The sequence below is a fragment of the Lotus japonicus genome, chromosome 2, assembly GCF_012489685.1.
Source record: "Lotus japonicus ecotype B-129 chromosome 2, LjGifu_v1.2".
Lineage (NCBI taxonomy): Eukaryota > Viridiplantae > Streptophyta > Magnoliopsida > Fabales > Fabaceae > Lotus > Lotus japonicus.
This window is the reverse complement of record NC_080042.1, coordinates 15,366,109-15,435,959: the sequence shown is the minus strand read 5'-3', so window position 1 is coordinate 15,435,959 and position 69,851 is coordinate 15,366,109. Positions and strand designations below refer to the sequence as shown.

Genomic DNA, 69,851 nt, shown 5'->3' with positions numbered 1-69,851 from the left:
CCTCCTTACCTTACGAAATGGCTTAAAACGAATGTTTCCTACATATTTATACAATTTTTACCACTAATTAAGCCTCGATTCTAAATCAGAGCGGGAATAAGACCCGTCAGAGTATTGTTTGTGGATGTGTGTTCAATTCCGGAACTTTCGAATGTAATGTCGATAGGGTTTGTTTCCGGGAACCTTTGAGGAGAATTATTTAACCTCTGTAGATACTTAAGTGAACTTCCGGGCCACAAATAAGAGTGTTCGAGGCTCCTTTTGGAGTTTCCGTTCGCGTGGTCTTGATTCATTTTCCACAATGAATCTTTTCTACTAAGGCATTTTCCCATTTGGGGAAGATTTCCTTAATCAGTTCTTTGTCAGATTTTTGAGCAGGTTGCTTCCAAAATATTTTCTCACTTAATTGAATCCGGGGCAAGTATTAACCTTTTATGGAGGGATACTTAGCTTAAATCAATGAACAAAAATACCAAAACACCAGCACACACCCATTCTTTTTCCCCACTTTCCTATTTAAAGGGGGAAAACACTATTCCCCTTCATTTTTTCAAGAGAGAGGCCGAGAGCATGAGAGAGGAGAGAAAAGCTTGGGTTCTTCTTGGTTTTTGAGGGTTTTGGAGTGGATTTTTGGGCTTATGGAGTGTATTGTTCGGGGAAGCTTGGGTCTTCATTATCTCCTCCATCTTCAACCCCTTTTTCAACCTTTTCTTCATCTGATTCTGAGTTTTGTGAGCAAAGGTTAGTATTGTCCCCAAGCTTTGAGTTGATAGGCTTGGGAGTATATTTCTATGGTCAAAATGCTTCTCTATGTCTTTGATCTATGTAGTTTGACAGTTGATGCGAGAAAAAGTGAAGGTATGAAAAACGATAGAAAGGGGGGGGGGGTTTGAATAGCGTTTTCAGATAAAAACTTTTCCCACTTAAGATTTAGACAAATCTTTTCGGAACAAATAACACAAGGTGCAAAGATAAGAGATGAAGAGAAGAACACAAGTATTTTATCCTGGTTCACTTGATAATCTCTCAAGCTATTCCAGTCCACCCGTTAAGGTGATTTCTTCCTTCTTAGAATGAAGGAAATCCACTATTCAATGTTTGTTACAACTGCACTAGCAACCTGCTCAGTGACTAACAATACAATGAACTAGCAAACACTAAGATTAACTCTCTTAGTCTTCTCAAGGATCTGACCAACCTTGGTCCCTTAAGGAAATACAAACTCACTGTTTGAAAGATTTGGTTTACAATGAAGTGCTTCTGAGAAAGCTAAGGTAAACACAATAAGAACAAATGAAGAAAGATTGCTAAAAGAATTGGTTGAATATTTGCTTGAGTTTTGCACAAAGTTTCTTAGCTTCTTTCTTCCAACTTCAGCTTCTATATATACTCTAAGGTTTAGGGTTGTAGCCGTTGCATGGAATGCTACCGTTGGAGGGCAAATCCGGAACTTCCAGATTCTGCTATGGCTGAACATCTTAGGTAAGGCCGTCAGAATAGTACACTTAGCCTATTTGACTTCTGATCTGGCGACGCTTCGTGTTGGGACGTGTGAAGCTTATGAGATCACAGTCAGAGGGAAGCTTGGATCCTCTGACCTTCGTAGCTTCTGCTTCTGGACTGTTCATCAGAACTTCTGGTCATCAGAGTTGGAAGTACTTGGTCTTTAGAGCCAGCTTACTCTTGGACTTTAGAGTCTTCACTTCATAGCTTCTAGACCGTCAGAGCTTCTAATCATCAGAGCTTCTAGTCTTCAGAACTTGAGGTGATCTAAATCCACATCAGAGCTTATAATCTTCAGAACTTCTGAAGCATTTACTACTGTTCAATCAGAACATAGTGAGAGCGAAAGCGTTGCGTTGGCTACTCTTTTTGCTTTGTGCTTCTGATAAGTGTGTTTTTAGACCAGAGTCTGAGCCTGTCAATTAAACACTCAAAGAACAACGTTAGAGTACCATAATTGTTCATACACAATAATTAACTTGTAATCATCAAAACATACAGTTGTACACATGACCAAATCTTGGTCTTACAATCTCCCCCTTTTTGATGATGACAAAACCAAGTATTTTGATGAACAATTCTTAAACAATAAACTGAATACACTGAGAGCTTAGGATATCAGAGGTGAACTTATCCTGAGATGTATGGTTTATTTTTCTCGTTCTGAATCCAAGTCACAGCTTGATTCTGAGCTTAGCTTCCCCTGAATCTAAGACTTAATAAAAACATTAGTGGCGTCTAGATTCTGAGCTAAATAATAATAGTGATCAGAGTGATATATCAATTAGATTCATATATGACATAGACTGTATAAGAATATCAGAGCGCATGAATAATCAGAGTTAATCAAAGAGGTGGTATCAGAGTTAAACGATCAGAGCATACGATCACTTCAGAAGAAGTGAAATGTATTCCTTGCTGGTGCCTCTTGAAAGATCTATAGTCATAACGGTTGATCACTTAAGATTCTCCAAAAGAAAAAGAAATCACACTAACACAATCTATCTATATCTATATCTATATCTATCTATATATTATATAAAAGCAAAGTTTGGCAACAAGGAGGGTAAAATAGTCATGCAATATACTATGACTCATGAATGAATATTTTACCATGGATTTTTATGTAATTTCGTAGAATATTTTCTAGGAAATCAATCATGACCGTTGATTAGTTTTGATCTTAACCATCCTTACAATTTATTTAAATAGACTTATTATTATTTAGATGTTATTAGGGAAAACATACTTAGTTTTCATTTATTGAATGAATTAAATATTAAACATGATTTTACTAAAAAAAAACCACTAACATTTCCCCTCCCACCAATGTCATCCTATATCCATTATATTTACTATTCACCTTGCAATTAATTTAAATAGATTTATTATTAGCTAAATACTAAATATTATATGTTATGAAATTCCATAAGGCACATTATGATTTCACTAAAAAAATCACTAACCATTCCCCTCCCACCAATGTCATCCTATATCCATTTACTATTCACTTTGCAATTAATTTAAATGGATTTATTATTACTTAAATATTATATGTTATGGAATTCCATAGGGCACACTAAATATTATTACACTCAAAAAAAAAAAACACATCACTAACTTTTTACTCTACAACTATATAAATTAGTTTTAGTGCACTTCACATAGTGTGTGTTAAGGTATTTACTTTGATTTTTTCAAAGGCTCAAACTTTGAGTCTTCCTTAATAAAAAAAAATAAAAATAATGAGTAACACATCCTATAATTATGGGTGTCTCACAGTTGTCGTTTCACCTGCTAAAAATTCTCAACCTTTTGAAAATAATTTCAAGAGGTGAGTTGTTTCATTCTAGCTTCATTACCTCTATAAATTTCCATTACCCCTTTCTCATAAAAACTTCTAAATGTCATCGATATTGCCTGTGTTATGAATATTTTGGTGTGTCATCCTTTCTTCTTCTGAATTTTCTTATTCTATCAGTATTTAAACACATCATTTTCATACCCATTTTTCAAGTTCTACAGTCTGGACATGTTAATTAGCAACATATATGGCCTCAAGGTATCAACCCATGATTGGTTTATCATAGGATACATGTTGAGATCATTTGATCTCTTTTGCATTGCTCAATTTTTTTTTCCAACTTTGAATTCTATTTCGTGATTTTGAATCCCACAACCTGCACTATTATACAAGTGATTAAGATTTTAGTTGGAACGTAATTAGAATGATTTACCTATTTGCTAATAAGCTATTGAAGGTGAAATGACAATCCTTGCTCCGTGAGAGGGAATCTTTAGAAAAATAGAGCATTATATGGGTAATTCTCCAATTCGTCTATTTTTATTCACTACTTTCAATATGCATTTGTTCGGGTGATTTGAGATAGCTCTAAGCTCTAGCAATTTGATCTAAGATGACAGAAGAGGTTGAAACCGGTGCCCCTTATGTCACTCCATTTGTCTACAAGTTTCCTCTCAAATATCTACAGGTATTATTTATTTGTGTGTTTGAAGGGTTTAGGGGTCATTTTAGGGTTTCTTGCGGGATTTCATGGTATATTCCTAAATATCAGTCTTTCTAATCATTGTTTTAATGTATATGTAATTTTAATTTTATATAAATTAAAAAGTGGTATATGTTATAATTTTTCGTATGTTTAGGATTTTTACTTCTCTTAGCTTATATAGAACTTCAATTCTCTTCTTTCTTTGATGTATAACCACTTAATGCATTTAACTATTTGATTATTATTTAGTTGATTTTGCTTTTGGATGGTTTGGGTTATGTTTTTTTTATTTGTTCTAGCATCTCTAATTTTCAGATTTGGATCTTACAACACCTAAATGATCGATGGTACATGAGAACTGAGGGTTTCTATCTTTTCTACTTATATTTATGATTTTCAATTTAATGGTATTTAGCTCTTGCCCTGTTAAGTATATTGTAGTAAACTAAATACTCTTTAGCATATGGAAGTCTTTTTTTGGAACCCATTTGCTTCCTATTTAGTCTTTTTTCATGGAAATGCTATTCTTAATGCTGAGATATTGTCTTGCATTCCATGAAATGAAACTTCAAAATATGTCTTTATAGAAATAGTGTTTTGCATGCCAAACTTCAATGATGTTAAGTTTTGGGTTGAAGGGAATGTGCGGGTAGTGAAGGCATGCACTAACATATCCATAGAGCACCATGAAGGGCAAGCAAATGGCACTGAAAATTTTAAGCAAATAGAATTCAAAAATATGATAATAAAAAATTGCAAAGTATACCCGTAATTTAAAATTAATTAAAAGTGAAAAGAACGGAATTGATAAAAAAAAGTTGTGCAATTTGGCTTCATCATAAAAGCAATTGATAGGCCATATTTTAGATGATGAATTCGTTTTTTTTTTCTTTTTCTGATAAGTAGATGAATTCTTAATCTTTTATTTATAAAATAATTATTAAATAATAATTAAAATTAATCCTTAAAACTTGACGGTGGTGGTTTTAATATTAAATATAATATCAATGCAAAAAATAACCTTCCAACTATCTCTTCTCCATTGAAATTTTATTTCACAGTTTCAGTCCTCCCATCAATGTCAATTTTTTTTATAAGCTCCATGTCATGATGCTATATCTTCTTCTGTTTACCTCAAATATTTAAAAAAATGTTTTATTTTATTATTATTTGGTTTTTATGAGTTAGGGAATTCAAAGAGCACACACATGAGACACCTACAAGGACGTGTGCTATGCGATGAACTTACTTGAAGACGATAAAGAATACATTGATGGAGTAATAGAAGCTTTGTATTGGGGTATTTTAAACAATTTTAGAAGACTTTTTGCTACTTGGTTGATATCTTCCAAAGATATAATTTGCTTGGAGAAAACTTGAGAATATTTACATGATGATATTTTACATAGACAAAGACTTCTTATACAATGTAGTTGTGAGTAAATTTTTAATCAAAGCTCATAAAAAAAGAACAAAAACAAATAAGAAACAAAATAATTGTACTTTTACAAAATAAAAGCACACATCCATGGGGGAAAATAAATTTACTTTTTTTTAGGTAAGCGGGAAAATAAACTTACTAATTTATGTTTTGCTTATATCTAAAAATAATTTTGTCTTTTTAAATCATAAATTTACTTTTAATAAACATAAAAAACAGCACAGATTTTAAAAAAATACTCACAAGAAAAAAAAGATATTATCCCCCGTGCATCGCACGGGTCATAGTACTAGTATACACATAAAAAACTGGGTGTACTCCCCCCTTTTTTGTCATAAGCAAAAAGAAACTGAGACTGTGAAAAACTTAGCTTGAAGTACAAGGTACTCCCCCTTAGAGAAGGACTAAGTTAAAAAGAATAAAAAAGATAACTAGATAATAAAAACAATTATTAAAATAGAGAAAAGAAAAATAGTGAATGCAGATGAAGAAATTAAATGAGGTGAAGAACACCGGCCAAGAAAAGAAATGAGCGTTTACCACCGGCTAGGAAAATTGATGACTTGCATCAGTTTTCAGAGAGACACCTTAGGAAACTGCTCCAGCAATAACTTCTGGAGACTTATCTTTGAGTGTAAATGGCAGTAATCTCATAACAGTCCTCACAGCACATCTGCTTCTAATAACATAAACTGTAAGACCCAAGTTTTTAAGCTTATGCTAAGTGAATAAAATCTTATTCACGAGTAGGGTTGATGTATTGTGAAGGGAAACCTGAACAAGAGTTTATTAAATGAAATAAAATTATGAAGGAGAAAGTTCAGGAAAAGTCTAAGGGTTGCATCATGATCGATAAAAGTTATAGCACGATCGTTATACGCTTAAACCTAGGTCAGAAACCCTAGTAAATAGCTAGTTTTCACTTATAGGCACGATGGAAGCTAATTCCAAAAATCTTCAGAGAAATGTTAGAACTTCTCTTATTCCTTATATAACAAGCGTTTCGAGGCGAAACTCTAGGATCTACGAACGTCCGATTCCAATCATCGGAAGTTTGCCGAAACCAAAACCCTGATAGTTCAAAAACCCTAGAATCAACCGACAATGAAGACTTTCTCTATTCAGAGCTTCAAATGAAGATTCTACACGCGTACACCCATTTATCTTGATGATCTCAATCTTTCTTCAGAAGGAAGTTTTCTATTCCGACTTTCGATGCAAAAAGTAACTTATCGGGTAAAATAGTTTTACACCGACTTTGCATTAGTTACCAAAAATACAAGGAGACCTCATTTTAGTTTTGGAATTCTTTCGCCAAAACATAACTTGGAATTCACGGAGAATGAAGCCGGAAAAATCAGAATCGCGAAACTTTCATTTTCCCGCGTTTTGCCAACCTCTATATATAGCCAAGAAATGAGAAAATATCACAAATCTCCACCATTTTCTCTCCAAAACCCGCGAGCTCACCAAGAGGAAGAGGAAGAAGAGTTTTTGTTCATTTCTTGCTTGATCGTTGATCCAACAGTTGCTACTTCAAGGTACCGAGGTATAGTCGCTAATCCTTACCTCTGATCGTCTTTTCCATAGCTTTTCTCTATGTCTTTCTGTGCTCATAGTTTTGAGGTTTGTGCAAAACTATCCTGAATACTTCATTTTTGATTCAAAACATCTTCCCTACGTTATCCTGAGTATGTTTAGCTAATAATACCTCGCCGATTCTCGAAAAACTACCGTCGAGTTTCAATTCTGGTGAAAATACCCATTTTGGGGCAAAGCTTCGTCCTTTGGGCTGAAAACTATCGCCTTAGCTTAGTGCTAGTAGGATTAGTTGTCATAAACGTCGTTGGTGACGTCCCCATCCAATTTGCTTTTCGAAATTTCAGTTTTGAATTTCTGAGCTAAAAATATTGACCAAAATACCCCTGCGACAGTTTTTGATCCGATAATTTTTCCGAGTTTAGAATACCCTTAGTTACGGCTAATGATAGCATAGGAACCAAGTTTGATCGAAGAAAAATGGAACCCCACAATTACCAATAGTGGCCGAGCACCCTAAGGGGGAGGGAGGAAAATTCCTTTTTCGAAAACTTGTCCTTTCGCGCTAGATTATCGTACCTCGGAGTATGTACTACTTCGTGTAACCTTAGTGAGTATCGATAGCTTAGTTTCCGATAGATTTTGATAGAATTCTGTGGTTTTACTTTAAAGGTTCATTTGAAGAGTTTCCCGAGGAGCAAGGCTTCGCTTGTGAAGAGGAGTTAGAAGATCACCCTGGAGAATCTGCAGGTGAGGGCTACTCACTGAATCTCTAGTTAATGCTTAGGGTCGATGCTTTCGACATTGATTTACTGTTTATGCACTTGTTTGTGGTTGATTGGAAAAATGTTTTCTGAGGCTTCGGCTGACAATGTAGATGATTCATCTACTGACTGTTTTTGAGATTGACTTACATGCTATGTGCTATGTGGGTAATCTAGGATGTGTGGTGCATGCTTTATATGCTAAGTGCTACGTGATTATTGTAAGATCAAGTTTTGATCTAGTAGTACAACTCTATGTTTTGATGATTACAAGTTAACCTTTTGATATGAACAATTATGGTACTCTAACGTGTTTTTCTGAGTGTGCTATTTACAGGCTCTGACCTCAATTCAATCCCACACAAATCAGAAGCACTGTGCATAAAGAGTGACCCAAGCAACGCTTTCGCATTGACCATGTTCAATATGAACAGTGAAAAAGCTTCAGAAGTTCTGAAGCTACACAAACTCTGATGTGGACTCAGTCACTAGAAGCTCTGAAGATCCAGAAGTTATGATAACCAAGAAACACTGAAGGTTCAGATGTTCTGATGGTGTAGAAGACTCTGAAGATACAGAAGCTGAATAGTGGAATCTCTGATGTCCAGAAGCAAGAGACTCTGAAGACCATGTACTTCCATCTGAGTTCAGAATCAGAAGATACAACGGTCAGAGGATCTGTGCTTTCCCTCTGACTCTGATCAACCGGCTTCACAAGTTCCAACATGAAGCTTTCCCCTGATCAGAAGTCTCCTAGGTTTAAAGGTCAAGTCACTATCCAAGTACAAAAGCAACTGTACCATCCTGACGACCTACCTAACGTTCTCAGCCACAGCAGAAGCTGGAATTTCCAGAACTGCCCTCCAACGGTAGCATTTCCATGCAGCGTTCAAACCCTAATCCTTGGAGTATAAATAGAGGCTGAAGATTGAAAGATGCGGTTGAAAGAATTTACATAAGCACAAGCTATATTAAAAAACCTTCAAGCATTCTTTCATCTGAAATTCATTGTGTTTACTATTAGCTTTTCAGAAGCAAATCTCTTGTAAACATTCTTTGATTAAACAGTTTGTTTAGTTCCTTTAGGAGATCAAGGTTGATCGGATCCTAGAGAAGACTAAGAGAGTGAATCTTAGTGTGAGCTAAGTCAGTGTAATTGTTAGTCACTTGTAGGTTTCAAGTGCAGTTGTAACTCTTACCTGATTAGTGGATTGCCTTCATTCTAAGAAGGAAGAAATCACCTTAACGGGTGGACTGGATTAGCTTGAGTGATTTATCAAGTGAACCAGGATAAAATCCTTGTGTGCTTTTCTATCTCTTATCTTCAGCACTTAAGGTCTCGAAAGATTTGTCAAAATATTGAAGGTGGAAGCTTTATTTTGAAAACGTTATTCAACCCCCCCCCTTTCTACCGTTTTTCATACCTTCAATTGGTATCAGAGCGCAAGTTCTGATTACCACACCTAACAGTGTTCAGTGATCCGGGCCGGTGTGAAAAACAATGGCTGCCACCACCAGTGAAACTCAAAGAGATGGTTACAACGCAAAGCCTCCCATGTTCGACGGTCAAAGGTTCGAATATTGGAAAGATAGACTGGAAAGTTTCTTTCTGGGTTTCGATGCAGATCTCTGGGATATTATTGTGGATGGCTATGAGCGTCAAGTTGATGCAGATGGCAAGAAGATCCCAAGGTCAGAGATGAATGCAGATCAAAAGAAGCTGTACTCGCAACATCACAAAGCAAGAGCAATTCTTCTAAGTGCTATTTCTTATGAGGAGTACCAGAAGATTACAGATCGTGAGTTTGCAAAAGGCATTTTTGAATCTCTGAAGATGTCTCATGAAGGAAACAAGAAAGTCAAAGAATCAAAGGCATTGTCTTTGATCCAAAAATATGAATCCTTCATCATGGAGCCAAACGAGTCCATTGAAGAAATGTTCTCCAGATTTCAGTTGCTTGTAGCTGGCATAAGACCTCTCAACAAGAGCTACACAACAAAAGATCATGTCATAAGGGTTCTCAGGAGTCTTCCTGAAAGCTGGATGCCTTTAGTGACTTCAATAGAGCTCACGAGAGATGTCGAGAATATGAGTTTAGAAGAACTCATCAGCATTTTGAAATGCCATGAGCTGAAGCGCTCTGAGATGCAAGATCTGAGGAAAAAGTCCATAGCCTTGAAATCCAAATCTGAGAAGGCTAAGGCTGAAAAGTCAAAGGCTCTCCAAGCTGAAGCAGAAGAATCTGAAGAAGCATCAGAAGATTCTGATGAAGATGAGCTGACTCTGATCTCCAAGAGACTCAACCACATCTGGAAGCACAGGCAGAGCAAGTACAAAGGCTCTGGAAAGGCAAAAGGAAAGTCTGAATCCTCAGGCCAGAAGAAGTCCTCACTTAAGGAAGTCACATGCTTTGAGTGCAAAGAATCTGGGCACTACAAAAGTGACTGTCCAAAATTGAAGAAGGACAAGAAGCCAAAGAAGCACTTCAAGACGAAGAAGAGTCTGATGGTGACATTTGATGAGTCAGAGTCAGAGGATGTTGACTCTGATGGTGAAGTCCAAGGACTCATGGCTATTGTCAAAGATAAAGGAGCAGAGTCAAAGGAAGCTGTTGATTCTGACTCAGAATCAGAAGGAGATCCTAACTCAGACGATGAAAATGAGGTATTCGCTTCTTTCTCAACCTCTGAATTGAAACATGCTTTGTCAGATATCATGGATAAGTATAACTCTTTATTGTCTAAGCATAAGAAGCTGAAAAAGAACTTATCTGCTGTTTCTAAAACTCCTTCTGAACATGAAAAAATTATTTCTGAGTTGAAAAATGATAATCATGCTTTGATCAATTCTAACTCTGTGCTTAAGAACCAGATCGCTAAGTTAGAAGAAATAGTTGCTTGTGATGGCTCTGATTGTAGAAATGAATCTAAGTATGAAAAGTCTTTTCAAAGATTCCTGGCTAAAAGCGTAGATAGAAGTTTAATGGCTTCAATGATCTATGGCGTAAGCAGAAATGGAATGCATGGCATTGGCTATTCTAAACCAATTAGAAATGAGCCCTCTGTGTCTAAAGCTAAATCTTTGTATGAATGCTTTGTTCCCTCTGGTACCATATTGCCTGATCCTTTACATGCTAAAGTTGCTAAAGCCCCTCTTAAAAAGGGATCTTTCTCCATGTCTAAATATCATGCAAAATTTCCTTTACATTATCATGTTGAGACACCCAAGGTGATCAGAACCTCTGGGGTAACTAACAAGAAAGGACCCAAGAAGTGGGTACCTAAGGACAAGATTATCTATGTTGCAGGTATCCTTGATAGCTCCACTGAAAAACCAATCATGGTATCTGGACAGTGGATGCTCGCGTCACATGACGGGAGAAAGGCGTATGTTCCAAGAGCTAAAACTTAGGCTTGGAGGCGAAGTTGGCTTTGGGGGAAATGAAAAGGGTAAAATTGTTGGTACTGGTACTATTTGTGTAGATAGTAGTCCATGCATTGATAATGTGTTATTGGTAGATGGCTTAACTCATAACTTATTGTCTATAAGTCAATTAGCTGACAAGGGTTATGATGTTATATTCAATCAAAAGTCCTGCCGGGCTGTAAGTCAGATCGATGGCTCTGTTCTTTTTAACAGCAAGAGGAAGAACAACATTTATAAGATCAGATTATCTGAGTTGGAGGCTCAGAATGTGAAGTGCCTTCTGTCTGTTAATGAAGAGCAGTGGGTATGGCATAGACGGTTAGGGCATGCCAGTATGAGAAAGATTTCTCAGCTGAGCAAGCTAAACCTTGTCAGGGGCTTACCTAATATGAAGTTCGCTTCAGACGCTCTTTGTGAAGCATGTCAGAAAGGCAAATTCACTAAAGTCCCTTTCAAGGCAAAGAATGTTGTCTCAACCTCAAGGCCGTTGGAACTTCTGCATATCGACCTTTTTGGACCAGTGAAAACTGAGTCTATAGGTGGCAAGAGATATGGGATGGTCATCGTTGACGACTATAGCCGCTGGACATGGGTAAAGTTTCTAACCCGCAAGAATGAGTCTCATGCTGTGTTCTCTACCTTCATAGCCCAAGTGCAAAACGAGAAGGCTTGTAGAATTGTGCGTGTCAGAAGTGACCATGGTGGAGAGTTTGAGAATGACAAGTTTGAGAGTCTGTTTGATTCCTATGGAATTGCACATGATTTCTCTTGTCCCAGAACTCCTCAACAAAATGGTGTTGTTGAGAGGAAGAACAGAACTCTTCAGGAGATGGCTAGAACCATGCTCCAAGAAACTGGCATGGCTAAGCACTTTTGGGCAGAGGCAGTAAATACAACATGTTACATTCAGAACAGAATCTCTGTGAGACCAATTCTGAATAAGACTCCCTATGAATTGTGGAAGAACATAAAACCCAACATTTCTTATTTTCATCCTTTTGGTTGCGTTTGTTATGTTCTTAATACTAAGGATAGATTGCATAAATTTGATGCTAAGTCTTCTAAATGTCTATTACTTGGTTATTCTGAAAGATCTAAAGGTTTTAGATTTTATAATACTGATGCTAAGACTATTGAAGAGTCTATTCATGTCAGATTTGACAATAAGCTTGACTCTGACCAGTCAAAGCTAGTTGAGAAGTTTGCAGATATGAGCATAAATGTTTCTGACAAAGGCAAAGTTCTAGAGGAAGCTGAGCCAGAGGAAGATGAACCAGAAGAAGAAGCTGGTCCCTCTGATTCACAAACTCTGAAGAAGAGCAGAATCACTTCAGCTCATCCTAAGGAATTGATTCTGGGTAACAAAGACGAACCAGTCAGAACCAGATCAGCCTTCAGACCCTCTGAAGAGACCCTGCTTAGTCTGAAAGGATTAGTGTCCTTAATTGAACCCAAGTCCATAGATGAAGCTCTTCAGGACAAGGATTGGATTCTGGCCATGGAAGAAGAATTGAATCAATTCTCCAAAAACGATGTTTGGAGCTTAGTGAAGAAGCCTGAGAGTGTCCATGTAATTGGAACAAAATGGGTGTTCAGAAACAAGTTGAATGAGAAAGGAGATGTAGTCAGAAACAAGGCGAGGCTAGTTGCTCAAGGCTACAGCCAACAGGAAGGTATAGACTACACTGAAACATTTGCTCCAGTAGCAAGACTAGAAGCAATCAGACTGTTGATCTCTTTCTCAGTGAATCACAACATAGTTCTACATCAGATGGACGTGAAGAGAGCCTTCCTAAATGGTTATATTTCAGAGGAAGTCTATGTTCATCAACCCCCAGGTTTTGAAGATGAGAAGAAGCCAGACCATGTGTTCAAATTGAAGAAATCACTCTATGGTCTGAAGCAAGCTCCCAGAGCATGGTATGAGAGACTCAGCTCATTCCTCCTGGAGAATGAGTTTGTAAGGGGTAAAGTAGATACAACTCTCTTTTGCAAAACTTATAAAGATGATATCTTAATTGTGCAAATTTATGTTGATGATATTATATTTGGTTCTGCTAATCAATCTCTATGCAAAGAATTTTCTGAGATGATGCAGGCTGAATTTGAGATGAGTATGATGGGAGAACTCAAGTACTTTCTGGGAATACAAGTTGATCAAACACCAGAAGGAATATATATCCATCAGAGCAAGTACACTAAAGAACTTCTGAAGAAGTTCAATATGCTGGAATCTACAGTGGCCAAGACTCCAATGCATCCTAGAGAAAGAAGATGCTAGTGGTAAAGTATGTCAGAAGCTCTATCGTGGTATGATAGGTTCACTCCTTTACTTAACTGCATCTAGGCCAGATATACTGTTTAGTGTTCATTTATGTGCTCGTTTCCAATCAGATCCAAGGGAAACCCACTTAACTGCTGTTAAGAGGATCCTAAGGTATCTGAAAGGCACCACTAACCTTGGCTTGATGTATAAGAAAACATCAGAGTATAAGCTTTCAGGTTATTGTGATGCTGATTATGGTGGAGATAGAACAGAGAGAAAAAGCACTTCTGGAAATTGTCAATTTCTGGGAAGCAATTTAGTCTCATGGGCAAGCAAGAGACAATCAACCATTGCACTATCCACTGCAGAGGCAGAATATATATCAGCAGCAATATGCAGCACTCAGATGCTCTGGATGAAACATCAGCTGGAAGATTATCAGATCCTTGAGAGCAATATCCCAATCTATTGTGATAACACTGCTGCAATATCTTTGAGTAAGAATCCTATCTTACATTCAAGGGCAAAGCACATTGAGGTAAAGTATCACTTTATTAGAGATTATGTACAAAAGGGCGTACTTCTTCTGAAGTTTGTTGATACTGACCATCAATGGGCAGATATCTTTACAAAGCCTTTAGCAGAGGATATATTTAATTTTATTCTGAAAAATATGAATATGGACTTTTGTCCAGAGTAAAGATGGATCAGAACCTCTGACTATGATACTTCTTGATCAGAAGATGTCTAGTCCAGAAGGTAACTCAATCAGAGTTTATGTACCCATTGGTGCTGACTCTGAAGCTGAGACAGTAAACGTGTGTCAGTTTCTCTGATGCATAGTTCCTTGTGCCCCTGTGACAGTCTGTCATAATATGTGTAGATGTGCTTCTCTCCTGCGTGTGATATGTGTATTTACTGTTACTATGATGTCTTTAATTTTTAACCGTTGATTTTATCCTGCTTTTTGATCAACAACGGTTACTTTTAAAAACCCACTATGCACACACGTCCTCTTACACTTAAGGTTTTACATTCTCTCTCTTCAGTTTTTCAAAACCTCTCACCCACGATCTCTCTCTCTCTCTCTATATTCATCATCTACCCAAAACCTTCAACCGCTTTCCACAATGGTGAGACAATCCAGAAATGAAGCCACTGAAGCAACGAGGTTCCCTCACATGGTAGTTGGTCAAGCAACAGGCCAAATGGGTCCTGAAGCTCCTAGTCAAGGTCAAGCTCAAGAGCAAGTTATTCCGATTGCAGAACGGGGCTGTGCCGTTCATTGTGTGTGTGCTCCTGAGGAACTTCAAGTACTGGAAGAATGGAGATTCGACCTCGACAATCTTGCTGAAAATGGGTATGATCTTCGTCCTGAAGTCCGTGTTCAAGGCTGGGAGAATTACTTCAACAGGCTTCGTGGACCGGTGTATGACAAATTGATCAAGGAATTCTGGAAGCATGCTGACTGCGATGACACTCAGGTGGTATCCCACATTCTTGGAAGGAGGATCATAATTACAGAGAAGTCATTTGTGAATCTGCTAGGTGCAGAGACTGCAAATGGGTATCGATTTCAACTAACAGAATCGAAGCTAAAACCCAACACCAAGAATACAATCAACAAAGCCCTGTACACCACATACAAACCGGGCAAGACTGATTACAAGGTATTGGACCTTCATCCCAAGCTCAGAATCTGGCACAAGATTCTGCTCAACTGCATCAACCAGAGACCAAAGGGCAGTTCCCCAGACTACATCAACTTCAACCAGAAGGCGATGTTGTTTTTCATCCAAGACAAGAAGAAGATCTGCCTTCCCTACTTCCTGTTCTCTTACTTGAAGGAGTGTATCAAGAAGTCCAGAACTACTGCCTCCATCAAGTCAGCAATCAAGTATATCCCCTTTGGGAGGTTGCTATCAGATCTCTTCATTGAGAGCAACCTGGTGCAAGATCTGGTCAATGCTGGATGCGTAGAGGATCTGACCACCATTGTCAGTGATGTCTTCACTGCAAATTCTCTGAAGAAGATGGGTTTGGTCCAGCAGAAAATCGCCCCTGCTCATGAAGACACATCTTCTGAAATCAGACGGAGAAGGGTGCCTCTGAATGACTACCCTCTGTGGACACAGGCAGACAATCCTGAAGCTATTAGGTGCTATGTTGAAGACCTAAGGGCTCAAGGCTATGAAATTGATCTCGATGAATTCTTCAGAAGACTGCCGCCAGCTCCAGAGTTTCCCTCTCCTACCAAGAAGAAAGTTCAGAGGAAGATGGTCCTAGAAGAATCCTCTGAGTAATCTGATGGCCTTCAGAAGAAGAAGAAGAAGGCTGACCAGCCAAAGAGGAAACATGATGAAACCAGTAAGCCAGATGATGGTAATGATGGTGATAATGATGGTGGTCCTTCTCCTCTCAAGAAGAAGAAGAAACAAGTCAGACTTGTGGTAAATCCTACAAGGGTGGAACCTGCTGCTCAAGTGATCAGAAGGGTTGAGACCCCTGTCAGAGTGACTCGGTCTTCAGCACGATCATCAAGTAAGTCCGCTATTGCTTCTGATGATGATTTAGATACATTTGATGCACTCCCTATCTCTGCTATGCTGAAACATACCTCCAACCCACTCACTCCTATCCCAGAGTCCCAACCAGCCACACAAACCACCTCACCACCCAATTCCCCAAGGTCCTCATTTTTCCAACCTTCTCCAAATGAAGCACCTCTCTGGAATATGCTTCAGAACCAACCTACAGGACCCTCTGATCCAACCTCACCTATTACAATCCAATACAACCCATTACTTTCTGAAACCATCATCCCTGATCAACCAGAACTTAACCAACCAGAACCTGAATCCAGAACTTCTGATCACTCTGTCCCCAGAGCTTCAGAACGTCTGGTTGCCAGAACCACTGATACAGATTCATCAAGTGTCTACACTCCTGTATCATTCCCAATCAATGTTTCTGATTCCTCCCCTCCAACAACTCTGAATCCGTTCGTAAATTTATGGAAGTTAGGAAAGAAAAGGTGTCTACCTTAGAAGAATATTATCTCACCTGTCCAAGCCCTAGGAGATATCCTGGCCCTAGACCTGAACGTCTAGTTGACCCAGATGAACCTATCTTGGCCAATCCCTTACATGAGGCAGATCCTTTGGCTCAACAGGCTCAACCTGACCCTGTGCAACAAGAACCAGTTCAACCAGACCCAGAACAATCTGTGTCTAACCACTCTTCGGTTAGATCACCCAATCCTCTGGTTGAAACCTCTGAACCTCACCTTGGAACCTCTGAACCTCATGACCAAACCTGTGACATTGGCTCTCCCCAAGGTGTCTTTGAAGCTCACAGCAGCAATTACCCAACCTCCCCAGACCAATACCTCTCCATAGTTCCCTACACTCACCTCAGACCCACCTCTCTCTCCGAGTGCATCAATGTGTTTAATCAAGAAGCTTCTTTGATGCTACGCAACGTGCAAGGTCACACTGACCTGAGTGAGAATCCTGACTCTGTTGCTGAGGAATGGGATAATCTGAGTACTTGGTTAGTTGCTCAAGTTCCTGCTATGATGAGTCTTCTCATTGCTGAAAGGGATTAGAGGATCCAGGCTGCAAAGCAAAGGTTTGCCAGAAGAGTGGCTCTTCATGAACAACAGAGACATAAGCTTCTCGAAGCTATTGAAGAGGCCAGAAGAAAGAAAGAACAAGCAGAAGAAGCTGCACGTCAAGAAGCAGCTCAAGCTGAACTCGCTCGGTTAGAGGCAGAAAGACTTGAAGCTGAAGCTGAAGCACTTAGATGCCAAGCACTTGCACCAGTGGTTTTTACTCCTGTTGCTTCTGCTTCCATTCCAGCTCCCCAAGCTGCTCAGAATGTTCCCTCCAGTTCTACACCGTCCAGCTCGTCCAGACTCGACACCATGGAACAACGTCTTGATACTCATGAGTCTATGCTGATAGAAATGAAGCAAATGATGATGGAACTTCTGCGTCGCACTAATAAACCTTAGCTTCAGGATCTCTTCGTTTTGCTTGCTTAACTTAGTTTTATTTTAAACTCTAGTTATTTTCCTTTAGCTTCTCTAGTTATTTTTTTTGCTTTGTTAGTTCTGTTTATCTTTATATATATATATATATATATATATATATTTGTCACATTGTGTCTGAAATTTTTTTTTATTCATAATCATTCTCTTTTACATCATACATTTTTTTTAAGCCTAGAATGGAGGATCCTTCCTCATTCTCCTGCACTCCTGGCGCTGCTCTGACCTATTTTTCTCCAGACGATCCAGTGAATACTGGATGTTGTTGAGACTGTCTTTCAGCTCATCCCTCTCCAGAATTCCTTCTGAAGTCTTGAGCTTCTTTTCTATGACTTCTTTCTCTTCCAGCAGCTTCAGTTCAAGCTGGCTGAGTTCTTGTACTTCCTTCAAGAAGGCAAGGAATTCTTCTAAGTCATTCCTCAACTCTGGACGCAGGTCCTCTTCTAGCAGTTCCCTCGTCAGCTCCGATATGGTTTTTGTACCCTCTGGATGCCTTATATTAAGGAACAAGTCCTCCTCAAAGGCCTTCCTTCTGAGCTCTTCTAGTGCAACCATGTATGAAGCCATTTCCGATTATGGACTTGATCGAGTTGTGAAGCTTACCCTCTTTCTCCATCGCTTTATATAAGCTTCACTTTCTCTCTGAAAGTTAATGCTCCTACAGTTTCTCGAGGTTAAGTTCTTGGTAACTGACCCCTTTCTTTACTCCCTTGGCCGGTGGTAAACGTTCCTCTTGTGCATTAACTCTTCTATTTATTTCGCCTAACTCTGATTCATGCATCGTTTTAATTTTCTTAAAACTTAGACCTTCTCTAAGGGGGAGTACCTTGTACTTCAAGCTAAGTTTTTCACACCCCAGGCTTTTTGCTTATGACAAAAAGGGGGAGTACAACCCAGTTTTTGATGTGTAAGATGTGTTAGTGTGACTTAATTTTTTTTTTTGGAGAATTTAAGAGTTCCACCTTCATGACCATAGATGTGTCACTGGGCAAATACAAGGAATACATTTCACTTCTTCTGAAGTGATTTTAGTTTGACTTTGATACCCAAGACTCTGATACCTTGTCCGTTGACTCTGATTACTTATGCGCTCTGATTACTCTTTCTCATCTATGTCATAAGTTTTTCACTCTGAACTCTTATTTTATTTAGCTCAGAATCTAGACTTTTCTAACGCTTTCATCAAGTATTAGATTCAGGGGGAGCTAAGCTCAGAATCAAGCAGCGACTTGAATTCAGAATGAGCAAGATAAACTATTCACATCAGGATAAGTCTTATTCTATATTTCTAAACTCTGAGTGACTTCAGTTTAATGTTTAAGAATTGTTCATAAAAAATCTTAGTTTTGTCATCATCAAAAAGGGGGAGATTGTAAGATCAAGTTTTGATCTAGTAGTACAACTCTATGTTTTGATGATTACAAGTTAACCTTTTGATATGAACAATTATGGTACTCTAACGTGTTTTTCTGAGTGTGCTATTTACAGGCTCTGACCTCAATTCAATCCCACACAAATCAGAAGCACTGTGCATAAAGAGTGACCCAAGCAACGCTTTCGCATTGACCATGTTCAATATGAACAGTGAAAAAGCTTCAGAAGTTCTGAAGCTACACAAACTCTGATGTGGACTCAGTCACTAGAAGCTCTGAAGATCCAGAAGTTCTGATAACCAAGAAACACTGAAGGTTCAGATGTTCTGATGGTGTAGAAGACTCTGAAGATACAGAAGCTGAATAGTGGAATCTCTGATGTCCAGAAGCAAGAGACTCTGAAGACCATGTACTTCCATCTGAGTTCAGAATCAGAAGATACAACGGTCAGAGGATCTGTGCTTTCCCTCTGACTCTGATCAACCGGCTTCACAAGTTCCAACATGAAGCTTTCCTCTGATCAGAAGTCTCCTAGGTTTAAAGGTCAAGTCACTATCCAAGTACAAAAGCAACTGTACCATCCTGACCACCTACCTAACGTTCTCAGCCACAGCAGAAGCTGGAATTTCCAGAACTGCCCTCCAACGGTAGCATTTCCATGCAGCGTTCAAACCCTAATCCTTGGAGTATAAATAGAGGCTGAAGATTGAAAGATGTGGTTGGAAGAATTTACATAAGCACAAGCTATATTCAAAAACCTTCAAGCATTCTTTCATCTGAAATTCATTGTGTTTACTATTAGCTTTTCAGAAGCAAATCTCTTGTAAACATTCTTTGATTAAACAGTTTGTTTAGTTCCTTTAGGAGATCAAGGTTGATCGGATCCTAGAGAAGACTAAGAGAGTGAATCTTAGTGTGAGCTAAGTCAGTGTAATTGTTAGTCACTTGTAGGTTTCAAGTGCAGTTGTAACTCTTACCTGATTAGTGGATTGCCTTCATTCTAAGAAGGAAGAAATCACCTTAACGGGTGGACTGGATTAGCTTGAGTGATTTATCAAGTGAACCAGGATAAAATCCTTGTGTGCTTTTCTATCTCTTATCTTCAGCACTTAAGGTCTCGAAAGATTTGTCAAAATATTGAAGGTGGAAGCTTTATTTTGAAAACGTTATTCAAACCCCCCCTTTCTACCGTTTTTCATACCTTCAATTATTATAGAATGTATTGATATATGACATGCTTGTTGACTGTGATGATGTAATTTTGTCTTTCGCTGATATCTGTGATTCTGAAAAGTGAGAATAGCGGGCAGGTCATGCCGATTTTATTTTGAGAGTTTTTGAGAAAGTTTGATAGGACGAATGAGATTCGGGCCTTGTTATGGTGTTTCATGGATCGAGACATTCTCTGGAGTCATTTGGGATTTGGAGATCCCGAGAACTTATAGGTTTTGTGATGAGACTAAAAGTATAATTATTTTGTAAAGAAAACTCATAAGACCTTAAACAACCTATAAATCTTTAAGTAATGATAATAATCTCGAAGGAAGCTTAGGAGTCGAATCATAGTTTTGGAAAACGAGAAGTGTCGTCGGATCCAAGTGTTGAGAAAGTTGATAAGTTTTGAGTATGTTGATACTCTTGTGCTGTGGGAGCAGTTGTGTTGTTGGGCTATCCGAGGGATAAGCCGGGAGGTTGATAGTTTCCGAGTATGTTGATACTCTGTGCTCGTTGAGCAGTTTTGACCATCGGATGGAGATGAGTCGGATGATTTGGAGATCATCATGAGTTATGTGTTGTTGTAGAGATGTGTCTTTTGTCGCAGAATCGACTGTTACCTTAGGGTAAGCTTGTAGAGACATTAATTTAGCTAGAACACGTGGCGACGTGTCGAGTGAGATTCGGAGACGTTGTTTGACTAATCATCCTGCATTCATGCAACATTAATGAGGTATTAACACAGGACGTACTCTGGACCTCGTCGGATTTCAAAATGGTCATAAGACCCGGATTTCCGTGTAAGAGCGTTTGTAGACGACTCTTGTAGCAGACCGAAATGGCAGACCTACGGGTTACGGCTGATCTGACTATCGTTGTTGTTGGAGTAAAAGGCACGCGGGCCGAAATGGTCCCACCGTGGCTGGTGTTAGGGCTGATCCGTTTGATGTCCATCCGTTCCGGAATGCATTTGGTTAACTGGGTTAACCGTCATATCATGTCATGCAACATGCATACTGACTTAGTTGCTGAGTGTGATTGATAATTGTTAATCTTATCTGATGCATGCTATTTGTTATTATCGTTGTTTATGTTCATTGTGGAGTATGCAACCCTAGGATGCAATCTCTGGTTATAAGCCCAAGTGGCAATTTATTATCTGTACCTATTGGGATTATTATCTACATAATTCTTTGGAGTTGACCCTCGCGCCTTCTGTGTGTGTTTTGGCGGACAACGCCTTTTGTCAGATGTCCATTGCGGACTGGTTCACAATGGTCCACCCTTCGGGGGGGATTAGATACGAGATGATAGACCAGGACGACCCCGGTTCGTGGGTGGTTGACCCCGCTAGCCATCTAGCGACGTACTCGGGGCGGATCATGGAGGACCATGTAGATAGGGTAGGACACTTGACGTCAGGAGTGCTGCGGAGATGCACTGTCAGTTTCAACTTGCCACCAGGTGTGCACTGCGGACCAGGATTAGGAGGAGCACCACCACCACCGTCGTCTTTGGATGATGAGGACCCCTCAGATGAGGAGCCTGTGGGAGTGCATTCAGCAGAGTCCAGTTCACCCACCGTTGCGATCATTGATGATCAGGGTTCGGGCCCTAAGCCCGTGAGTCCAGCACCGGAGCGCATCGCAGTTGCGAGAGGAGGACGGGTAGTGTATGTAGACTTTGTCGTTCTGGATTCAGATTCAGACGACGATCATGCTAGCACGTAGGACTGAGTGTTAGTGTGAGCTCCTCGAGATTAGGATTAGTGTAGGAGTAGAGTCGTAGCTCTGACTGTCATTTGTTTCTTTGGGGACAGGGTAGTTTCCCGCCTATAGCTTTTTGTGTGGTTTCTTTACAGGAATCACAGAGAGTTGGTTGGACTTAGGAAGTCTTGTTTCAGGCCGATGGGCCAGCTTATTCTCAGTTTTGATGGATGGTGTTGCGGACACTTCACCTTTATATTTGGTTTGTACATATTGCCTACGGGCGCTACTCTTCTTATTACCGTCACTGGAGGTTTACTCGTGACGTGGTTAGCTACATACAGCGGGGGCTGTAATTATTATGGTATATTAGTCCTATCATCTCTTATTGTTGAGTTTCATTTCTTTAGTCTTTAATATTATTATCAAAAAAAAAAATTCACGTTTTTCCGCATTAAGTTTACTTTTGGTTACTAAAGTCACGCCACCGAAATCGGGGTGTTACATAAACTCTGAGCAAACATAGACATTGTAATGGCTTCCTTTGAGATCTACATGAGAGAGCTTAGGATCAGAGCATTTGAGGAGGATCTCTTCATGAATGTGAAGTTCCTGGTCATTTCCAGTGTCCAGCAGTTGATCATCTAGTTGCTAGGAATGGAGCTGAGTCCAGTGATGGACGCTACACTCCGAGTCTTCTTGGAGTTTGTGGATCAATTGCAGGGGCTCTTCCGGAGGAGATCAGATGTTTGCGCGGAGATCTTCGCCATGGAGGCTGAGCTGGAGTTTAGGTCAGAGGAACCTGAAGAGGAGAAGAGGGAGTTCCGCGAGGAACTGGTGCACCAGGAGGCTCAGAAGCGCTGCCTAGAGCAGGAATTGGCACAAATGCGCCAACGTTGCAATGAGGGAGAACCCTCCTTTTTAGAATGTAATGCAAAATTATTGAATAAAGAAATTTGTTTTCCTCAGAGCTTTTGTGTGTGAATGTGAATGCTAAATTGAAATAGAAATTAAGAATAAACTAATAGATGAAAGAAGTAACTAGAAAACCAACAAGTTAACTAATGAAAAACAAGTTTAAAGAGAACATAAAATATAAACGTATGAAAGACATAATAAGAAAGAAAAGTGAAAAAGAAGAGAGTTCCTAAAGCTAAGGTTGAGGTTCTGGAAATCTGCTTAGGATGGTAGCAAACATTTCCTGCACTCCTTTGTTGATAGCAGCTTGTTGGTCAAGTTGCCTATGAACAGAATCAAGTCTTGCGAGAATTGTAGCAATGTCAGATCCAGTTGCAGCAGGAGGAATGGCTTGAGCATAGGTAGAAGGAATGTCAGAGCCAGGTACTGAACCAATAACTTGTGTAGAGGATGAAGCCATCGCAGTATCAGATGCAGAGGCAAGGGCCTGAAATTTCAGAGCAGCAGCCTCAGCTTCTAACTTAGCAGCCTGTTCAAGAGCTTCTAAGCGTGCAGATTCAAGCTTAGCAGCTTCAGATAAATCAAGTTGCATTTTGGCAGCATCTTCTTGTTCTTTCCTTATTCTGGCCTCCTCCATAGTTTTCCACAACTTTTCTCCTAGTCGCATTTCATGCAGAGTTTCCCTTCTTCTGTTTCTATCCGCTAACCTCTGCTTAGCAGCTTCAACCCTTTCATCTCTTTCTTCAGTGTACACTTCCACCATTTCATCAATATTTCCATGCATCCAATTGCAGAGACGTCCCCATTGATCAGCAACAATGTATGGTTTTTCACTGAGATCAGTGGCAGCATACAGATTGCGCAACTTGATTGATGCCTGACCATTGAATGAGTTGATGCACTCCAGGAGAGTTTCTGGTTCAGGGTAGGTATAGGGAATGATCTGAAGATTGGTTTCAGGTGATGGTAGAGGAGGAAGATTGCAGCTGGTGGCTTCAGAGGTCGCTTGAGTGTCAGAGGCTACATGAAGAGAAACATTGTCCAGAGCCATCTGAGCAGAGGTGTTTTGCTCTGGAATTAGGTCAGAGTGGCTAGCTTCAGGATTTGGAAATTCAAAGTCCTGAGAGTTTACTGGTGATTAGTTGGAGAGAGAAACTTTATGAGCTGTTAAGTCCTTTGGAGGAGGGAAGACCATGTTAAGTGGGACTGGTTGAAGTGGAACATCAGGAGTGGCCTGGGTCACTAAGGCAGTGTACGAAGGAGGTGGAGAATTGGAGTGTGTTGGACTTGGAGCTTTAATAATTTCATCAGGAAGGTTTGAAGTCATGCCACTTACAACTCCAGTGAAGTTACGACCAGTTCCAGAGTTGTTAGAGGGTGAAGAAACTGCAGTAGTAGTAACAAATTGTATGGAAGGAGTGGGTGAGTCTTGTTCAGAGGTGGTACGTTTGTATGGGAGTAAGATGGGTGATGGAGGCTCAGAGGTTTTTGGACCTTGAATCCTTTGCCAAATTGGATCATCTTGAATAGATGTTTGGATTTTTGAAGTCTTGGGTGGTGAAGAAAAAGTGGTGGTAGCTGTGGTGGAGATAATGGTGTTAGGTTTCATGACAGAAGTGTATTTGGGAGAGACAGGAGGTAAGGTTTCGGTAGGAATGGGAGAGGAACCATTAACAACATCATCAGATTCATCATCATCAGAAAGAACTACAAACTTACTTGAGTTCTTGACAGAGGACCTTGTAACTCTGGTAGGCCTCGATGCTTGTTGGGTTTCCTGCTGGATAACCTTGGTTGCGATTCTAACCTTCTTCTTTTCTTCTTCTGAGGTGGTGGCTCATCATCGTTACCATCCTCAGAGTCATCCTTGGCATCCGTAGCATCCTCATTCTTTCTCTTTGCCATCCTCTTGGGAGCATCATAATCAGGAGCATTTGGGAGATTCCTGAAGAATTCATCAACATCAATATCCAGACCATGACTCTTTAGATGATTGATGTAATGCAAGATTGCCTCTGGATCATCAGCCTTGGACCAGAGAGGGAAATCATCAATGCGAATTCTTCTTTTCACAATTTCTGCCGGTTTAGAGACAAAGGCAGCTGCAACCTTATTGTCTATGAGTCCCATCCTTTTCAGAGTCTTAGAAGTCAAAGCATCTCCAGTGAGAGTAGTTAAATCTTCAGTGCACCCTGCTTTGATTAAATCCTTGACCAAGTTGCTCTCAACGAAGATATCAGACAGAAGCCTGCCAAAAGGAATGTACTTGATTGTGCTCTTGCTTTCAGAAGCAGTTGTCCTTGACTTCTTTATGCAATCTTTCAGATAAGTAAATAGGAAGTAAGGGAGGCAAATCTTCTGCTTTGTCTTGATGAAGAACATCATCACTTTTGTAGTAAAGTTGATGTAATCAGGAGAGCTTCCAGAGGGTCTGGTATTGAGGCAATTGAGCATGATCTTGTGTAAGATTCTTAAGTCAGGATGAAGATCTTTTTTCTTGTAATCAGATTTCGTAGATCTCCAGCTGACATACAACACTGAGTTTAAGTTTTCCTTGAATTTCTTTGACTTGGAGTCATTAGTCTGAAATCTAGAGCCTTTGATAGTTTCACCGCCCAGAAGTAAAGCAATAGATCTTTTAGAGATGATGATTTTCTTGCCCAGCACATGTGAAACAACTTGATAATCATCACAGTCTGCATGTTTCGAAAACTCCTTCACAAGCTTGTCATAAATGGGTGCAGAGAGCCTGTTGAAATACCTTTCACAGCCTTGAGCTTTCACAGCGGGGAGAAGATCTAATCCATTTTCTGCCAAATTCTGGAAATCAACTCGTATTTCACAGAGTACTTGAAGTTCTTCTGGTGGAAATTAGCATGTAACTGCACAACTTTTCTTAGCAATTGGAATAGTTTCCCCGGTACCCAGAGTCTCAGCTTGAGGCGATTCATGGGATCTTGATCAAAGAGTAGGACCAGATTGTCTTGTTGCTACACCCACAACCAAATTGGGAAAAACCCTTCCATCTGTAGAGTCGGCCTTCTCGACATGTTCCATGGCGGATGAAGGTTTGGGTAGAAGAGGGTGATGAACAAGAGAGAGAAGAGAGGGTTTAAAAAAAAACCTTAACACTTGATATTTTGAAGAGAGAGAGAGGGAGAAAGTGTGTGAAGTGGAGAATGTGGGAGCAAACGTGGGTATGTAGTGAATTTTAAAAGTAACCGTTGAGTAGTTAGAAAACCACAGATAAAGGTTAAAAATCAACGGTTAGAAATTAATGACATAATAACAAGCAATAAATACATATATCATGCGGTGGAGAATAAAGTAGATGTAATCATTACAACAGAAATTCCCGAGAGGCACAAGGAACGAGGTATCAGAATTAACTGACACACGTTTGTTGTCTTGTCTCAGAAGGAGCACCAATGGGTACACAACTTCTGATAAAGTTATCTTCTGAACTAGACAACTTCTGATAGAGAGCAGAAGCATCATAGTCAGAGGTTCTGATCCATCTTGATACCGGACACAAGTCCATATTCAGATTTTTCAGTATAAATTTAAATCTATCATCTGCTAAGGGCTTTATAAAGATATCTGCTCATTGATGGTCAATATCAACAAACTTCAGAAGAAGTACGCCCTTCTGTACATAATCTCTAATAAAATGATACTTTACCTCAATGTGCTTAGCCCTTGAATGTAAGATGGGATTCATACTTAGAGAAATAGCAGCAGTATTATCGTAGTAAATTCGAATATTTCTCTCAAGGATTTGATAATCTTCTAGCTGATGTTTCATCCAGAGCATTTGTGTGCTGCAAATAGCTGCTTAAATGTATTCTGCCTCTGCAGTGGATAGTGCAATAGTTGACTGCCTCTTGCTTTCCCATTAGACTAAGTTACTTCCCAGAAATTGACAATTTCCAGAAGTACTTTTTATTTCTGTTCTATCTCCAGCATAATCAGCATCACAATAACCTGAAAGCTTATACTCTGATGTCTTCTTGTACATCAAGCCAAGGTTAGTGGTACCTTTCAGATATTTGAGAATTCTCTTAACAACAGTTAAGTGAGTTTCTCTTGGATCTGATTGAAATCGAGCACATAAATGTACACTAAAAAGAATGTCTGGCCTAGATGCAGTTAGATATAATAGGGAGCCTATCATACCACGATAGAGCTTCTGACATACTTTAGCACTGACATCTTCTTTTTCCAGAATGCATGTAGGATGCATTGGAGTCTTGGCTGGCGTACATTCTAACATGTTAAACTTCTTCAGAAGTTCCTTTGTGTACTTGCTCTGATGGATGTATGTTGCTTCTGGTTGTTGATCAACTTGAATACTCAGAAAGTACTTAAGTTCTCCCATCATACTCATCTCAAATTCAGCCTGCATCATCTTAGAAAATTCCTTGCAAAGAGATGTATTAGCAGATCCAAATATGATATCATCAACATAAATTTGCACAATAAAGATGTCATCTTTGTAGGACTTGCAAAAGAGAGTTTGATCTACTTCACCCCTTACAAACTCATTGTCCAGAAGGAATGAACTTAATCTCTCATACCATGCTCTGGGAGCTTGCTTCAGACCATAGAGAGATTTCTTCAACTTAAAGACATGGTAAGGGTTTTTCTCATCTTCAAATCCAGGAGGTTGATGCACATAAACTTCTTCAGAGATGTATCCATTTAAGAAAGCACTCTTGACATCCATTTGATGAATAACTATGTTGTGATTCACAGAGAATGAGATCAGCAGTCTTATTGCTTCCAATCTTGCAACTCGAGCAAAAGTTTCAGTGTAATCTATCCCTTCTTGCTGACTGTAGCCTTGAGCAACTAGTCTTGCTTTGTTTCTGACTATTTATCCTTTATCATTTAACTTGTTTCTGAAGACCCACTTGGTTCCAATGATGTGAGCACCTTTGGATTTCTGGACTAGGTTCCAGACATCATTCTTGGAGATTTGATTTAATTCTTCTTTGATAGCCAGAATCCAGTCATTGTCTTGAAGAGCTTCATCAACAGATTTTGGTTCAATCAATGACACCAATCCTTTTAAGCTTAATTGAGTCTCTTCTGAAGGTTTGAACGCTGATCTAGTTCTGACTGGTTCATCTTTGTTCCCCAGAATCAGATCCTTAGGGTGAGAGGCAATCACTCTGCTCTTCTTCTGACGAGGCGGATCAGAGGGATCAGCTTCTTCTGGTGTAGTTGCCTCTGGCTCAGTCTTCTGAAGCTTGGCCTTCATCAGAAACAGTTATGCTCATATCTGCAAACTTTTCAACTAGCTTTGACTTGTCAGAGTCAAGCTTATCATCAAATCTAACATGAATAGATTCTTCAATAGTTCTAGATTCAACATTTTAAATTATATAACCTTTAGAGCGATCAGAATAACCAAGTAGTAGACATTTAGAGGGCTTAGAATCAAATTTATGCAATTTATCCTTAGTATTTAAAACATAGAAAACACAACCAAAAGGATGAAAATAAGAAATGTTGGGCTTTGTATTCTTCCACAATTTATAAGGAGTCTTATTCAGAATTGGTTTTATAAAGATTCTGTTCTAAATGTAACACGTTGTGTCTACTGCCTCGGCCCAGAAGTGCTTTGCCATGTCAGTTTCTTGGATCATGGTTCTAGCCATCTCTTGGAGAGTTCTATTTTTCCTTTCAACGACACCATTATGCTGAGGAATTCTAGGACAAGAGAAATAATGTGATATCCCATAGGTATCGAATAGATCCTCAAACTTCTCATTCTCAAACTCTCCACCATGATCACTTCTGACACGCACAACCCTGTAACCCTTCTCGTTTTGCACTTGGGCAACAAAGGTAGAGAACACAGAATGAGACTCATCCTTGCGTCTTAAGAATTTTACCCATGTCCAGCGGCTATAGTCGTCAACAATGACCATCCCATATTTCTTGCCACCTATAGACTCAGTTTTCACTGGTCCAAATAGGTCAATATGCAGAAGTTCCAACGGCCTTGAGGTGGAAACAACACTCTTTGCCTTGAATGAGACTTTTGTAAATTTGCCCTTCTGACATGCTTCACGATGAGCATCTGAAGAGAACTTCAGAGTGGGTAAGCCCCTGACAAGGTCAAGCTTACACAGCTGAGAAATCTTTCTCATACTGGCATGCCCTAACCGTCTATGCCATACCCATTGCTCCTCATTAACAGAAAGAAGACACTTTACTTTCTGAGATTCTAACAAGATAATTTGATCTTATAGATGTTGTTCCGCCTCTTGCTGTTAAAAAGAACAGAACCATCGATCTGACTTACAGCCCTGCAAGACTTTTGATTGAAAATAATGTCATAACCCTTGTCAGCTAATTGACTTATTGACAACAGATTATACATTAAACCGTCTACCAACAGAACATTATCAATGATCTTACCCTTCTCACTGCCTCCAAAACCAACTTCACCTCCAGGTTTAAGTTTTAGGTCTTGAACATACGTTTTTCTCCTGTCATGTGTCGCGAGCATCCACTGTCCAGATACCATGATTGGTGTTTCAGTGGAGCGATCCAGGATATCTGCAACATAGATAATCTTTTCCTTAGGTACCCACTTTCTGGGTCCTTTCTTGTTAGTTACCCCAGATGTTCTGACAACCTTGAGTTTCTCAACATGATAATACAGAGGAATATGGGCATGATATTTAGACATAGAGAAGGTTCCCTTTTTGAGAGGGGGATGAGCAACTTCAACAGTTAAAGGTTCATGCAATATAGTACCAGAGGGTACAAAATGTTCATACAAGGATTTTGTTTTAGGCATAGGAGGCTCCTTTCTACTTGGTCTAGAATAGCCAATGCCATTAATTCCATTTCTGCTCACGCCATATATCATTGAAGCCATTAAGCTTCTATCTACGCTCTTAGTTAGGAATCTTTGAAAAGCCTTTTCATATTTTGATTCATTCTTAACATCAGAGTCATCATAGGCAACAACTTCTTCTAATTTAGCAATTTGATTCTTGAGCACAGAGTTAGAGTTAACTAAAGCATGGTTACTCTCATTTAATTCAGAAATCTTTTTCTCATGTTCAACAGAAGTTTCAGAGGCAGCAAACAGAAGTTTCAGAGGCAGCAGATAAATCCTTTTTCAATTTTTTATGCTCAGTAAAAAGAGAGTTATATTTATCCATAATTTCAGACAAGGCATCTTTGAGTTCAGAAGTTGAGAAAGATGCAAATACCTCATTTTCATCATCAGAGTCTGGCTATTCTTCTGATGCAGATTCAGCATTAGTTGCATCATTTGATTTTGCTTCCTTGTCCTTGACAACCGCCATGACTCCTTCTACGACTTCACCACCAGAATCAACTTCTTCTGACTCTGAGTCATCAAAAGTCACCATGAGACCTTTCTTTGTTTTGAAGTGCTTCTTAGGCTTCTTGTCCTTTTTCAGCTTGGCATAATCACTCTTGTAATGTCCAGGTTCTTTGCATTCGAAGCAAATGACTTCTTTTGATAAGGACTTCTTCTGACCGGATGAAGATTCATGCTTTCCTCCGACATTTGTTGAACATGTGTACTTGTTCTGCCTATGCTTCCAGATGCGGTTAAGCTTTCTGTAGATTAATGTTAGCTCATCTTCATCAGAATCTTCAGAGGATTCTTCAAATTCTTCTACTGCTTGAAGTGCCTTGGCCTTTCGAGATTTGGATTTCAAGGTTATAGACTTCTTCTTCTGAGTTTGATGCTCAGCGCGATCTATCTCATGACTCTTCAGCATGCTTATGAGTTCTTCTAAACTCAACTCGTCAATATCTCTGGAAAACTTCAAGGAAGTTATCAGAGGTACCCATTTCTCAGGAAGACCTCTAAGGATCCTCTTGACATGGTCAGCAGTGGTGTAACCTTTGTTGAGAACTCTTATTCCAGCAATAATCAACTGGAATCTGGAAAACATGTTGCAACATCCCACACTCTAACCAAACAGGTGATGACTGTTAGATGACGAATTAACCCTATAACTAAGAATGGACTAGGATTAGGAAACTAACAAAGCCTGAGGTAGTATGAATAACTATATATATAAATATGTATATATATATATATGATGCGTGTATGTGTGTGCTTGTGTGTATATATATATGCCTATTTTATGCACGATTTATGATGCGACGTTAGAACGTCGGTGTGACGATTAGATCAAACCGACAATCAAAGGTACCAAAGACATGGTCGTCATGACTCCCATTTAAATGAATGACTCGAGTAGATGATGATAGGAAGCTAATCTAATCGAATCTCTTGACGATAGTAACACACTGTCTCAGATCGATCGATAGTCGAACCGACGAGCCAAACCCTAGCATACAATATGTGTTAGTATTAGGCATTCAGAGGGGAAATACACTATTAGAAAACCCTTAGTATTATGAAATGATGAAGCATAGTAGCCAATTTGTCCCGACTTGAAGGCAGAATAAAATAATTGACCAACCGGGGCCCTAGGTTACTATTCACCCATGATGACACACTACTATTCATCAATAGTAAGCACCATGATGGCTTCTAGTTCCCATAAACCCCTCCTGAATGATGCGTGGACGAGTACAGACCTGCAGCAGCACCTGGAGCCTTGTGATAATCAGCTTGCATGCAATTCCATAGGTCGTGCAACTTGGATTAGAGGTTAAGCTTGGTTAGCCTTAATTACTAGCCTTTAGCCTATAAAACGAGCCATTCTGAAGTCCCTGAGTCCCCAGCAATTCATTCAAAGTCCCAGAGCGAGCTAAGAGTGAAGAGAGAGCCCTGAGAGTGAGAGAGACCGAGAAGAGATTCACAAGCTTCTTCTCTTCGATTCTCATAATTAGTTGAGTGTTAGAGGGTAATTTCCATTCCATTATGTTCCTGAGAGAGTAAGGATTCGACTTGGGTCAATTTCATGAAGCTTTGAGCCCAGAAAACCCAAACCCGCGAGAACCCTGCAACTCCGGCGAGCATTTTCCAGAATCCGACGAGTTCTCCGACGTGTAACTCGAGTTTTCTCACGTTCCAGACCTCCATAGCAACACCCATTAGCACCACATTCATCCCCATAACCTGTAGAGCAAGTCCCAGTCCCTAAAACAGCACGACGGTGACGTTCTAGACATCTCCGATCATCTTCTCCGACGAACTCTGTCTTCTCCAGCGAAGTGAGTTTTTGTAATTCGCTTATTTTAGCTCGTTTTCGATCCAAAACTTATCCTTAAGCATGTTAGGACATTTTTAGGAAGCTTTAGACTAGTTTTGAGCCTCGAATCACCATGAATTAGCAGAACCCATATTTGAATTTTCAAACTCGAGCATGCTATCGGGTTGAGCTTCAGGCCTCTAATTGGAGTGCCTAATTGATTAGTTTATGGTTCTGGAACATGGTAGAGCCTTTTAGGATAGATAGAATCGATGATTAAGCTCTAAGGTGAAAAACCCCAATTTCACCTCACGGCCGATTCAAAAACTGGCAAATTGAGATCGTTACATTGCTTAAATGCTTCTAAAAATGGTCTAGATGGATTCAGAAGGTTGGAAACTATAGGAATAGAGTATCGAAAGATAGTTTTAGCCTAGTTTGTGAATTTCTTAATTTGCAAGTAAACTTTGGATTAATTTGAACTTAAGCTAGATTAATCAGCTTAATTAAGTGATTCTGAACTTGATTATGAGTTAGGAATACTAGGAATAGAGTAATGAAAGACCAGAAGTCAGAATTCAGTAGGCTAGCTTGATGAATTAGGAAGTTAAGTTAGTAAGCTAATGAATAAGTGATTTCGACAAAATGGCTTAAAGAATAAGTTAAATAATCTAGAAGTGATTATGAGCGTAAGGACTGAGTTTAGTAACAGAATCAGGTGAGTAAAGAAAATTGGTTAAGTCTAAGAGTAGAAGGGTAGTAAAAAGAAAATTAGTACATGAAGTAGTTTATATTTTTAGCTTCATAGATCTATAAAACGACATAATCCATGATGCAGAGCGTGAAGGATCAAGCTCTCGAGTTTCAAAAGAAATCATTGAGTCACAGGTAAGGGGAGTTAGACAAGACCTTGTCTTGGTACATGACGATTAAGAAATCGTTAAAGCGATAGTAGACATATTATTATTTACTCGCTTGTTTACAATAACTGTGGATTTTATGAAGTGATTATGAATGTTTGCTTGTGATTCATATGTGAATTGCTTGTGGATATTGTATTGCTGCATTGTTAGAAAGGAGGTAAAGTATACCATGGGATATGGTGATACTTAGGAAATCGGCTTAAAAGCCCGGATAAAATAATTTGTGTTATGACAATATATAAATCTAAAAACATCTGAGGTAGGAAGGTACATGGAAATAATTCACCGGCTTAATGTGTTATTGATACTTGGATTCGAAAACTTGACCTACCCGTCACATGTTAGGAATCACCTTAGGAAGATAGATATTAGTAATTATAAAATGGAATTAGTAAACGAATAGGTTATACCCTTTTGTTTAAATTAATTAAGGAAAGTACATAACCATTACCGGGTCGAATAACTATTTCCTGCCCTAAAACCCGACTACTTGATCCCTTCTGATCTCGCCTTCAAATACAATGAGGCGTACTTACTTGAAGAGTAAGGTACGGATGTTTGTTTCTAGTTCGCTAAAAATTAGAGAGAAGAATAAGGGGGCAATGGATGATGTTTGTAAACAACCTTTCGGAGCGACAAGGAGTAGGAAAGTGCTGTCACTACCACTAAAGAGAGTGGGAATACAGAGACGCCAATGGTGGTCTTGTTCAGAGATAAGTAGACCCGAGACTTACACAACGATATACCTTTCATGTCCTTCCCGGCAGGACCCCTGAGGTTGGGGTTGGCATGAAGTTTAAGGCAAAGAGTTGAGTTGTGTATTTCTGTCGGAGAGCTACTGAGCGTTCATGTCCGGTAAAGAGTGGACTGTAAGGAGTGTCCATGATCCCGAGACGACTTTCTGAAGATTAAAAGAAGCTAAGGCTTCGGGCCCCATAAAATATACTCATCACATGATAAATACAATTAAAAAGGGTTGGCGATGAACACACCATTTCGTAAAGAAGTGGTGAGAGAAGTCAATTCGAAGGACGAAGATATAAGGCGGTAAAACCCCATACTATGTGTGATCTTTTTGTGCTTGTTGACATGCTTGTTTTTAATAGTATTTTATCTTGAACTTTATCGTTTATCTTATTTGACATGTGGCTTGTGCAAAGTCGCGTTTGACTCACCCTTGCATTATTTTTACTATAAAGCAGATCACAGGTTAGAGGATGAGCCCCCCTCCAGTCCTCGCCATTCATGCTGACTTCCCGTCCCGTACTGGCTGGCACCTTGACCCCGCTACCGGTTTCTGTTTTTATTCTGGACTGACCATGTTGTGGTGCAGGGTACCCGGATCAGATTAGCTTGGCTACCCAGTGACCATACCCCTCATGTTCTCATTCTATATGCCGAGGCATGCCCGGAGATTCCGTCCGCCCGTTCCTGATCCGCCACCACAGCCTCAGCCGGAGGTGGATCCAGTGCCCCAGGCCGGATTGTGTCCCCATCCACAGGTTGGTGTGGATCCTATGCTTAGGAGGAGCCATTCCGACCCGTACCGATCCGAGCCAGGAGCCCACATGAGCTCTTTGCGCCTAATCAAGCACCTCAGGAGCCGTTAGGTGCTCCGCCCCGGAGGACTGCGCCTCGTCTCAGGTCGACAGCAAGGAAGAGGGTGCGGTCACCAAGCTTTTCCAGAGACGCCTGAATCTGTAGACAGCGATTCGTGAAACCCGATGGATTGGGAGAGAGAGTGCCTATGCTAGTGCCGGAGGAGGGAAGCAGTGGTGACATGGAGGAGGATCCGGAAGAGGAGGAGGTTGGGGAGTGAAGTCGTATGGTCCGATGATAGTTCTCACAAGTTTTCTTAATTAATTAAGTTTATGTTTGATGATGCCTTGTGGAGGATGTGTATACCCTCACTTGAACGCTCTCTTGTTTCTGTCAATCGAACTTATAGTGGCCTTGGCCACGTATGCTATGTGTTTAATCTTTCATTGTGTGCTAACTTGCTTGCCTTTAGGTGTACGGTCATCGATCTGAAAAGGTTAGAGGGGAACTCTGCGACTGTGAGAAGTCGTAAGTGGTCTCTGAATCGATGCATCATTAGAACGGTAACACTAACACTAACACTAACACTAATGCGATAAAAAAAAAACGGCTCACTGATTCTTAAGTGATAGGAGTTGGGTGAATACGTCACTTGTGGAAGAGGGACACCACAGGAGTTGGTATCAGAGCAATGATTCTCTGGCCTAAGGAAGGAGCCTACTAGAGGAAATGTAAGTTGAGAATCTTTGGTATGGAACTAATCACTTTGTGAATTTTAGGAAGAGATGGCTACCTTGGCGCGAGCACTTGAGCAACTCGCTGCTTTCTTGACCGAAAAAGCGGAAAGAGCAGGGCAAGGAGCAGGACAAGGGGCTGCGAATAACCAGGAAGAGATTTACCACGGATTGGACAAGTTCCTAAAGCGAAGTTCGCCTAAGTTTGAGGGAGGATATACTCCGGATGGAGCTTATGAGTGGGTGCGAGAACTGAAAAGGATTTTCGAAACCCTGGTATGTGCTGAACCTAGAAAAGTGGCTTTCGCTAGCTATTTACTTTCAGGTGAAGCAAGGACATGGTGGACGAGTGTGAGGGGAAGAATTACCCCGGAAGAAGGGGAGTTGACTTGGGAAATCTTCAAGAATTCTTTTCTTGAGAAGTATTTTCCGGCAGATGCCAAAGGTAGGAAGGAAATGAAATTTTTGGAATTGAAGCAGGAAGCGATGCCAGTAGGTGAGTATGCCGCAAAGTTTGAAGAGTTGGGCCGATTCCATTCGCACTACAGCACGGCTAATGATGAAACATCAAAGTGCGTCAAGTTTGAGTATGGATTAAGGCCTGACATTAGGACGGTCGTAGGGCATGACCAAATTCGAAATTTTTCTACTTTAGTGGAAAAGTGCAGGATTTTCGAAGAAAATTAAAAGACACGAAAAGAGTACTTAAAAGAACTGGGTGTGAGTAAGGCACCAAAGAAGAAAGAGGAGAAGAGGAAACCCTATTTCCGACCACAGGATCAGGGAATGAATCAATTCGGAAGGACTTGGAACCCAACAGGAGGATCTGGATTCCAAGGGAAACCTGGAGGATTCAATAATACCCCGTTCTGCGCGAGATGTCGCTGGAATGGACACCGTGCGCAAGAATGCAGAGTAGTATTGGGAGGACAATCGGGAGTGCAAATTGGAGGAAGCAGAAACCCGAATCCCACCACTGCAAATGGCGAAGGGAGAAATAGGAATGCAAACGTGCCACCTAGAGACAATAGGAGGGTTGGACGCCCAGCGAACAAAGGGAAGGTGTTCGCCATGACGATGGAAGAAGCGTCAGAATCACCGGAGCTCATTGAAGGTATGTGTTATGTTAATGGTTTTCCTTTAAAAGTTTTATATGATTCAGGTGCAACGCATTCGTTTATATCACACGAGAGGGTCAAGCAATTAGGATTGCTAGTGACAAGTTTGGCATGGGACTTAGAAATTAGTACCCCAACTAAGAATACCAGTAGAACCTCTGAGGTATGTGAGGGATGTTGCGTAGTTACTCTAGGGAGGACGTTCGTACAAGACCTAGTATGTTTACCCTTGGTAGGATTAGACGTGATTCTAGGGATGGATTGGCTATCGGCCAATGACGCAACGCTAAACTGTAGACATAAAACAGTTACCTTTTGAACGGAGGGACATCCCAAACAACTCAAACAAACCGGTGAGGATAAGTCGGAACGCGAAGTAGATGTACTTTTAGGATCGCTAGACGTAGGGAACGAAGGTCCAAACATGGAACAGACGCCTGTAGTTAGGGAATTTCCCGACGTATTTCCAGAAGAAGTCACCGAGCTGCCACCTGAGAGGGAGATAGAATTCTCTATCGACCTGATTCCCGGAACAGAACCGATCTCTATCGCTCTATATCGAATGTCACCGTTGGAACTAACAGAGTTAAAGAAGCAAGTGGAAGAGCTATTGGAGAAGCAATTCGTTCGATCAAGGGTATCTCCTTGGGGAGCACCCGTTTTGTTGGTCAAAAAGAAGGATGGTAGCATGAGACTATGCGTCGACTATCGACAATTGAACGAGGTAACCATCAAAAACAAGTACCTGTTACCACGAATCGACGATCTAATGGATCAGCTTAAGAGAGCCGAAGTATTTTCCAAGATCGATTTGCGGTCTGGATACCACCAAATTCGAGTGAAGAAGGAAGACGTGACAAAAACTGCTTTTCGGACGCGGTATGGGCATTACGAGCTTTAAGTCATGCCATTTGGAATGAGTAATGCACCCACGATTTTCATGGATTACATGAATAGAATCTTCAACCCATACTTGGACAAGTTCGTAGTGGTTTTCATCGACGATATCTTGATCTATTCGAAGAGCAAAGAAGAACACAAGGAGCATCTCCGAATAGTGCTAGGGATATTGCGAGAGCGAAAATTGTACGCCAAGCTGACTAAGTGCGAGTGCTGGCTGGAGTCAGTACAATTCCTAGGACATGTAGTGAGCAAAGCTGACATAGCAGTAGATCCGGCAAAGGTAGAAGCTGTGAACTCATAGGGAACACTAAAGACGGTCACGAAAATCCGAAATTTTCTTGGACTGGCTGGATACTACAGGAGGTTCATCGAAGGATTCTCCAAGATTGCCACACCCTTGACAAGGCTTACAAAGAAGGAGTAACCTTACCAGTGGACACCCGAATGCGAGGAGAGCTTAAGAGAGCTTAAGAAGAGGTTGACTACGTCACCAATTTTAGTCCTACCCGATCCCAAGAATGACTTCGAAGTGTATTGCGATGCATCAAAGATGGGATTAGGATGCGTGTTGATGCAAGAGCGCAAAGATATGGAGACAATTGAGGCCGCACGAAGCTAATTACCCTACGCACAACCTAGAGTTAGCAGCCGTCGTGTTTGCTCTAAAGATATGGAGACACCACTTATACGGAGCGAATTTCACCGTATTCAGTGACCACAAAAGTCTCAAGTATCTATTCGACCAGAAAGAGCTAAACATGAGACAAAGAAGATGGGTCGTAGCGGACGCTCTTAGTAGGGAAAGCTTACATATCTCTGCACTAATGATCGAGGAAATGAAGCTACTTGAAGCGTTCAGAGATCTAAGCTTAGCAGTGGAGCTAATGCCTAGACAGATAAAATTTGGGATGGTCCAAGTGACTAGTGAGTTTCTGGAGGATATAAAGCATGGTCAGGAGGACAACCAGGAATTCCAAGAGCAGATGCGGAAGAATGAAAGGGAGAAGAAGGGCGAATTCACGAAAGGAAGAGACGGACTGTGGAGATTCAGAGAACGGATATGCATCCCGGCAGACAAGGAGTTGAGGGAAAGAATTTTGGGGGAAGCACACAGAAGCACTTTGAGCATACATCCAGGATTTACCAAGATGTATCGAGACCTAAAAGAAAGGTTTTGGTGGTCAGGAATGAAGAAGGATATCCTGAGGAAGGTGATGACTTGTATGGTGTGTCAGAAGGCAAAGGCGGAACACCAGAAACCTTCTAGAGAATTGAAACCCTTAGAGATTCCCGAATGGAAATGGGAAGGTATCTCAATGGACTTTGTGTCAGGATTACCTAAGACGCAAGCCAAGAATGACGCGATTTGATTAATTGTGGACCGACTTACAAAATGTGCACATTTTATCAAAGTCAACATGACATACTCACTGGAAACGTGGGCTAGGATTTACATCAAAGAAGTTGTGAGACTGCATGGAATACCAAAAAGCATAGTGTCGAACCGAGATCCGCGATTTACTTCACAATTCTGGAAGAGTCTACACAAGGCCTTGGGCACGAATTTAAGATTTAGCTCGGCTTATCATCCCCAAACCAATGGACAGACTGAAAGGACGATCCAAACGCTCGAGGACATGTTAAGAGCTTGCATTTTGGAAGAGCGAGGAAACTGGGAAGACTGCCTACCATTGGTAGAATTTTCCTACAATAATAGTTTCCACTCAAGTTTAGGAATGGCACCTTTCGAGGCGCTGTACAGAAGGAAGTGCAAGACGCCACTATGTTGGTTTGACGAAGGGGACAAGATAGTCTTAGGACCCGAAGTGGTACAAGAGATGTCCGAAAAAGTAAAAAGGATTAGGGAGAAGCTGAGGATAGCACAGGACCGACAAAAGGCTTACTATGACCGCAGAAGGAAGCCTTTAGAATTAGAGGAAGGAGATCATGTTTTCCTTCGAATTAGTCCGGTCACAGGGATAGGAAGATCTATAAGGTCGAGGAAACTCACACCTAAATTCTTAAGACCTTATCAAATCCTTAGGAGAGTAGGGGCACCAGCTTATCAGATGGCCCTACCACCCTCGTTGTCGAACTTGCACGATGTTTTTAATGTGGTCGAGATGAAAAGATACATACCTGACCCCTCTCATGTGATGAAACCTGAACATATACAACTTAGAGAAAACCTAACATACACACTGCTTGAAGTGCCTTGGCCTTTTTAGATTTGGATTTCAAGGTTATAGACTTCTTCTTCTGAGTTTGATGCTCAGCACGATCTATCTCATGACTCTTCAGCATGCTTATGAGTTCTTCTAAACTCAACTGGTCAATATCTCTAGAAAACTTCAAGGAAGTTATCAGAGGTACCCATTTCTCAGGAAGACCTCTAAGGATCCTCTTGACATGGTCAGCAGTGGTGTAATCTTTGTTGAGAACTCTTATTCCAGCAATAATCAACTGGAATCTGGAAAACATGTTGTAACATCCCACACTCTAACCAAACAGGTGATGACCGTTAGATGACGAATTAACCCTAGAACTAAGAATGGACTAGGATTAGGACACTAACAAAGCCTGAGGTAGTATGAATAACTATATATATAAATATGTATATATATATATATATATGATGCGTGTTTGTGTGTGCCTGTGTGTGTGTGTATATATATATATATATACTATTTTATGCACGATTTACGATGCGACGTTAGAACGTCGGTGTGACGATTAGATCAAACCGACAATCAAAGGTACCAAAGACATGGTCGTCATGACTCCCATTTAAATGAATGACTCGAGTAGATGAGGATAGGAAGCTAATCTAATCTAATCGAATCTCTTGACGATAGTAACACACTGTCTCAGATCGATCGATAGTCGAACCGACGAGCCAAACCCTAGCATACAATATGTGTTAGTATTAGGCATTCAGAGGGGAAATACACTATTAGAAAACCCTTAGTATTATGAAATGATGAAGCATAGTAGCCAATTTGTCCCGACTTGAAGGCAGAATAAAATAATTGACCAACCGGTGCCCTAGGTTACTATTCACCCATGATGACACACTACTATTCATCAATAGTAAGCCCCATGATGGCTTCTAGTTCCTATAAACCCCTCCTGAATGATGCGTGGACGAGTACAGACCTGCAGCAACACCTGGAGCCTTGTGATAATCAGCTTGCATGCAATTCCATAGGCGGTACAACTTGGATTAGAGCTTAAGCTTGGTTAGCCTTAATTACTAGCCTTTAGCCTATAAAATGAGCCATTTTGAAGGCCCTGAGTCCCCAACAATTCATCCTAAGTCCCAGAGCAAGCTAAGAGTGAAGAGAGAGCCCTGAGAGTGAGAGAGACCGAGAAGAGCTTCACAAGCTTCTTCTCTTCGATTCTCATAATTAGTTGAGTGTTAGAGTGTAATTTTCATTCCATTAAGTTCCTGAGCGAGTAAGGATTCGATCTGGGTCAATTTCATGAAGCTTTGAGCCCAGAAAACCCAAAACCGCGAGCACCCTGCAACTCCAGCGAGCATTTTCCAGAATCCGGCGAGTTCTCCGACCTGTAACTCGAGTTTTCTCACGTTCCAGACCTCCATAGCAACACCCATTAGCACCACATTCATCCCCCTAACTTGTAGAGCAAGTTCCAGTACCCAGAACAGCACGACGGTGACGTTCTAGACATCTCCGATCATCTTCTCCGGCGAACTATGTCTTCTCTGCCGAAGTGAGTTTCTGTAACTCGCTTATTTTAGCTCGTTTTCGATCCAAAACTTATCCTTAAGCATGTTAGGACATTTTTAGGAAGCTTTAGACTAGTATTGAGCCTCGAATCACTATGAATTAGCAGAACCCATATTTGAATTTTCAAACTCGAGCATGCTATCAGGTTGAGCTTCGGGCCTCGAATTGGAGTGCCTAATTGATTAGTTTATGCTTCTGGAACATGGTAGAGACTTTTAGGATAGATAGAATCAATGATAAATCTCTGAGGTGAAAAACCCCAATTTCACCTCACGGCCGATTCAAAAACTCGCAAAATTGAGGTAGTTACAGTGCTTAAATGCTTCTAAAAATGGTCTAGATGGATTCAGAAGGTTGGAAACTATAGGAATAAAGTATCAGAAGATAGTTTTAGCCTAGTTTGTGAATTTCTTAATTTGCAAGTAAACTTAGGATTAATTTGAACTTAAGCTAGATTAATAACCTTAATTAAGTGATTCTGAACATGATTATGAGTTAGGAATACTAGGAATAGAGTAATTAAAGACCAGTAGGCTAGCTTGATGAATTAGGAAGTTAAGTTAGTAAGCTAATGAATTAGTGATTTTGACAAAATGGCTTAAAGAATAAGTTAAGTAATCTAGAAGTGATAATGAGCTTAAGGACTGAGTTTAGTAACAGAATCAGGTCAGTAGAAGGGTAATAAAAAGAAAATTAGTACATGAAGTTGTTTATATTTTTAGCTTCATAGATCTATAACCCGACCATAATCCATGATGCAGAGCGTGAAGGATCAAACTCTCGAGTTTCAAAAGAAATCATTGTGTCACAGGTAAGGGGAGTTAGACAAGACCTTGTCTTGGTACATGACAATTTAGAAATCGTTACAGCGATAGTAGACATATTATTATTTACTCGCTTGTTTACAATAACTGTGAATTTTATGAAGTGATGCTGAATGTTTGCTTGTGATTCATATGTGAATTGCTTGTGGATGTTGTATTGCTGCATTGTTAGAAACGAGGTAAAGTATACCATGGGATATGGTGATACTTAAGAAATCGTCTTAAAAGCCCGGATAAAAGAATTTGTCTTATGACAATATATAAATCTAAAAACATCTGAGGTAAGACGGTACAGGGAAATAATTCACCGGCTTAATGTGTTATTGATATTTGGATTTGAAAACTTGACCTACCCGTCACATGTTAGGAATCACTTTAGGAAGATATATATTAATAATTATAAAATGGAATTAGTAAACGAATAGGTGATACCCTTTTGTTTAAATTAATTAAGGAAAGTACATAACCATTACCGGGTCGAATAACTATTTCCTGCCCTAAAACCCGACTACTTGATCCCTTCAGATCTCGCCTTCAAATACAATGAGGCGTACTTACTTGAAGAGTAAGGTACGGATGTTTGTTTCTAGTTCGCTAGAAATTCGAGAGAAGAATAAGGGGGCGATGGATGATGTTTGTAAACAACCTTTCGGAGCGAAAAGGAGTAGGAAAGTGTTTTCACTACCACCAAAGAGAGTCGGAATACAAATGTAAGACCCTGAAATAAATAACTAGATTATTTATTTAATTTCATTATATTAATTAATTGAGTGTTTATAATCTATTATTATTTTTAAAGTTATTTTCCTGACTTGATTTTAATTACGAATCAAGGAAATCATTTAAATGATAATTAATTTCAAAATATTTTATTTTCTATAGTTTCATTGAAAATAGAAATAATATCATTAGTCTTCTTATTTTTAATAAGCCATAACTTTTGTTTTATTCGATAAACTCAATTCAACGCTCCGTGAGCTATCTGACAATTGTCTTTTTCTTTCAAATGATGATAAGTACTATTGTCATTTTCTTATAATTTATACTTGACTTATACGCATAATATGACGACGTCATATTTGTTCTAATTGTCTCACAGTTATTCTTTAGCTCAGTTTCTACTTCTTTCTTGGTCTATGAATCATTTTATTTTGCTCAAAGTGATTCAAATTTATATTTTATCATTTCATAGAGTTCCTCATAATTTTTGGGATAATAATATATCACCCTTATATTTTTATCTTAACTCTATGAGCTAAATCATTCAGTGTCTAAATCAATTCGTACCGATTTTAAAAAAATATATATCTTCTCAAAATATAATTAGAAAATATCTCACCATCCTTATCCCTCCATCCACCTCATCCTCGACTCACTCTCATTTCTCTCTTGCTCACTATTTCTTTTTCTTCCTTCACGTTTTCTTTCTTTCTTCAGCAGACCCATTTCTGCTCTTTCTTCCTTTCTTCTCCTTTTCTTCTTCTTTTCTTTCTTTGTTACCTACTTTATCTCCTTCTTTTATTTGCTGCAACAACTCCCCACCGTTCCTCTTTCTCTTTTGATCAGCATCTCCACATCCTTTTCTTCTCCATGGACAACCAGTCCATGAGCCACCACCTCTACTCTCCCTCTTGCAACCGCTGATCACACCATCACTATCACCATGATTCTTCTCCTTTCTAACTTGCAGCAACAAACATGGCACCACCACCAATATGAAAGCCACACACACCCCTTCTCATCACATCAAGGTTTTAAATATCGGAACGTTACATGAAAATCGGCCGCAACATCTCGGTATCGGTGGCCACCGATACTGTTACAGGGCGATATAACGGAGCTACAGAAAATCGCACACAACAACCGCAACATAACGATTTTGCGGCCGCAACAGCCACCGCGTAACAGCGCAACAGCCGCAACAACATTCTTCAGCCTCATTCATGGCGTCTCTGTCAAGGTTTACCGCAATCTTCGTGCTCCCGACAGAAGCAAGCATCAGATTCTCCAGTCTTCTTCAAAGCCACCGATCTTCTTCAAAGCCACCGATCTTCACGCTATTCGTCTCCGACCCTGAGATCAGGGGAAGTATCCCATAACCCACCCTTTAATCGACTTGTTTATGCCAGATCGATGGTCTGTTGGTTATGATGAGGAGAGAACGAGAGATCTAGGTCGAGAAGGAGAGAGAAGACCAAGCCATGGCCAAACTAGTTGTGGGTATGAGGCACTCCATGGAAGCTGTTGTTATCAGTCGTGATTGGTGTGAAATGAGAGAGAGGAAAGTTGTTTGAAATCAGAAATTGGTAATTGATATTGACCATTGGATTTATGTTAGTGAGATGTTATTGAGACCCTTGGATACTGATCTGTGTGGGTGATAAAGATCTCTTTTGTCCCAATGGGTGATATGGGTTTCTATGGATAAAACATGTACTATTTTCTATTGAATGACAAACACGGCAGCACCACAATTTTCTTTTCACAATTTGCATTTTCCATTAAACTATAGATATTGTGCTTTTATGGGTTTCTCTATTTTCTTTACTTTTTGAGATCTAATGAAGATTTAAAGTATATGTTATGAGTTTTTGTATAGTTTAGAAGTTACTATTATGATATATAATATAAGTTATATAATAATATATATACTTTCACATAATTTATGAATTTAAACATAATTTGTGAAAATCTGGGAACCATTCACACCGCAACCGGCGCAACACCTACCGCAGCAACTGTGATATCCGTTATCGCGAAATCCGCAACGTGACCGTGACCGTGACCGCGACCGATATTTAGAACCTTGCATCACATATTTGCTCCATCTTCTAACCACCACCGTTCCTTGCTCTCCATGGAGCCTAACAATCCACCATCTTTGTTCTCCTTCTTCTGGTTTTGAATGGAGACCCCCATGAAAGGACCCAAGCACCACCACCGTGAGCTCCACCACGCAGAGGACGCCACCGGCACATCATCTTCTCATTTTCCTTGGTAAAAGCCTTAATTTCTTGATTAGTATGTTTGTATATTTGATTTCTAAATTTATCTGGGGTTTAGATGAATCAAAATGGTTTGAGATAGTGTTATGGTGCTGAGAACATGTTGGAAATTTCAAAACCACGTTCTGTTATGAAGTCCGTCACAAACATCAGTTTTTCCGTCACAAAGATCTGTTTTTCCGTCACTAACAGAACCTGCCGGGGACAATTCCCTGTTTCGGTTCTCCAACTTGAAAATTGCATAACTCTCTCATCTTTTATCCGTTTTAGGTGTATGACCACTTTTTAGAAAGCCCCAAGAGTCTACTTTAATATAAAACATATTTGAAACTCTTTCTACTGCTAATTGGCTGAAGAAAATATATATTTCTAATGTAATATGTTTTACTAATCTCTTTACGAAGGTTGAGTGGTTGAGTAGAGTTTTATGTTAATGTATTAAGTTTTCTAAAAAGTTGTTTCCTTTGAGTTAAGTGGTTTTGGGGGTTTTAAGGATTTTGTTTTAAGCCTTAATGTGCTTGAAAAGCTTTTGCGAAAACTCACATAAAACTGTTGTTGTTTTCAAAAGTAGTAGCCGCTGTTCTGTTAAAATCGTATGTTTCGGTTAATATTTTCGAACTGTGTTCTTCATAAAAGTTGTAGCTTTTTCTGTTAGCAAACTTTTGCCACTGGTTTCGTTTCGTTTCGATTTGTCTAGCTCAAGTTATACGCATTTTGGTGAGCACGGGTTAAGCTGTCCCGTTTCTCACGAACTGCTGTAGTATTCGATTTTTCCTGAATTTTGTACTTTGAATTTAGACTTGAAAATTTATGAGGATTTACAAAACCTGTAGATGAAGCCAGGATAAAAATATTAGATTTTTCGGAGTTCATTTGACGTATTTAACAATTAGCTAAAGTTGCTGTACAGTTTATAATCGTTTGACAAAATTAGTTATTTCAAGTGAAAAGAATTGCTTTGGGAAAAAGATGAGAAAACCTTTTATTTTAATCGATATTGCAATGCTTTGGAGTAGGAAGACATATTTTTAAACTTACTTACGTACGTTGTTTATCCGTTTATGAAAATAGAGAACGTTTGAGTTCACACACATTTATTCGTTAAAAAGCGATTGCGAAAAGTTTTGAAAGTCGAACAAGTTGTCGGAGTGTTAGGGAATAAGCGTATTGATACTATCTCGCTAGTCGATGGATGCTTAGGAATAACAAGATTGGATAGAGTTAGAGCAATTAAGTTTGGATTTCCGAGTGAGGAATTAGACTCCGAAAGGTATTAATTAGAATGGATTAAGTTATGATTGCAATCTTGATGTTGGAAGATGACTTAGGATTGAATCTTGAATTCCAAGAAGTCTATGAGCTTTACTATAAATACTTGGTTCTAGAAGGTCTAGATTTGAAACTTTGGAAGTTCTAGGACTTAGAAGTGATTAAGGGATTGATTGAGGACTAAAAGTTATTTCTTAGAGATTGATGACTTATCTATAAGTTGGGATTTTTGTAGAACCAAAGTGGAGTTTCGAAGAGACTAGGGTTGTGTGTCTAATGAGATATCGCGAGTTTAAGTTTAAGAGAAATGATTCGATCGTTTTGAAGGAGCTTATGAGTCATGAATAAGTACATAATCATTAGATAAGAAGAGTTGGTTGCCTTGGAAGTTAACTATGGTTTATGGATTACTTGATAAGAGTTAGTGGTTTTGATAAGAATTGATAATGATACAACGTTGGCTTGAGGAATAGATCGTGAGAGCGAGTTGAGACATTAAGTTGTTGTAGGTGACTTGATAAGTAAGTATTGAGGATAAAGAGGATTATGGAATAGAAAACGGGAAGAGATTACTTAAGGAGGATGATAAGAGAATGCTATTGCAGATGTTGTGTTAATTGCTTTAACGGGAAGTGGTGTGTAGTATTGCGAAAATACCTCAATGAGTATCCTATTAGAGACTGAGATCTCTAAGGAAAATGAGAGGAGTAAGTACTAGTAATGTGTACTTATCTATTTTGACAAGCATATGAGTATTTGGTTTTAAAGTTGATTTACTAAGTCATAAGATTTTGAAGCTTTGTTATTGCTTTGTTGTCATTATGATGACTTATCTTAATTTCTGAGGTTGATCTTGATGGTTTATAACCATTAAGGAGATTGAGTTTAACTTGTGATTTCGTCGAGTCAATTGCTTGAGAGTGTAGCTTTAGACTTGGAAAGTAGGTAGCTCAATTAGTGATTATGTTATGTGTACTTATGAAGGGTATGAATAACGGAAGCGCTTGACGACGAAGCCAAAGAACAGACGGAAGTGAGCCAACACGGGAAAGCAAAGATATGACTGGATTTGATTTGAGTCGCAACTTAGTAAGGAAAGCGCCTAAGGTTAGGGCAACTTACATATTAGCTATGACTGCATGATAGGCGTCGATAAATTCGACTTATGCTTTATCTGATGTTGTTTTTGATGATGAGTTGATGTTATGATGCTTTTCCATACTTGTGATGTTGTGCTTTTGTTGGATTGAGCGTTTTGACGCAATTTCGGAGTGGAGATTCATTGATCTGGTGATCTTTGATATTTCGGGTTGGATGAACAACCCTAGGCAAGTCCAAATGTGGGGTTTGAGACTTAGCCATATGTTGGAATTCTTAGACTTTCCCCGGGAAATGTATTTTGGGTGGTTGATCTTTGAAAACTTAGAATGATAGAGCTTTGAAAAACTAAAGACTTGGGAAACTTAGACTTTGAGAAATAAACTCATAACTTGACTAATTCGAATTGAAACAATTTTTATTAACGTTTAAGCATAGGAGAACTGAAGGAGAAAATATTTACGAAAGACGGGGAAAAGTCGACTTTGTTGTGGGTTTGGAGAGTTATTGGAATCGGGAAAGCCACTGAGGTGAGCTATGGTGATGATTGAAAGTCACTGAGTACTCTAGTACTCTTGGGAGTGTTGTTCGAGTCGTGTTGTATTGACCGGCACAGGCTCTGGGCTTTGTTTGTGGGTTTTGTGGTGGGAGTTGTGTTGTATTGACCGACACTAACTCCGAGTCGTGTTGTATTGACCGACACTGACTCTGGCTTTGATTTTGGGTTATCTTGTTGTTGGAGCCGTGTTGTATTGACCGACACTTAGTGCTCTTGTTGTTTGGGCTGTGCTGTATTGACCGACACTAGACCCTTGTGTATTCTTGTTGGTGGAGTGGTGTTGTATTGACCGACACTTACTCCGAGTTGTGTTGTATTGACCGACACTAACTCTTGGATTTGTTGTGAGTTTGGGTTTTGAGCTAAACACTTACGTGGTAAGGACGATTCGTTGTTTGGCTAACCATATTGCATCAATCGGGTGAATAACGGGAATGGTTCACCTGTGCATCTCATGGTGAATAACGGGAATGGTTCACCCTGCATTAATGATGAATAACGGGAATGGTTCATCATATGGTGAATAACGGGAATGGTTCACCAAGGATGAATAACGGGAATGGTTCATCCAGGATGAATAACGGGAATGGTTCATCCATAGTGAAGAACGGGAATGCTTCACTTGTGGCGAACGGGAACGCGTCACAAATCCGGATCATGATTGCATATCACGCATACATTCATTCTGACTTGAACTGTGTGCTGTTTGATTATTGAAGCATTGTTAGAGCCATAACATGCTAGGATTGTTTATATATATGTATATATCAACATATATCTATACCCCATATCACATGTTGAGTGTATATCTACTTATTTCTGTGAGTTGACCCTAGCGCCTTGGCTTTGTTTGTATGTTTGTGTTTGGGCGGTCGGCCTGCTGCCAGACGACGAAAGGAGGTGATGTGAGCAGATGCTACTCCACTTGGAAGATCTATAGAAGACTCGAAGAATAGAGTCGGGTGTAGGGCTAGAGCCTTTGGGTAGAAAAGCTTACCGTTATTGGTTTAAGCTTGCAGGATCATTTTATGATTTGTATTTAAGGTTTCGGGTAGGTTCTGGTGCATTGCTTTCCTATGGTTACTCAGTGTGGAAATCATAGGGAGTATATCTGATTTATGGAGTCATTGCATAGTGAGTCCGTTGTTGGATCTTAGTTTATTTGTCATGTACTCTATGCTGTGCCTTGATCGAGGCCAGATGTAAATTATTTACGGTTGGGAGTATGCATTACATATTTTATAAACACTTCGAAAAGGAAAAAAAAATAAATACTCACATTTATAAATCCCTTTTGGAAAAGATTGCATATTTACTTTAACATGTTACTACCGTGGCACCCGAAAATCGGGGTGTTACAACAAAGACGCCAATGGTGGTCTTGTTCAGAGCCGGGACTTACACAGCGGTACACCTCTCATGTCCGTTCCGGCAGGACCCCTGAGGTCTGGGTTGGCATGAAGTTTAAGGCAAAGAGTTGAGTTGTGTATTTCTGTCGGAGAGCTACTGAACGATCATGTCCGATAAAGAGTGGACAGTAAGGAGTGTCCATGTTCCCGAGACGAGTTTTCGAAGATTAAAAGAAGCTAAGGCTTCGGGCCCCATAAAATATACTCATCACATGGTAAATACAATTAAAAAGGGTTGGTGATGAACTCACCATTTCGTAAAGAAGTAGTGAGAGAAGTCTATTCGAAGGACAAAGATATAAGGCGGTAAAACCCCATACTATGTGTGATCTTTTTGTGCTTGTTGACATGTTTGTTTTTAATAGCATGTTATCTTGAACTTTATCGTTTATCTTATTTGACATGTGGCTTGTGCAAAGTCGTGTTTTACTCACCCTTGCATTATTTTTACTATAAAGCAGATCACAGGTTAGAGGATGAGCCTCCCTCCAGTACTCGCCATTCATGCTGACTTCCCGTCCCGTACTGGCTGGCACCTTGACCCCGCTACCGGTTTCTGTTTTTATTCTGGACTGACCATGTTGTGGTGCAGGGTACCCGGATCAGATTAGCTTGGCTACCAGTGACCAAACCTCTCATGTTCTAATTCTATATGCCGAGGCATGCCCGAAGGTTTCGTCCGCCCGTTCCTGATCCGCCACCACACCCTCATCTGGAGGTGGATCCAGCGCCCCAGGCCGGATTGTGTCCCGATCCGCAGGTTGGTGTGGACCCTATGCCCCACGAGGAGCCATTCTGACCCGTATCGATCCGAGTCAGGAGCCCACATGAGCTCTTTGCGCCTAATCAAGCACCTCAGGTGCAATTAGTTTCTCCGCCCCGGAGGACTGCGCCTCGTCTCAGGTTGACATCAAGGAAGAGGGTGCGGTCACCAAGCTTTTCTAGAGACGCCCGAATCTACAGACAGTGTTTCGTGAAACCCGATGGATTGGGAGAGAGAGTGCCTATGCTAGTGCCGGAGGAGGGGAGCAATGGTGACCTGGGGGAGGATCCAGAAGAGGAGGAGGTTGGGGAGTGAAGCCGTATGGTCCGATGATTGTTCTCACCGGTTTTCTTAATTAATTATGTTTATGTTTGATGATGCCTTGTGGGGGATGTGTATACCCTCACTGGAACGCTCTTTTGTTTCTGTCATTCAAACTTATAGTGGCCTTGGCCACGTATGCTATGTGTTTAATGTTTCATTGTGTGCTAACTTGCTTGCCTTTAGGTGTACGATCATCCATCTGAAAAGGTTAGAGGGGAACAGTAACATCCCGACTTGAATACTGGCCTCACGGTAACAACACGAGTCTTTTCAGCGCGCTTTGTCCTCACTTACGCGCTTCCCGGAAAACTTCCCAGGAGGTCACCCATCCCAATATTGCTCCAAGGCAAGCACACTTAACCATGAAGTTCTTATGAGTTGGGCTCCCGAAAAGAATTTGCAACTTGTTGTCATGAGTATTACCAATCAAATCTTTGATGCCCTCCTCAACTGTATAGTCCATCCCTATACAGTCTCGAAATATCTCTTGTTCGGGTGTGAGATCGGTTCATTCATGTGCCTCTCCGCCTGAAGACTTCCAGGAGCCGCTCCTTGTCCGTGCCTCACTGCACCGGCGATCACTCCCCGCCCTCGTCGGCCCCGGGCGTCACAGGTTGTAAGACCCTACCTTGATGTATGAAATTATTTATTTTTGAATAAATAGTATAGTGTGACTTGCTTATGATTTGTGAATTTCTTTGATGTTTTGAGGTGTGAAGTATTATTAATATGGAAGTGATAATACTTGAGGGCTAGGGTATAATTATTTATAAGGTCAAGGATCCCAAGATGAATGAATTTGAGTTGCTTGGAGGCCAAGAAATAGGGTTATGGACGAGTATGTGAAGGGAGGTGGAGTAGAGGTGGATTGTTTGACTAATTAGCATTAGTTTAGGGAAAATTATGAGGGTTTATGGCTCATGATCAAGGATGGTCAGTTTTTGGACAAGGGATTAAAGGGAAATGAAGTGCCATAAATGCCTTGTCTCAATTCAAAATTAGTAAAATTCTGAATGCTCTTGCTTGTGCATGTTTGGGCCGTGGGTTTGAGGGGCAAAAGGGGGATGTTGCTTCAGTTTTGTGAACCCTAAAGAGGCTAAGTTGGAAACCTGAATCCACATTCTCATTCCACACTCATACACTCAGAAAAAAAAAATAAAGAAAATAAGAGAGAAAGGGAGAGAGTGGGCGGCGGCTAGAGAGGAAGAAAAGAGAAGAGAAAAGAGTGAAAGCAAGAGAGGGCAAGAGAAAAAGGAAGAGATCAGGACAAGGCTGAGGTTGCAGCAGGGATAAAGCTCTCCCATTCATCTTTTCCAGAACCATTTATTCATCCTTCCAAACCCAACAACCAAGGTAAGGGGTGGATCTAGTGGGTAGAGTCTAGGATTCTAAATGTTGGAGGTTTTCTTGCTTAGCATGATCATGATCTGAGGTTTCTAGGGTGGATGATGTATGAGGATTGAGGGTAGGATGCATGCCTTAGGAATTTGAAATTTGCAGCCACAAATATGATACAAGTTGTTACCATGTTCATATGTCATAGTTGCCAAACTTGTCAAATAATTTGCTATGTTCTTGACTAGAATGAATTATGTGTTGATTAGTATGCTTAGGGACAGAATTTGTTGATGGTTTGCATGATGATTTGCTACTGTACTATGGCCTAGAGAATGGCCAAAATGATTTTCCCAAAGAGGAATCAAAACCCTAGAGTAAAGGTGCTCTCGTCCATGCCCATTTCTTGGGTTTTTGTGAATTCTTTTTGAGCTTTTTGATATATTGATTGTTGCTGATTGCTACAGGAAATTTTACCATTTTAGTGATGCTTATATGATGCCATGATCAGTATGTTGATGTTTGGAAAATAACCCTAAATCTTATGCATGAAATATATGAATTTATGCTAAGTTTGACTAGGTTTTCATATGATTATAACATGAAATTGAGACATGATCAGTTCTGGAATTTTTAGTGAGAATATGCTTATTTTTGAGGGCTGGACATAGGCTTGTGAAGTTTATTTGGAAGGAAGAAAGAGTTTTAGAAAACCCTGGAGCCCTTAGGGGTTCGATCAAGCCATTTTTTTGGTTGTGGGCAAGTTTTCTTACTTCCATTTCAAGCACAAGTTTATGTTATTGCTTGATTGATAAAGTTGACATAACTAAAGTATTGCTTTACATGAGAACATGACTAAGTGCTTAGTATAACTTATATGATGCTTGATTTGGTTATTGCCAAAAGGTCGCTCATCCAGCTGTAATTCCTTTTGGTGCTGTGATTATTACTGTGGTTAAATGTATAACTTTTGTGAAAATTTTAAGACTCTAGGATTGACCTAATAGAGCCCTAACAAAGAGAAATGAGACTTAATCGCTTGCAAGTAAAATGTGATGTAATTGGAACATAGGTATAGTGATGACTATGGACCATGAGAACGATGGTACCGTTAGAGACAAACGGTTACTTGCACGCGAGGGAGATTTTTGTGGATCATTGCGGCTCCATGTGTTTTGGTTGACTGCGGTCACCTTGTGATTTTGTGGATCATTGCGGCTCCACGTGATTGAGGGTTGTACTGTGTGTCCCCTCCGAGAATTGTTCATCTGCGGATGATCGTGATTTGGCCATTGGTGTTGAGGTGGTTGTGTGAATGGTGACTAACTGTGATATAACCTAAAGATTTTCCTTATTAAATCTTGTTATTTATGAGAATCAGATGAATATGTGAATGTTTATTTGAGAACATGAGATCTGACCCTGTTATGTGTTTTATGTGTTATTCTGGGGGAGGGGGGCAGATGGTGAAGGTCAAGAGCGCAGTGACCTCCTGGACGATCGACTTGCATGATCAGCACAAGGACAATGCCTGGAAGACTGACTCTGCCCAGGTGCGTCGCCTTTATGTCGGCAGCGCTACGATCACAGGACGAGACCGGCACGGGAACGTCATTGAGACACAGCGAATGGAATGGGGCAAGGTCAAGATGCCCTTCGGACCATGCCGCTTCCTGCACCCAGGAGATGAGGGTTCTTTCTCGAACTCTCCACAGCGGGCGGCTGTAGAGGAGGGTCCTTCACGGGCGCTCGAGGCACCAGATTGGTGGACACGTATTGGTGACCTTCTAGTCCCGCCTCTAGAGTCCCTTCCAGATGTTGTTGTCACCCTGCCCATTGCTGTAGATGTTGCTCCAGTGGAGGCTGAGATGGAGGGCACCAGAACTGCACCAGAAGTCAAGGCTCCAGTGAAGAAGCGTCAGAGACAGTGTGGTTGGCTCGTTGAGTGACTGATGTTTCCACGTTGGGGGTCGAGTGTTTCGTAGTGCTGAACTATCATTTATCAGTTTTATTTTTCAGAGTTTTTGATGTACTTTTGATGTAGGGCTCCAGCTCATGGTTTCAAATTATGTACTTTGAATTATGGTTTCTTTTAATTAAGAGTTATTTTATTCAGAAATGCAAGTCTTATTTATTTCCGTAAGTTTATATCGTAAAGTTTTCAAGATGTTCGCAATAATTGAACTTTTGTCATTAATTAAAGATTAATAATTGAACGACGAAAATTCTTTACGAAAATGTTGACGTTTGGTTTACTGTGTGACACTCGAGAAATCGGGGCGTTACAGGAACTCTACGACTGTGAAAAGTCGTAAGTGGTCTATGAATCGATGCATCATTAGAATGGTAACGCTAACACTAATACTAATGCGATAAAAAAAAAGATGGCTCACTCATTCATAAGTGATAGGAGTTGGGTGAATACGTCACTTGTGGAAGAGGGACGCCACACATGTCGCCAATGGATTTGTCAGGTTCCATTTGGAAGGATTCATACTTTTTTTTTTATCAAAGACAGCGCCTTTGTCTCTTTCACTTCTTTGTGTCCTTCATGAGTCATCTTCAAAGAATCAAAGATGGACTTAGCAGAATCACGATCAGTAATCTTCTCATATTCTTCATATGAGATAGCGTTGAGAAGAATGGTTCTAACTCTATGATGATCTTTGTAGTCCTTCTTCTGCTCAGCTGTCATCTGGTCTCTCAAGATCTTTTTGCCATTAGCATCAACTGGACGCTTGTAGCCATCCACAACGATATCCCAGAGATGTGCATTGAAGCCAAGAAAGAAACTTTCAATTCTATTTGTCAAGTACTCAAACTTTTCTCCATCAAAGACAGGAGGCTTTGCATTGTAGTAGTCTTTTTGCGCATCACTGGTGGTCGTCATCACAGTTTTTCACACCGGCCCGGATTACTGAACACTGTTAGGTGTGGTAATCAGAACTTGCGCTCTGATACCAATTGAAGGTATGAAAACCGATAGAAAGGGGGGTTTGAATAGCATTTTCAGATAAAAACTTATCCCACTTAAGATTTAGACAAATCTTTTCGGAACAAATAACAAAAGGTGCAAAGATAAGAGATGAAGAGAAGTACACAAGTATTTTATCCTGGTTCACTTGATAATCTCTCAAGCTAATCCAGTCCACCCGTTAAGGTGATTTCTTCCTTCTTAGAATGAAGGCAATCCACTATTCAATGCTTGTTACAACTGCACTAGCAACTTGCTTAGTGACTAACAATACAATGAACTAGCAAACACTAAGATTCACTCTCTTAGTCTTCTCAAGGATATGACCAACCTTGGTCCCTTAAGGAAATACAAACTCACTGTTTGAAAGATTTGGTTTACAATGAAGTGCTTCTGAGAAAGCTAAGGTAAACACAATAAGAACAAATGAAGAAAGATTGCTAAAAGAATCGGTTGAATATTTGCTTGAGTTTTGAACAAAGTATCTAAGCTTCTTTCTTCCAACTTCAGCCTCTATATATACTCCAAGGTTTAAGGTTGTAGCCGTTGCATGGAATGCTACCGTTGGAGGGAAAATCCGGAACTTCCAGATTCTGCTATGGCTGAACATCTTAGGTAAGGCCGTTAGAATAGTACACTTGCTTTTGTACTTGGATAGCCACGTGAGCCTTAGCCTAGTTGACTTCTGATCTGGCTACGCTTCGTGTTGGGACGTGTGAAGCTTATGAGATCAGAGTCAGAGGGAAGCTTGGATCCTCTGACCTTCGTAGCTTCTACTTCTGGATTGTTCATCAGAACTTCTGGTCATCAGAGTTGGAAGTACTTGGTCTTCAGAGCCAGCTTACTCTTGGACTTCAGAGTCTTCACTTCTTAGCTTCTGGACCGTCAGAGCTTCTGATCATCAGAGCTTCTAGTCTTCAGAAATTGAGGTGATTTGAATCCACATCAGAGCTTATAATCTTCAGAACTTCTGAAGCATTTACTACTGTTCAATCAGAACATAGTGAGAGCGAAAACGTTGTGTTGGCTACTCTTTTTTGCTTTGTGCTTCTGATAAGTGTGTTTTTAGACTAGAGTCAGAGCCTGTCAATTAAACACTCAGAGAACAACTTTAGAGTAACATAATTGTTCATACACAATAATTAACTTGTAATGATCAAAACATAGAGTTGTACTTATGACCAAATCTTGGTCTTACAAAAAGTTGAAAATACCCAAAGTTAGCAACTTTTTAGGTGTCTAATAGTGTTAAAGCTTGATGCGTGCTAAGTGTCTTCACTTTTATTGTTTATGTGACCTTTAATTTTAGTTGTATGAAATCAATTTTGTAAAAAACACAATTTTGAGTTTTAGAGCTTTTCAATTTGGGGCATTTTTTATTCTAGAACCTTGGGATGAGAATATGCATGCTTTAAACTCTTCTTAGACACTAGTAGTGATGCATGATGCCCAGGAATTAACTTGTTGTGAAAGAAAATGTCATTTTCCTTTTTCCCCTTGATGAGGTCGTGGGTATGCATGTGTTTTGGGGGAGGAAAACAACTTTTTGGAGCTTAGAATTGATGCATGAGCTTAGGTTGAGTTTGGGAAAGTGTTGAATATGCTATGTGGTGTGTGGAACATGCTAAGTTTTACTTGTTCCTTAAGTTAGCTAAGACGTGTTATGTGCAATTGCTTGGAAGGACCTCACATGAGCTTAGATTGATGATGTATGTACGAAGTGAAATGAAAATGAAATTGTATGCTAAAATGAGGCTTGAGGCCATGGGCCATGAAGGAGAAAAATAGAAGAGAAAATGTCGGGATGTACTAGGAACATGACTAGGATAATCACCTGTGGATGTTGACAAGTGTCTAATTTACCATATTTTCAATTGTTATTGTGACCCTTATCTTTTGTATTCATGAGAATTATCTTGCAAATCGACTCTCTTTTGACTAGAACTTGTAGAAATGTGAATTTTGAGTTAGAATGTATTTAAATGTAGATCCAATCTCAATTTTTGTTGTAGGGAGATGAATCTAGTGAAGAAATGAAGACTTGGTGAAGAAATAAAGAGTTTTGGAAGGTTTGAGAAAAATCAGCTGAGCCCCTTTCATCCTGTCAGAAAAAGCGCTAAGCGGCTAGAAAAGGGGCTGAGCGATCGTGTCCAGATTTGTAATTTAAAAGGAAAGTTAAATCAGAACAGAACCAGTGGACGATAGAACCAACTTTTGAGAGAAGAAACACGAAATAGGAGAGAAAGAATAGGAACTTGGAGGCTAGGTGACCTTCCGTCGAGCTGGGAACATATCTTTTGTCGAGCTGAGAAAGAATAAGGATAATTAAACCAATGATAGAGTTGACCTAGCTTAGCGACATCCATCCCCTGTCTCCGACCGGGAGAAAAAGACTACTTCATGCACAACTTCAACATCTCCTGCCAAGCCGACGGGGTAGGCCTTTTTTTCAAGACCCCCTTTCGGAAAACGCATTAGCTTTCACTCAAGTTTGATGATCCATTAAATAAAGCAAAAAATGCACGTTACAGACGAAAGGTAGATGTTCATTGGCGAATAAAGAGAATGCAAGCTATGCAAAAACGGTTTCACTCATTTTCTTAGCCAGAATGTGCCCTCAATCTCTTTCTGGCACAGGGCTGAGCGCTCTAGAAGCGAAATAATGACCCTCGCTGGGTTGATGAACACTGCCTTTTTGGTTGGCGTGGGGTTAAAGACCTCGCAGGGGAAACGAAAGAAGGACTTGTGCTGCTTAGAGGGAGTTCACTTGCTTTCTTAATGCGTTCGTGTCCCTCAGCTGGGAAGCTGAATTTCCGACTAGACTGGGAAGCAGAAAGGCCTCCCTTCCTGTTGACGGAATTCTCACGAACTATGCTACGCTCCGTTCGCTTGCTTGCTACTCACTGTAATTCATATTCATTGGTGTAAGAGCTAATGAATGCGAAGTGGACTCAGAATCTTTTGTTTCAAATCCCAGTTTTTCCGAGGGAGCTACCTCATTTTTAACCTTGAATTGATGGAAAGCTGAATGTAAGACCTGGATTTACTGAACTAGTTACTTTCCGACTCACGTGTAGAATCAGTGTAAGCGTGACATGAGTTTGATGTTTGAGAAAGTTTAATGAAGAAGAAAGTTCAGGAATTGCTTGAGGAATGTTTCATAGTCGTTTTAGGAGTTAGCGCGAGTCGTCTGCACACCTGCCTTATGGCGAGAGTGTCCAAAATAGGCTAATTTCGCTTTTAGAGCAACGTTTAAGTGAGATTTCAAATCCTTGGAAAAATTAAAAAGTTCTCTTTATTTTTCCATCAACTAGTGTTTCATTTCGGAACCCTGGACTGTACGCACGATAGTATTCACTTCTCGGAAGTCTGACGACGCTAATTTCTTTGCTTCAAAACCCTAGATTCAATCACTGAATGGAGACTTTTTCTATTCGGAGCTTTTAACGAAGTTTCCGTCCGCGTTGCCAGATTTGTTTCGATGTTTCCAATCTTTCTTCAGAACAAAGTTTTGTCGTCTGACCTTTACAGCAAAAAGTAGTTTTTCGGGACAGATTAACTTACACCGCCTTTGGGATTTTAGAGATCGTTTTTCCCAAATGTTAGAGATTTGTTTTGAGTTCTGGAATTCTATCGCCATAATCTCTCTTAGAATTCATCGATGAATGTGCTGCAAAAATCGGAATCGCGAAATTTTCATTTTCCCGCGATTTCACCTTCCTATAAATAGTTGAAAAATTCAAAAATATCTCACAAAACCCACCAAGAGTCCGCGAGTTCAGGAGAGAAAGGAGGAGAGGAGATTTTCGCCGAAACTTGACCGATCTTCGAGCTGTTTGTCCCTACTTCAAGGTATCGAGGTAACTAGCTTGATTCTTACCTCTGATCATTGTTTCTACTGCGTTTCTATATCTCTTTCTGTGCTCAAAGTTTCGAGCTTTTCGTAAAACTATCCGTTTTTCTTGATTTTTCGCTTGGGATATCTTCTGTACTTGCCCAAGAGCCTAGAACACTTGCCGATATTCCCCGATTTTGATCGAGTTGTTAAGGATCTGAAAAACTGATTCAAAACCCTTTTTGCGCACATTTCGAAACTTTAATGTCGAAAAGTCGCAATCCGACTTCGTGCCTTTAGGATTAGTTGCTACAAATGTCGTTAGGAACATCGCTGTCAAATTTGTTTTCCGAAGTGTTAACTTTGAGGTTTTGAGCTTTTATTTTGGACCAAAACGCCCCTGAATAGCCGTAATTCGATCCGATCGTCCGAAAATTTTTCCGACAGTTTCTTTACCTTAGTTTTACCCTAAAACTACCTTGTAATCAGATTAGATCGAAGAAAAAGAGCCGGAGCTCTTTTCCTCTTTTGGCCAAGAGCTTGTTCAAGGGGGGCGGGAGTTTTTTGTTTTCAAAAACTTGTCTTTTCGTACCCGATTGTTGTATTCTGAAGCTTCAATGTTTTGTCTATCGTTAATGAGTTGTTTTGTGATCGAGCTAATCGATTTTGTTTGGATTTCTGCTTTGTTTTCTCCGAGGTTCAGTTGAAGGAACTTTGGGTTTCTCAGAGCAAGTGTGTGAAGGAAACTTAGACCACGAGGCTGGAGCAACTCGAGGTTAGGGCAACTTACCTTTTAGCTAAGATTGCATGATAGGCGTCGATAAATTCGACTTATGCTTTATTTTGATATTGATTATGATGATGAACTAATGTTATGACGTTTTCCATAACTTATGATATTGAGATGTTAGTGAATTGTGCGTTTTGACGCGACTTCGGAGTGGAAAATCATTGAACTGGTTATCTTTGATATTTCGGGTTGGGGAAACAACCCTAGGCAAGTCCAAACACGGGGTTTGAGACTTAGCCATTCGTTGGTATACTTAGACTTTCCCCGGGATTTACATTTCGTGGGCTTTTGGAAAATTTAGAAAGAAAGTAGAATTTTGAAAACTAGAGACTTTGGGAAACTTAGACTTCGAGAAATAAACTCATAACTTGACTAATTCAATTCGAAACATTTTTATTAACGAATAAAACATAGGAAAACTAAAGGGGAAAATAATTGCGAAAGACGGGGAAAAGTCGACTTTTGTTGTGGGTTCTGGAGAATTGCTGGACACCAGGGGGGGGTGAGCCACGGTGATGATTGAAAGTCACCGAGTACTTTAGTACTCTTGTTGTTGGAGTTGTTTTGTACTGACCGACACTAAACTCTGGGTTTTGAGATTGGGTTTTGAGCTAAACACTTGCGTTGGGAGGGAGGACGATTCGATGTTTGGCTAACCATATTGCATCATGCATCATTCGGGGTTTGTACAATCGAAAGATTGGGCCTCGGTAAAGAACGGGAATGCTTCACGAACGGTGAAGAACGGGAATGCTTCACGAAGGTTGGGGATTGCCTTCATCGAAGAACACCTGGGTGTATCTTCGGCATAGCGGGCAGAGTGGCACGACCTAGGGTGGTTGGGGCTGATCCGACTATGCATGGGTTTGTAAGTGACACCCGAGCGGAAATGGTTAAACACTAGGCCGGTGTTAGGACTGACTCGATGGTGCCCATCCCACTTGAACTATCCGGATCATATCGAATTGCATTTCACGCATACATTCACTCTGACTGGAATTGTATGCTATTTGAATTACTGAAGCGTTGTTAGAGCCAATAACATGCTAGGTTTATTCATATATATATATATCAACATGTTGAGTGTATAATTACTATATTCCGTGAGTTGACCCTAGCGCTTTGGCTTTGGTTTTATGTTTGTGTTTGGGCGGTCGGCCTGCTGCCAGATGTCGATGGCGGACTGGTTTTCGATGGTCTCTCCCTCGGGGGGGATCAGGTATGAGTTGGTGGACCGTCATGCCCCCACCGCTTGGGTGATCGATGTTGCGGGTCACCGAGCGACGTACCGGGGAAGGGTCATGGAGGACCGGACAGACGAGCGTGGACGTTTGACGAGGGGAGTGCTACGACGCATGGAGCTGAGTTTTGACTTGCCGCCTTCAGTTCGCTGTGGACCAGGTACTGGTCGAGGACCACCTGCACCACCTCCGACTTCATCTTCTTCTGATGACGAGGACCCAGCTGAGATCGAGGTTGATGTTGTTACACCTGTTGCGCCACCACCTGCTACTGCTATCGATCCTACCGACGTGGCGTCGTCCTCGAGGCTCGTGCAGCCGAAGAGGGAGTCTGTTGTTCCATCTGCCTCACGTCGCTTTCCTTTTACTCCACCGCGCGGCTACCGTGTGGATCCCCTGGTTCGGGTGGTGGAGGAGGATGTTCTTACTGGAGAGGTGGATGTTGAGACGGGCTTGACTAGGACGGTGCGCAGGACAGTTAGGAGGGAGGTCGTGGACTTGGACACCGAGATGATCACGGTGGATTCCGACTCGGACTCCAATAGCAGTGGGGACAGCTAATTGCCGAGCGACGAGGGAGAGGAGGAGGAGCTATGAGCAGTACTGGGAGGGTAGGTTAGGCAGCGTCATATTTTGTGTGGAGCTCTGATTCGTCTTACTTTTGGGACAGGGTAGGTTCCCGATGCATGGCTTTTTGTGTGGTTCTCTTGATGGGGAATCACAGAGAGTCTGTCGGATTATAGGGGTCTTTTGTTCAGGCCATTTTTGGAGCCGACTTTCTCTTGGATGACTGTACTTAAAAATTTCTTACTTACATTACTGGTTCTGTACATATTTGCCTACGGGCACACTACTTTGAGGTCACTGCGAGTGCGCGTGACGTTGACGTGCAGCTGAGGCTGTACATGTATATATGTTTGTATATCGGTTAGTTTAGCTGCTGGGTTATGTCTTTATTTTCTATCGCTTTAATTTTAAGGAATCAAACGAAAAAAAAATTACCTGTTTTCCGCGTAAAGTTTATTTTTAGTTACTAAAGTGACACCTGGAAATCGGGGTGTTACACTGAATTTCTGACTTTTTCGTGTAGGATTAGATCTAGTGAGGGTCTTTGGCTGACCGATATTGCAAACCAGAATTTATCCCTTTCCATTCCATTTTTTTCTTGATAGCCGATCACATGGATAGGAGACCAACAGGGCATTGATCATGGTCTTAAATATCTTATAGAAGCTCATAAAGGTCCATTTACGAGCCAGGGCCAGAAAGCCTATATGAGATCCATGGTATTATGCTAAATTCTCTCTTAACCCTAAATTTGGAGGCTCTTTAACCATTCCTCTTTTTCCATATCTAACTAGCTACTGACTATGGTACACAACTTTCATTGTTCACACATCACATGTGGATTTTGAATACTTGATGTTGCTGCACATGCAGCCATTTTTATGTATGGTAAGAGACTATGATCCAACTACTCGATACAAGATCTAAATCTAATAGATCGTGTTCTTAGGCAATGAACTATGGTTGTCATCTCCTTATCTTGCACTCTGTATCCTCGCTCTGTATCATTGAGTTTTTGGCTTTCGAAGGCGATGGGATGCCCCTCCTGCACAAGCACACCTTCTATGGAAAGGTCGGAAGCATCTGTGTGGACTTCGAGCACCTTTTCGAAGTCTGGCAAGACTAGAACAGGCTCCTGTGTCACAGCTGCCTTCAACTCCTCGAAAGCATATTGGCACCTCTTGGTCCACTCCCACGACTTGTTATTCTTTAATAGTTTCTCTGCTTTTGCAGAAAATACCTTGATGAACCGCCAATAGTCATTCAACAAACTGACGGAATGACCGTCACTCAGATACCGTCGGTAGGAGGCTCCCACTCTCTGATGGCCTGAACTTCCTTCTCGTCCATCATAGGAGATCATATCTTAGGGATAAAAGCCGTTATGCTTGATGAGGATTTTTCCCCTTATCTGAGTGGTGGTTCTAACCTGATATCTATCATAGAGTCGGGATCAGAGTGAACCCGCTTGCCCTAACTTGACGGCTTAATGCCCGAGCGAGTAAGGCAAGCAACAGGAGTGCAGAGAAAAGGAGACCTGGTGAAACTCTCTTTCATGTCTCTTTCTCTTATAAAAGAGATTTTAAGAGCACGGGAAGTGTCAAAGATGTCTGTCTGACTTCAACAAACAAACTGACAACAACATTGAATGGCGGAAGACTGCAGCAAGAAGAGAACCCACCCTTACAGGAGCCTAACGGAGAAAAGGCTATGCCCAATAGAATAGGGGAAGACTACGGTAAAAGGATGTCTGTTTGTTGATGGCTAGCTCATACAGCAAATTATTGGACCTAGGTTTGTTGATGGATCTGGTCTTCCCGTTTTACAGCATGAGGACTTCTATAGCTTATAACCATTTTTGTTAAGCTATTCTGCAACAGGAATAATAAAAAAGAAGCTCTTTGCCGATCACAAATTATCTTAAAATACTTTTAAAATACCAATTAAGTATGTTACAACAGAACCAAATAGATTGATCGATTGTTACTGGAAACAGATTGATTGTTCATACTGCACATGCTGTTAGTGATGAATAGCAGTTTTGACTCAATTTGTAAGCAATTTTATTCAGGTTCCATCAATTGAAGTTGTTGTGAAGTCACCTGCAAGTGACCGTGATCAAAGAAGGCCACCAATTCTTGTGCTTATCATATGCCCAACTCTGTCTCGCGATCTGGAAAGATCTGCTTTGAAAGGACTAGGAAAAAAGAAAATAGACGAGTTCAGACAGACTTGAGACTGAAAACTGTCCCTCCGAAAGTCGGATAAGCATTACAAATCAAGACCAGGTTATGGGGAACCTTAAACTACTAGTGTCTTAGCCGGACGCCTTCTTCCTCCTAGTTCAAACCGACTTTCTCCTTTTCCGGACAGTTCCTCTATTAGTGAAGCTTCGGGGGAAGCATAACTAGCTAGAACACCTGACTTGAGATAAGTTGTTGACGCAATTAGACCCGCTCCTCATCTTCTTGAGACTGATTCTTGGACTTATGAAAGTCTCCCAACCGATAGGAAGAAGCGGAAAGGCAGTTTCCAAGCCTCACAACCGAGTCTTTTCTACCAGCCTTTGATCGACTCTGGCAACGCTAACTGTAAGAAGTTCGATTGAGTGACCAGGACGTGTAATAGATTTCTCGATGAGAGGACCTTTACCTTTTGTTTTTATTATTTCTTGTTGTTAAGATTTCCTGTCTCGCTTATGTAAGCATTTCGGGTTCAACGAGTAGGGTATCATCTGGGGAGAATCGAGAGGGACCTAAGCGGGGCCGATGAGTGATACAGACAAAGGGGTTCCATACAGAAACACATGCAAGTAAACCCTTGTCAGGTAATTGTTTCTTGTCGTTGCCACCAAAAGTTTAATTTATGTAGGCTAAAACCTTGTGAACTTCCATAAGATCAATAATCAAACCAGTGAAAAGATTCTGAATTATCCCTCCCCACACCACCAAACAGCCTTGACATAAAAATGATGAGTATTATGTTTCTTATTATTGGGACTTATATTTTGCAGCCATAACATATGGTGGAGATGTTTTTTTCTTTCTTTTTTAACAAAAAAACTAGAACTTATTTTTATCATCAGTCTTAACTCATGTTTTTTAACTAATTTTACATAAAACATCAAGAAACAAAGAAGAAATTTTAATATAAAACATCTTTGGTGTAAAAGTCTTTTTGAAAATGACTTTAGGATGATCACCTCTGTAAACCTGTAAGCATGGAACCTATAGCATCTTGATATATTAACTCCTTTTGAAGCTTCTGACCTTTTTATTTATTTGCTTAAACAGTAATTATGACATGGTAATCTGGTTTCATGCCCACCTTGGGTAAACCATCATCTTATAGCTATAACTAGCTTTCCAGATTGAACTTTATTTGTTTACATATTATACAGATCCTTGTTGCTACACTTGGAAGGCTTAGGGATCATGTTGAGAATACTGCTGGTTTTGCATCTAGGCTTATGGGTGTTAAGGTCTTGATTCTTGATGAAGCTGATCATTTACTAGACATGTGATTTCGTAAAGATATTGAGAAAATAATTGCTGCTGTCCCTAAACACCGACAAACCCTTCTGTTTTCTGCCACCGTTCCAGAAGAGGTATGCCTTTCTTTTCTTTTTTTTGCGTTTCCATTTGCCTTATTTAGTGTGTGTTCTATCCTAAGAACATAGAGATGGGGTATAGTACCTAGAGTGAAGGGATTGCGATGTGAGAATCTTCGAGAGGAAAGATATAACCGCTTAGAGAGTGAATATCACTGAATTTCAAGCTTGTTATTTCTTAAATGAGCTAAGAGTCATTTGCAATTGGTAACCGCCCCCTATTTATAGGCTTGAGGTTGGGCCTAACGCCCCTAAACGCCCTTAGTGGGCTAGTTGGGCCTCTTAGGAGAGGCCCAAACTCCCTGGTTCACTCCCTGCCCTGGGACAAGTGCCTCTGGGCAAGGGCCCCATGGTCTCGCCCAGTCCACAAGACACCGAGCTCGAAGCATGAGGGCTAAGAGTGTCTTAATAATTGAGGCGTCCAATATGAGAATAACCAACTAATGTCAAAGCTTAGTGATCAAGAATGATTGCCAACATAGCATTGTAAGTAAAGCTAAAGCTAATTTCTGACTCTCTTTACGCGCCCCTCCGAGTCCACGAGTCCACATGTCCACAGGTAGGCTTGTGGCGACGGCGCTTGGTTCTCTCGCCCTATTCCAGTTGTGATCGCCGCGAATCATGGTTGCCTGACGCGTGTAGGCCACTTGTACTGTACTAAAGAAGTGCGAAGGTCGGTGAATCTGCAGAATCCCAACCGCTGTCCTCGAAACATCCCCTCAAATCATGATAAAGCCTGCTAATTTGCATTTCAAACCAATCGGTTTCAGCCATTGTAACTCCCATTTAATGCGTCGTTCCCATCCCCCAAAATCCACGTTACTTTTCAAAAGTAATCATTTCGTTTTATCATTATGGGACACGATCTCCCACAATCTTCCACACGCGGCCACGATCCCAACCGTTACTCCTCTCAACCTCTTCATCCCCTTTTACCCCATCATTCGCCATTTTCGGAATCCTCATATCCTGCAAAAGAGCTTAAAAACCTAGTACCCCTACCCATCCTCGTTCTTATTTTGCTTTTAGCGGAAATGACTTCTCAACGCCGTTCTAAGAAATCCTCCCGTTCTCAAAGCACCGCCCCTACATCTCCGTCCCCAGTTTCCCTTTCCCCTCCCGGAGGACTTCCCCTTGGCGACGACGACATCAAAGCCTTTTGGCTCCGGATGTTTGCATTCTTGCAGAGCCCATGAACCAGACCCCCACCCAGAAGGTCGTTTGTCTGCCTTCCGAGCTGACCTCCGACGACTCCGTCATCGAAATGGCTGGCCAAGCCGGCGGGCTCTGCTACGAGAAACTGCTTGTCATCGGGAATGGCCCAGGCGACCGCCGGCCTTGGCAGTACCATACGGTTGATCACGGGGTGAAGATACCCCGTTTCTTTTATGTATACGAATATTTGTTCCTCGACCTGGGAATCAAACTGCCATTTCTCCTTTTCTTCGACAAGTTATGGGGGAGATCAACGTGGCTCCATGCCAACTCCACAAAAACGCTTGGGCCTTCGTCCGGTTTTTCGAGATCCTGTGTAGCGCCGTCGGTATTGAGCCAAAGGTTGCACACTTCTTCTACCTCTACGCTGTGGAGCCGAAGTCCTTGAAAACCCAAGGGCGGGTTTCCCTGAAATCCCGCACGAGCCGACAACGCCTTCACCCTTACAAGAGCAACGTCAAGATGGGGCCCGAGCGCCGGTACTTCCGCATAGTCGTGCACCCCACGTACCTTGAAGCCTTTACCCTTCGGGATGGGACTGCCCAATTCCCTTTCTACTGGACCAAAACCCCCCGCGTCGTTCCGCAGCCGCCGGACGCGTCGCTGAGTGATGAAGATAAAGTCATCCTTAGCTTTCTCGTCGGCCATCCTGTTCTCGAATCATCTCAATTGCTTGAAGCCGCCCGCAAGAACACCCGTGATTCATTCCTAGGTTAGATTGTCCTTTTTCACTGCAACATTATATTCCCCGTGGAGTTTATCACTTACTCATATGTTTTTCTTGCTTCTCTCATGGGAAATAAAGTGTACCAAGGCTGAATTGGAGCGTGCTCTCACTGCCAAGGTGATCAAATTTCCCCCCACTTTCAACACTAGTGGGGGTAAGAGAAGACGTGCTACTGCGGATGCCGGCGCTGAGGCCTCCGTTCCTCTTCCCAAGAAGCGGGTCAAAATGTTCATTAAGCCAACGCCTGGAGCCACAAGCGGCATTGCTCTCCTTAAGGCCGACGAGGCAATACCAAGCATTGCTGCTCCTGAATCCGGCGAGCCAACACCAGGTGCCGCCGTCCTCCCTGAGTCTGGTGGGGCAGCGTTGGGTGTTATTGATGATGCTGCTCACCCCTCCCTTTCAAAGAAATCCCCTAAATCCAAAAAGACTGAGACCGACGAGGACAGAGGGGGCGGAGCCGCGATTCCTTCATTAGAGAAGAAGAAGAAAAAAAAGATCAAGAAAAACAAAACCGGCGAGACAGCCATTCCTCGCTGGAGACCGGTTGGCGAGGACGAGCCAAACCCTGAAGGCGGGGTAGGGACTCCGCTCCCCCTTAAGGAAACTCTTGACAGCGAGGGTGCAGCCGAGGATTCTGTTCTTGTCGCTCTCCAACCAGACCATCCGACTCAACAAGCTGAAATGGATTCACCCCGGGCTTCGCCCGTTCATCGCGACGATGAGGAACAGGCTCCTATCGCCCCGCCTTCCCCTCACCACTCTTCTCCCGCTCCTAGCCGCCTAGCCACCGAGGGAAAAGAAAGCTCCCACTTGGACCAGTGGCCTACCCTCATCAACTTTATTCTATCCGATCCTTCATTCGGTGGTTTGAAAGATGCTGAAAATCCCGATCTCGATGGCATGGCAAAAGAAGCTATTTCGAGCCTCCTCCGCACGAGGTGCCTCTTCGCCAAGCTATCGCAAGATTCGGCCTCTGCCGCTGAAGTTGAGGAGCTTCGACAGAAAGCAGAGAGTTATCCTCTTGCCACACTCGAGGCATACGACGAGCGTGACAGGCTGCTAACCCAGGTAATCAAACTGAACAACCTGGGTATCGAGATGAACCACCGCGAGGAGGACTTACTCGCCTACGAAGGGAAAGTGGATGAACTCGAGGATGAGCTGGACGACATGCGGAAGGAAGTAGAGGCGAGGGCTAAGGCGATTTCTGCGAGCAAGGCAGCTTGTGACGCCAAAGATAAGGAACTTGCGTCCTTGCGTAGTGACTTGGCGGCATCGGACGAAGCCCTCGCCGCGGTGAGAACCCAGCTCGAAGCGAAAGACAGGGCTATCGCGGAGGCGGAAACTCGAGCGTCTTCTGAAGCTAGGGCCCTTAGAACGAGGTTGGAGATTGAAGCTGCTGCTGAGGCCGTGGAAGAGCGTGGTTGCGGTTTCTTCCTCGCCAAAGCCCAGGTCCAACACCTTTATGAGGGGCTGGATCTTAGCGGGATGGGGGCTTTCAAGAGAGTTACCCCCGAGGGTTTGGTCGGTCCTGACGATCCTCCAAGCTTCAATGCGGAGTATTTTCTAGCTGCTGAAAATGCAAGGAGAGAAGAAAATATTAATGCAATTTGAATACTTGTAATTATCTTTACCTTACTACTTTTGTATCTAATATTTCCCTGCGAGCTAGCTATTAGTGAAAGTTTGTCGTGGTGTTACTCTGCCTTCTTCTATTCATCGCCCTGCCGCGTTTTTTTTTTTGCAATTGTTTACGATTTGAGTTTGAGTTTCGTGTAGCGATTTTAAATGTGTGCCAAAGAAAACTAGGACTTTCGCTCAGCTTTGAACTGAGGCTTCGTTCACACCATTTTTCCCGTAAGATCAGGTGTGGCCTTGCCAGTTTTGTCCTGGCGAGGACTTACAGTGGTTGGGGTCCCAATGGCCATGTGGGTTGCCCGAGACTTAGCCTAGTTTTGAATGCTCGCCCATATTTCGGGGAGGCTTTTGGGATAAGAATCTTATCCGCACACGTCGCCAACGAGTGATCAGCAGGTCGCGCCGGACTTTCCGGAGCGATCCTCAGACATCAAGGTCGTGTTGGGATCGCCACCTTCAGGGAATATTTCCCATCGGGCGACTGTTGACAATTCAGTTTGTGAATTAGGAGTATTGCTGAGAATATCCTTTTGTATTTGATTTGTAAAAAGTTTTTACATTTTGAGGGCTGCCTCATTAAAAAACTCCTGTGGTGGAGAAAAAGAGTGCATCTTTATTTTTGTCCTAATTCCTGCTTTTACTCGTCGCGCCCCAGCCCCATCTTCTGCCCCTTTGATCAGAGCACCACGCCAAACACCCCATCCATCAAACCTGATGTGCTTGCTTCCTCCTCTTGGCCTTTGTGAGGCCAGTACCTTCGCCAGACCGCCCCGCGGTAAAGAGGATCTTCTTCTAACTCGCCTCTTTGCTTGTCGCACCTAGCTGACCTTGAAGGTTTAAAGATCGCCGATCCCACTGGCCTCCAGCATCCCGCCTTCCCCTTTTTCTTACTCTCGCGGCGGCGCGCTTGGTTCTGTATTCGCACCTTTTCTGGTTTGCCCTGGGTTGCTCAAATGCTCTCCATCTGCTTTGCTCAACGCCTCCCTGTTTAGATTCACTCGAACCACATCTTGCGTTACCACCCCTTTTCTCTGCTTTCTTTTTGGCTCGTGCTTAAAGGAGTCGGCTTCTTGAACCTGGGCAATTCCCAGAGCGTTCCATTTTTCTGACTCAAATTAAAGAGATCAAAATTGTTCTCCACCAGTTTCTCTAGGCGCCTCTCTTGGCTGGCCGTGAGCCTGGGCTCAATCGCCAGCACTCCTCTACTAAATTTGTACATTTCCAAGTCCTCGATTATGTTCGCCCAGCGTTCCTCAGCATGGGCATCAGTGAACTGCCAATCTCTTCCCGTCCTATCATCTAACCTTCTCTGACCTTAGCTGCTCCTTAGTCTCTCGCTATTTCGAGCAACCATCTCCTCCAATCTCCCTGCGTCGTTTCGCCCTTGGCCTTGAAAACCTTGCTGGCCTTGACCCCCTTTCAAGATCTCGATCTCGTGGCATCTGTGTCCACGATCTTTCCCACCTTACAACAGATTATTGTAGCATTCTCTTGCCCTCCGCTTATCTACCACGATCTTTCCCACCTTACAACAGATTAGTGGGTACTTCACCGCTAGGTGAGGCGTTGAAATTACTGCGCAGAGACGGTTTAGCGTGTCCCGCCCGATGATGACATGGTATGGCCACAACCTGCAATACCAAATACCTTACATGCAAAAGCTTGGTGTTCTCGTCTATTCCAAAGATCGTGTCTAAATCCAGGTAGCCACGCACCCAGACCTGTTCTCGCGAGAAACCTACTAGAGTCCCCATGTACGGCATCTGGTCCTTATCTATTAGTCCCAATTGCTCGAACGCATCGCCGTAAATAATATCCA

At 41.1% G+C, this 69,851-nt stretch overlaps 2 protein-coding genes across 2 annotated transcripts; one reads left to right on the top strand and one right to left on the bottom strand.

Annotated features, from left to right (window-relative positions):
- Nucleotides 1-24,420: 24,420 nt before the first annotated feature.
- Nucleotides 24,421-25,770, bottom strand: LOC130736110 (uncharacterized). The gene is made up of 2 exons (XM_057587957.1): nt 25,689-25,770; nt 24,421-25,574 (listed from the first exon to the last, which is right to left on the bottom strand). The coding sequence occupies exons 1-2, from the start codon at nt 25,768-25,770 to the stop codon at nt 24,421-24,423; spliced, it is 1,236 nt and encodes a 411-aa protein (XP_057443940.1).
- Nucleotides 25,771-35,124: 9,354 nt separating this feature from the next.
- Nucleotides 35,125-35,760, top strand: LOC130736109 (uncharacterized). Its single transcript, XM_057587955.1, has one exon. It carries the CDS (start codon nt 35,125-35,127, stop codon nt 35,758-35,760), a length of 636 nt encoding a protein of 211 aa, XP_057443938.1.
- Nucleotides 35,761-69,851: the final 34,091 nt, after the last annotated feature.

Excerpts from the sequence above, each read along its gene's own strand:
- LOC130736110 (XM_057587957.1), bottom strand. The coding sequence starts at position 25,770 with ATGGAACATGTCGAGAAGGCCGACTCTACAGATGGAAGGGTTTTTCCC. Across the intron at positions 25,575-25,688 it reads TGTAGCAACAAGACAATCTG|AAGAACTTCAAGTACTCTGT; the intron begins GTCCTACTCTTT and ends AATTTCCACCAG.
- LOC130736109 (XM_057587955.1), top strand. The coding sequence starts at position 35,125 with ATGGCTACCTTGGCGCGAGCACTTGAGCAACTCGCTGCTTTCTTGACC.